Consider the following 72,089-nt stretch of genomic DNA (forward strand, 5'->3'; position numbering starts at 1 on the left):
GGAGAGAATCTGGGAACGTGGGACCTGTTAATTTAATAAACTAAATTAACAATTTTTTAAAATAATTAATTTATTAAATTAAATCATTTTAATTAATATTTCATTTAAATCATATTTAAATGAATATCACTTACATAACCTATAATTTCCGTTAATTTAATTTAATTTAATTAATTAAACTATTAATTAATTCTATCAATGACTATTAGTGGTAGAATTTGTTATAGGTTGTACATATTTTTTGTAAAATTTGTTAATTTTGAAAATTCCCTTATCTTGTATTTACTTGAATCTAAATTTTAATCATATTCACACATAAATTTTTTTCATAACCTATAGTTTAAATGTGTATCATATACACATTAAATTTTAATTTATAGTTTAAATATGAACCTAATTCACATTAAATTAATATTTAAATTCATTCAAATATTTTATTCTCATCTAAATTATTTTTGAATCATATACAAAATTAAATTTACATAATAAAGTTTAATTAAAATATAAATTTTATGTTATAATGTATCACCATACATTATATTAATTTCTTAAGTAAATTTGAACATTTCAAAGTAAAACCAATATAGATAAATTTCATTACCCTTTACGAGCTAGGAAGAAAACCTAATGGACCTACAAATCAAAAGCTACAACGATATGATGTTAATTGGCTAAACTCATTACCACATTAATCAATATTCGTTAACTGTGTGTACACTCCATTAAGACTCACACCTAAACTTTTCTCACAGTAGATATATTTTTGTGTCCATGGATATAGTTTAGACTAATAACAGTAAGTTAGACCTTCACGAGTTTTCGTCATACCAACTTAGTCAAATTATCGTTTTACCAGTGTGTTACTTCTAGTTCTTAAATATTAGTGTTCTTCTAATGAACAACCTATTTATGGTCCAACCACTAAACAAAATCCCCTCTTGTGCCATAGAGAGGGTAGGGTCATCCTTTGTTCAAGTCTCGAAGGCACCATTTAAGAGAACACTTATCTACTTACCCTAAACTATTTGATGAGTCTTGAACATTATGTAGAGACATACAGGGTGAAGGGATAAAAGCCCTAGGTAGTAAAAATTTTTACAGACCATTCCTCAATTCAATTTGGAAATCTCAAAATACTAATACATTGGTAAAATAATACCGAAACTAATTTCTTATTATAACTTAAAGGCTAAGCATGCTTTCTAATTATAGATTTAAAATTTTCTTATTTAATTTGACGTCTCTAAATGTACAAAAACTCCAAATTGGGACGCCACCCGTCAAAGACCTTCCTATCATCTAGGATGAGATTGGTTCAAAACCAATTGAAATGGAAAAAAATGTTTAGGAAGCAATTATTTTCCAGAGAGCAAAAGCATTCGCTTAATTGATTAAGAAAAACTGTTTTTTCTTCTACATATATACTCCTTTTCCTTTAGGGAGTGAGAGAATAAAGAAACTCTATTAATTTAAAAAATATTAAATTAATAGAAATTTTAAATCAACTCATTAATTTAGTTAATCAATTAATAATTAATTAAATCATATTTAATTAATATTTCATTTAAATCATATTCAAATACAAATTTATTTCATAATCAATAATTTTAATATGAATCCAGTTCACATTAAATTAATATTTGAACTCATTCAAATATTACATGTCTCATAAATTAATTTTGAATCATATCCAAAATCAAATTTATATAATAAAGTTTGATTAAAATATAAACGTTATATTATAATGTGTCAGATGCATTATACTAATTCCCAAAGTAAATATAAACATTTCAAATTACAACCAATATAAATAAATCTCATTACTCTTTACGAGCTAGGAAAAGATTAAAACTCATTAACTAGATGAATCAATATTTGTTAACTGTGTGTACACTCTACTAAAGACTCATAACTAAACTCTTCTCACGGTAGATATATTTATGTGTCCACGGATATAGACCAATAAGAGTAAGTTAGTCCTCCACGAGTGTTCGTAACACCAGCTAAGTCAAACTATCGTTTTACCCCTGAGTTACCTCCAATCCTTAAATAACAGTGCTTCTCTCATGAACAACCTATTTATATAAGGGAACACTTATCTACTTATCGTTAAAGTAGGGAATGAGTGAATTCCATATTGTGTAATTATGTTCCCAGCTCCCCACTCGGTCTTGTCCCAAAATAATAAACATATTGAGTCGACAATTTGGTCACTCTCACCCATACAAATCAAAGGACTGAGTTACTTAGTTACATCTAGTGGTTACTATTTTGAATACGAGAGCTACCGAAAAGGAAGATGCACCTTGTTGGTGTAGGTATTAACTTTTAATTCTTTTAAGTCTTTCTTAACATGACTTTCATGTCCTCAGGATCTCTCTCATTTAGATGTGATACCGATTCATTCATGTTCGCCTCTTAATCTCGGGCATTACATGTCCACCAACTTCTACTTGGTTCGTCCCCAAACCACATCTTACTGGGAGAGGTTCCACTTTGATACCATCAATCTTCGACATTCCCCTGCATCCCTTGCGACCTGGCAACATCATCCTTATTATTCTTAAAGGTTTATTACAGTGAAAGTTCTCCGCACAAACAAAACTCACTCATATGCATCCTAGGAAAATTCTCAGAAGGTCACCCAACATAGAATTACCCTAAGCTAAACACGCTTAGCTTTGAAGTTTCTATGATCGAGCCACCGAAAAGGAAGGTGCACCTTGTTGGTATAGGTATGAAGTTTTAATTCTTTTAAGTCTTTCTTAACATGAATTTCATGTCCTTAAGATCCCTCTCATTCAGATGTGATACCGGTTCATTCATGTCCCCCTCCTAATCTCGGACATTACATGCCCATCAGCTTCCGCTTGGTTCGTCCCCAAACCACATTTTACTGGGAGAGGTTTCGTTTTGATACCATTTGTAACGCCCCAGGCCAAGGATTTGGACCAGAATTTGGAATTCGGATCTCCGACATTCCTCTGCATCCCTTATGACCTGGGTCCTCTAAGGCTTATTAGAGTGAAAGTTCTCCCGACCAACCAACACAAGTCCTTTAAGCATTCTTTGTCCTCACTCACATGCATTCTAGGAAAATTTCCAAGAGATCATCCAACATAAAATTACCCCAAGCTACGCACGCTTAACTTTGAAGTTTCTATAATCGAGCCACCGAAAAGGAAGGACGAATAATGAGACCAAAATACATAGTAAAAGTATATATCAAAATGCGTAGCTTATGTTGTAAATTTATAAATATATAGAAATATACTTTACATAAGCATCAATGCCTATTTTATTGTGTTTTTAGTGTTTTAGCACAAGTTAATAAATAAAAGAAGAAGCTAGTAAATCACAGAGGAAATCGTACGAAGACTAGGTGTGAAGATCATATTAGAACGCAAGAAGAGGTTTGCTAGAAGACAAAAGTGCTAGTTGGAGTTGATGTGACTTGATGACAAAGGTTGCTTTCGGCGCTGACACAACCATAAGAATAGTTGCTCGTCCAAAAGTTGCCTCTAAAAAGCCTCCTTCTACGCCATTTAGAATAGCTAGTACGAATGAGCCAAACCCTAGAGAGAGGTGGAAAGGATTAGCCTTTCCATCGTCTATAAAGGATTTTTATTCTTCTTCTCCAGTTAGACTGTATGTGAGAGCTCAGAGTTTGAATAGAGAAGAGTCCATGTTCCATTTCCCTCTAACTTGTAATCTTTTTCATTCTCTTTTCTTTCCATTTTTGTATTTTTGTGTAATATATGTTATTCATATCGTACAATTGAAGAGCTACATTCTTTAACATATAGTACGTGTTTATACCTTTTTAATCCATCACATCTTTACTTTTCATTTGTCCTTGTGTTATTTGTAGTTTCGGATCTATGATAGATCTTTTATAAGAAGCTTTACTTATAATTATTATCGAGTTATCTAAGCTAATTTCATCACTTTGGTCAGTGTATATCGCCAACTACCTGAGAGGGCAAGTACCAAGGATATCACGAACATGCGCAAGGAGGAGTTGGACACATACTCCATCTTGGGGAGATAACTTCCATCATTTGTGTCTCGAAAGAAGAACAAGTGTGAGTGTTAGACGCTGAGGTGTTGTCACCCTTAAACGTGAAACTTTATAAGTCTTGTAAGGTAACACTTATAGATATACCTTGCTTAACTAGGCTTTGTTATTTAGATCCAAAAAGGATCAAGTGTGGCATTTAAAGACTTCGAGAGGAGCTTGTCTTAAGTAGGCTATATCGGATTAGAGCTATCACACATACAAGTTAATTCATTACAAGGCAATTAAGGTATATGAATTGAAAGAATGCACTAACTTGTAGTCGGGAAGAGGGTGAAGGAATGTCTAGTGCTACCTTGCGATTAAGGTATATAAAAACATTAATGTGATATAACTTAACTAGCTCATGATTAAGGCGAGCTCCTTTCAAAGTCTTTAAACGAACTTACTCCCCCACTGTCGGAATCCAAATGGCTATGCCTAGCCAAGCAAGGTATATCTAGAAGTATTCATTTAAAGGTGGCAACCGATCGGTGCCTAACACCCACACTTGTTCTCCTTTCAGGACACAAATGATGGAAGTTTTCTTGTTAAGGTGGAGTTTGTCTCCAAACTCTTCCTTGTGCATGTTAGTCATATCCTTGGTACTTGCCCTCTCAAGTAGTTGAAAATATACATTGGTCAAGTGATGAAAATAGCTCAGCTAATGTGATAAGAATTATAGTAAAGCTTCTTATAAAAAATCTATCATAGATCTTCAACTACAAATAACACAAAAACAAATGAATAGTAGAGACATGGTTGGATTGAAAAGGTATAAATATACATTGTATTAAAGAATGTAGACCTTTGGTCATTTTACGATATGAACAAATACAATGTACAGAAATACAAATATGAAAAGAATAAAAATGACATTACAAGCTAGGAGAAATGAAAAGTGAGATTTTCTTCACTCGGACCTCAACCTTTCACTCATGCATTGACCGGAGAAGATGAAGACGTGCTTTACATATGACAGAAAGGTTATTTCTTTCCATCAACTTTCTAGAACTTTGCACACCTCTTCAGGTGTACGACTGGCGGTCCATTCAGACGCAACTCATTTTTAAATGGTGTAGAAGGGAGGCTTTTTATAGGTAACTTTTTGGCTAGAAACTATTCTTCTAGTTGTATCAACACCGAAAGCAACCTCTGCCATCAAGTCACATAAACTCCAACTATCACTTTTGTCTTTTAGCGAACCTCTTCTTACGTTTTGATATGGTTTGGTCTCCTAGTCTCCGCGCTAGTTCCCATGTGATTCGCTAGCTTCTTTTTTTGTTCATAAACTTAAAACACTAAAAATACAGTAAAATAGGCATTGATGCTATATAAAGTGTATTTCTGAATATTTATAGATTTTCAACATAAGATATGCGTTTTGGCACTTTTACTATGTGTTTTGGCCTCATTATTCTGCCTAAAAGGCTATAATAGCTTGTATTTCTACAAGTTATCAGATCACCATCTCCCAAATTTAATTCAAAAGTTGTTAATGACCCAAACGGTTCATCGAGTTTCATAGTTGTAACATCATTAGCTCTTTCTATGGCAGTGACTTTCATACTGAAGCGTTGAGGAAGCAATCGTAGAACTTTCCTTATAAGTTTAGTATTTGAGTCATATTTTCTCGTCCAAAGTTTGACATCAACAGTATCAACAGTACAAATAATAGTGTACATCAAAAGAATAACATTCTCATTTAGATTGACTTCATGTCGTTTAATTTATATTTAAATTCAAGCGTAATCTAATTCTCGTAAAGTAAACAATGAAAAAAAGTTAATAAAAAGTTTTATAGAGTGTACTTTTTAATTTTTTTAGACAAAACTTTAATATTGTTATATGGATGACTTTAGCTCACCTTCTTTTAGGCTGATGCTTGCATTGTTTTTTAGCATTTTATAAAATTGACATTGGGTTCCTTTTCAAATATGGCAAATGAACCAAAATATTTATAAAATATAGTAAATTTTTAGATTCTATCGATGATAGGTATTAATAAACTTTTTATTAATATTTATCATTCATAGAATTTAATATTTTACTATATTTAAGTTTTGCTTAGCTAGCATTAAAGGTTTTAATAATAATGAGCAACATTTTCAAGTACATATTTTACTTATTTTTAATAGATAAAATGATTTTTTAAAAAAAGAAAAATTAAGAGAATAAAGTTGAGAGAACAAAATCTTTATTTTTGACTAAACCATTTAATCTTATTGTTAACATAATGGACCTTTACATATCTCTTGTGGATCTCTGTATGTCATAGATACACATAATATATTTAGTACCAACTTCATATATTGCACATGATACTCATCTAACAATTATACGTGGGATAGTAATTTTTGTGAGTTGTTCAATTAAAAAATCTGAATAAAAACATAACTATTACTTGAACGGATTTTAAGAATTTTATGATTTTAGAGTCATTTAAGGCCAACTATTTTTCTTTAAAGCTCAATTAATTTTAATGTGATTGCCTTTGATTATTACACAAAGTTTGTTAAACTCACCTAAATTTGCCGAACACGAGCTTAATTAATGTTCATAAATTGCATAAATTTTGTAGTATGGAGAGTTTACAAAGTATTTTTCTTTTTTTGTAGGCCACTAACCTAATAAAACAAGTCATGGGTTTACATTGTTGAGCATTTAAAATTTCATTTAGTTGTTCTTGTGAAATGTTGTATGTGTTTGACATAAATATAGGTTTAGGGTGGAAATATATATTATTTTATGGTTAATAACAAATCGAAACTGTCAATTTAAAATGCTTTTTTAAAAAAAAAGAAAAGAAAAGAAAACTCCTTATTTCAATTTAAAATGCATTGTATCAATGTTTGGAACATGTGCAACTATGAAAAAGGATACAAATATGAAATTCTATTTATTATTACTTTGTTTTTTTTTTGCAAATGATAATATTGTAAGTTATATTCAATTCACCTTAAAAAAATTAAGATTCCGAAGTCTCTTCTTGAGTTGATATAAAAGACTAATACTCTACTGAACTTTGTTCCATCTTCAACATTTTCATAGAAACAAATATATAGTATTAACCAGATGTATATCTCAAATCTTCAAGTTTCCAAGGCCAAGTATGAAGCAAGTAAGTTGATGAAGAAACATGAAAATAATGACGAAGGTGTTCCACTTAAAGCTTTCAATGGCATTCCTCCAGCTTCAACTAAAATCAACAACAAGCAAGCAATGGCAACGGAAATTATCCTGAAACCTAGTAATCATCCTGTTGCACACTACCTTACATCAAATGCCTATATGATACCAAGTAAGCAATTGGGAGCTGGAAAAGCTCAAGTAACCACCACAAGTGTTCTTGATATAAAGGCTTCTAATATGCAATTTAGTCGAGAGCAAATAAAAGAAATTTTTCAGTATCATGATAGCGACAATGATGGTTTTCTCAACCTAAGGGAGGTAACCAAAGCTTTTGCTTTTCTAGGCACAATTCTTCCATTATACAAAGCCTACCATGGCATGGTATACGCTGATGCTAACAAAGATGGTCTTATTAGCAAGGATGAACTCGAAAAACTCGTTGATTATGCATATAAATTTTTCAACAAACGATGAATGTTCTTAGCTATTTTCACGTGCATTTTATGTGCTGAGGTAATATTTGAAAGTTGTAAAAGTATAAGTAAAATAAAGAATTCGTCTACCATTTTTATTTTACTTGCATTGCTGGTTTGCTTCATAGTTTTGTATTAATTAATAATGTAGCAAAACAATATAATATGATGTGTCCACCTGATTCAATGTTTATATGTTATATGTTACTGAGGGGTTGTAATCAAAACATCTTTTAAATCCAAGGGAAAGATAGCAAAACAGTAGTGTCCTTCCATTCCAATTCAAAGGGTATTCACATTATTTATAAGTCATACCAACAAATATATATAATAAGAAAAAAGGATATATCTATAACAAGTACTGCCTATCAACAACCATTTACCTAAAGCAAATTGAATGATATATAACAAATTTTAACAAAATTGTTAAAATAGTTACAACCAACTCAAAAATACGAAAATATTATTTTATTCCACATAATAGAAAGCACCTGACTTGCACATGGAACTCAATTTTTGTCATCCCTCTATTTCTCTTGGTATGTATGCAGTGCTAACATTTGAAATAACTATCTTCTAGATTTCATATCATTTTAATAATATGGTGTCATATTCCTTTTCAATTCACTTACTTAGACCGAGAGAGAATGCAACCAATAGGTGAAGTGTCAATATCCCTTAGTTTTGTGGGGGTGACAATTCGATGCAACAACTTCTCAACTCAAGACTTAAACACACTTAAATATTTCTACTTTTCCGTTTAGTAGTTAGTTAAGTTAATTGCTAATTAAATCTAACCAACACAATGGAAAATAATGAAAACAGGAACTCCAAACTTTTATTAACTTCAAATGTGTAATAAAAAGCAATGAACTATCACAGACTATAATTGAACACAAAGTGAACACCACTACACTTTTTACAGACTGACTATGACTTCCAACTTACAATTCAGAGAATTACTGGATAGTAAAAGAAAAACTTCACGGGACAGAGGCAGATAGAGTGTCTAGAACTCTCAGACACCAAGGGAGGACCAAAGCAAATTTGAAAGTTTAAGCTATTAAGCATAGTGCGCCACATATATGTTAAATCATTTGATTTGTGAAGAAAAACGTACGCAACTTTTTCATCATAAATACCTTTTTAACACGTGAGCACAGTTTAGAAACTCATCACATAATGCTTTTTGAAACACTTTTGAAAACCATTTCTTCTTCTGATAGACGGATTTAGTAAGGGATCGAGGGCACGTATTCCCTTCACATTCTCGGTTTTTATATTTTAATATTAATTTTCAAGTGTTAAATTACAATATATATTAAATAATGCTCCAATTTATCTAAATTTTAGTTCTGGTGTAGTGGCTGTGAAGTTATGTGTTCAAATCTTACTTACAACAATTATTTTTACGAAATAAATTATTTTTCCTCGTAAATTTCAATGATTTCCTAAAAGAAATAAAATTTGATAATATGATTTTTTTAAAAGAGGAAAAAACACGTATCTAGGATACCTTGTTTTCTAACCTTCATTTGTTATCTAACAAATATTTAGAAAAAGATAGCAAAAAAAGTGGGTGGTCCAAATTTTTACTCTTTTATTTTTTCTGATTCAATTTTTAAATCTGCATATTTACATTACAAAAAATCGTGAGAAAATTATTGGTCTTTCTTTATTGCTAGTGAATGTTATTGGAACATAAGTGAAACGTCGAAATATTTTTTTTACATTTTTTTAGTGTGTTTATTATATACTTGTCTGACAATGAATCCTTCACGAAAGGCTTTGCATGCCAAAACTTCACCAAATATGTACCCGAACACACCCATGCACGCACATCTCTCAAACCATGCACGCACATCTCTCAATCCTGTCAAGTCTGCGTGGACACAACTCAACCCTCAAAGTTTAGTCATACCTACCCGAAGAGCTCAACATTTCGTTCCATGTACTAGATCCAATGGATTGAAAACATTTTTTTCTCCTAAATCATCTCAACATTTGAAAACACATTTAAAAACATTATGCTCAAATATATTTCAACACACATTTAAAAACATTTATATGCTCAAATATATTTTAACACATCTGTAACAAACATCATTTTAAATTCACATTTTGGTTGGAAGAGTCAACTCACCATCACCAGCAAGAGTTTCCAAGTCTTCCCAAAATTATATTGGGTCCTTAGCCAACTCTCAAGCATGCAAGATTAGGCTTTTGCCACCCAAAGGAAAATGTGAATCCATGTAGAGTAACCAATTGGACGCAAAGTCTCGACTTATCTGGAGGTGTAGACAATTGTGTGTTCGACGCATAGTCAACCTAGCTCCCTTCTCCCACCTCCTAAACACCCTAAGATCCTCCCTCTCTTAATACCCTTGAAAATGCACTAAAAATCCTTGAAATGGACTCTTCGCCTTAGTATATTTTATAGGTTCTTTCAAGTCATTCTTGTCATCCTCACCTCACCTTTTTTTTCCTTTACACCTCTTGCTATAATTTTTCCCACATGTGTCAGCCCCTTCAATATTACCATCTCAAGTTAAGCCACTCCAACTACATACACCAACTCATGCTTTCAAGTGTCAAATCGTAACATTTAATTCTTCACTTAAGACTTAGGTCACCTTTTTGAAAGAAGTCTTCTTGATAGGGTCGTTAAGAATGAAATTATGCTAGAATTAATCTCCATTGCACAAAAGAATCAAAACAATTACATGGAAGGTACATGCCAGAGCATTGATACAATCTTAAGAACAAAATAATTGGGTAAAAAGAATTTTCAGTACCCAAAAGCTCTTCATTCAAAGAAGTACCTAACTTAGTAATCAAATGGTAGGTAGAATAGAGCAAAGTCGGGTTGATGGTGACAAGAAAAAGCAAGAAAAGAAACCAATGCTAATATTTTTTAATTATGGAATTAATAGTTTTTAAGCAAGAATCAAGATTCAAAGAGATGTAAACATATGTTTCGTCTTTCAAGAATTAAAAGTAGGGAATTGAGTATTTTAGTTTAATTTTAATAATTGAATCTAGATGATTGAGATTGATACTCAATCAATTGGGTTTTAGGGGACCAATTGTCCTAATTTGATGAACCAATCATAAACATTAAAATTCATATCAATTCAAGCGATTATGTTTTCATCTGAGCAGTTTCCACACAATCAACCAGAATTTCATAAAAAACGGAGGACTCAAATTGGGACTTCTAAAAGTGGGATAGTCTCTACATCTCAAAGAAAATTAATTGGAACAATATCAAATCAACAAGTGGAGACAATTGAATAGGATGCTTTTTTCATGCTACATAACCAATAAAAAATCATTAACAATCATGATTTAATATTGTGATCAGCACATCTAGGAGTTAACATTAAACCCTAAATTCATTGGGTGATCAAGCCAATTCTTAAAGGTTTTTTTTTTTATTGAAAAGAAAAAAGGAAACAATCCCAAAGAACACTTAAAGAAGGCAAATTAGACAAAGATTCTTAAAGAATTAATTAAACTAAAAACATCCAAATTTTGTAGAGGTTACCTTAGTTCATTATGAATTTGGAAGAAGCAATAAAGATTGGAAGAACAAAGAAACTCGTTCTGGAAAGAATTTTATTAATTCTTCCAAAGAATTACACTAACTTTCAGTAATTCTGAGAGTAATCTTGAGGGAAAATTGAAAAATGAAGAGATTATGAAATTAACCATGAGAAAAGGGGCTAAAATAAGCCAAAATGGCGATTATAGGACAAAAGTGGCACTGAGGTGCACCTCAAATGCACGTCAAAAAGTTGGGAGTGTTGCGGCCCTTGACTTGGGCGTCATGACACTTTGACATATTTTTGCTTTGGCCTTCAAGCACCGTTCTTTGACACTCAGGGCGCTCAACTTTCTCAAAATTACAAAATTTTCCTTTTAACTTGTTTCGGCATGTTCTTGCTGATTTTAGCTTCGTTTTGAGCGATTTTTGTTGTGTTGAGCTCGTTGTGATGTCTAGATGAATATTTTCTATAAAAACGTGAACTTTGTAAATAAATGGAATGATGAAAGAAGAGTTAGACACTAAAAGTATGTCAAATAATGTCCTAACAAAATACTTCCAACTTTAATCCGGATCGTCCTGAGCAAGGTAAAACAAAATATGCTTAACATTTAGTCATACGAGATGCAAGGGAATCACTTATTGTTGTGAAAAAAAAATAAACTTAAGCGTTCATGCATGGAATTGTGATGTTCAAAAAAGATGCTAAGATTAAAACTTAAGTCTTAACAATTTGACCATGCATAGGCTTAAAATCATAAAATATTTTGAAGAGCATGGCTAGTTTTTACTCGCTAGGCATGCTTTGAAAGAGTTAAAATTACCCTACGTTTGTTATCCTTCAACTCTAGTACGGGAAGGATTTTTTCTTATAGACTCGACCTTCGGTCAAATCCTTCATGCTAACTAGAGATATACTTGTTTTACTGAGTTAAAAGAGAAGTTTCCTTCATAAGGTTTGTACCTCATTAACATTGGGTAACCCTAACTGATCATAAAAAAATCTAAACCTTCGACCTAACGTACTTAAAACTCTCAAGATTTTTTTAAAAACTTTTTCTTTGTACTTTTTTTATATTTGCTCAAGTCTCACCTTATGATTTAAAGAAAACATTTGCTTAGCTTTTCCACTATTTTTTCTTTCTTTGGAATTTTCTTTCTCTTTCATTTTGGTAGCGAGCTTTTGCTTTGTTCTTGTTGAGCTTTTCCTTTACAGGGATTCATCTAGTAGACTCGAAGGGTTAACTAACCTTTCGAGGTAACAATAAATAAATATAAGCACAAGTACTCTTTTTTAATGGATCTTAGAATCATCGTGACTTAGCGAAGAATTCATTTGTCACACCCCGCCCGCAGACCTTCTTGTTTTTCTCGTGAAACGCGGTTCGACTTGAGCATCTCTAACACGATTGAACGCCAAAGACACTCATATTAAATCTTTTACCTTGTTTAAAGGCCAAATACTTTATATAACATGCTTTAGGCGATAAAGCTTAATGCAATCAACATAACAAAAACTTAAACTTTACTAACAACAGACATTTTATACATAGTATACAATACAACTTAAACTAAACTTTAAGCGCCAACAGATTCTCGCATGGTACGCCATTTCCTTCCCCTCCTTTTACTCGACCTGAACACAAAATCCTAAAAGATAAAATTTTAAAACGTAAGTCTAAAAGATTTAGTGAGGTTTTATGAAATATTTTTTGCAATACCTTTCCATAAATCATTTCGCAAAACCATAACATTCATTTTAAATAAAAACATATTAGATTTTGTAAACATTAAATTCTGCATAAAGCATCATCTCGCATAAACACACATCAGTAAATAATCATTCCTTTTCAAAATCTCATCCTCTAGGAACAGACGTTTCGACCAAGTAGAGACGAAGGTTGACGGGCGTGTGACAAATTGAGAAAGATACCAGGCGTTAAGGAGTTTTGGATAAATTTAATTTATTTTTTCAAAAGGTTGTAATTGTATAATCTTACCGAATGTTTGTTATTAATGAAGTGTACGTTTTAGTTGTGTTATTTATCATTTTTGGCGTTTAAGGTTGACTAGCGTTGTATTTTGTGTTTTGTTGATAGTTTAAAAGGAGTTAAGCGTAAGCTTAGTGATAAGACTAGTTGCAAAGCTTAAGCTAACTTGCATTCTATCCGCTCTACTTCCTACATTTTTGTTGTCTTGTGGATTAGGGTGTGATCGATAGCTATACCCTAGTTGTTCTGAATTTTCCTCCATGAATTTTTTAGTTAAGATGATGCATGTAAAAGTTCTTAAATATTGGAGTAACAAGTCCTTCGACATGTTATTGGAACTAGTAAAACGTGTATTTCCAATGTGTAGTACTGCTATCCCTAGTTCATTTTATGAAGCCAAACAAAATTTGGGTGACTTGGGTCTGGGATACGAGACTATTCACGCATGTAAGTACGATTGTGTATTATACTAAAAGGAGTTTGGCAATTTGTAACATTGTCCAACTTGTTGAAGGGGTTTATTAGAGAAACATATTTGATGAATGAATCGAAGACTTTTTGTTCGAGGTATATAAGTGGTATTGAGACTCGATTCACTAGAGATGAACAAAATGATGATAGCATTCCAGAGGCTGAGGTGATTGGTGAGTTCGAATTGTTCGTTCAGAAAGTACTGTTGGATCGGTATGGCAACCCTAGAGGGGGGTGAATAGGGTTTAAATAAACTTTTTGACAAATAAAAAGTAAAATCAACTAATTAGATATTTTTTTAATTTAAATAAAGAACTTTGTAAACTTTGTTAAATAACAAGATTGATAAAAAGATATGAATGGAAGTATGCAATCAAACTCAACCAATAAGAATATGTAACTAAAACAAAATTAAAAAATAATTAGAAAAGAGTTAGAGAAGAAGACACCGTAATTTTATAGTGGTTCGGTTAAACTCAACCTACATCCACTTTTCCAAGCACCTCTTGGGATTTTGATTGAAAATCTTCTTTTGACTCTTTCCACAGATTTGAGTCGAACCGATTCTTGCTCCTTTTTCGGGTTCAAGAGCAAACCCGATCATTTTCATAGGTTAGGATCCAACTGTTACAATATGTTGAAGTTTTTAAATCACACAAAAGAAAACTCTCTAAAAGAGTGAGTACACAATTTGAAGCTCACAAATTTAATCCTCACAATACAATAATAAGCTCTCAAGAACAAGATGAAAAGAATAAAAATTGGAAGTTTTAGAGAGAATAACAATGTTGGTTTTTTCCACTTTTGAGGATTGTAAAGTTTTAATAATCTTGTCTGTTTAAAATTTGGGAAAAGTGAAGTATTTAAAAAGAGAGGAAAGATAAATTCAAAATCATTTTGGGTCATTAGATGTAAGTAAAAGAAAAATGAATGGTTGAGATCACGTCTGGCTACTGGGTGGTCCGATTCTGAGTGGTCTCGAAGTTTCTTGCCCACAAAAGCCGAACGATACAAATAATAATATAATAATATATTTTTTTAAAATACTTTTTTTCAAAAAAATCAATAAAGCAACTTCACCATCTTTTAAAAAAACTAGCCGTTAGACACAAGGAAAAATAATAATATTAAAGTCATTTTCTTTATAAAAGTCAATAAAACATAATCAAAAGTCACATTTGTTACTCCTCCATTGCTCCAAGTGGCTTTCTCTAATTGGTTCAAATTGAATGTTTGGTCGCCACGTCACCACCTCGAGTATTTTTCCGTTAAGTTTCTTTTAGCAATATTCTCTTCGTTTGAACTTCGATTTGGGTGATTCAAGAGGCGTTAGAATCATTTTTCCAAGCTCTACGATATGGTTTATTCAAATTAATAAAATTGTCAATAAAAAAATCAGATTTGTTATCATCAAAACATAAATTAATTAAATAATTAAAATAAATTAATTTGAGATTAAGGGCTAAAAAGCCAACAAGTACGCCCACTGGGAGCATCAAGTTTACAAAGCATATCACAGGAAGAAAAACACATCTTTCATTGGTACATCCTCAACAATGTAAATGAAATAGTGGACTACATCAAGTACGCATTTCTAACTTTGTACTTCATTCGCTATCTTAAGTTTTTGTTATTATCATCAAACAAACTCACAGTTATGTACTTTAGGAAACACTTGAGGTTGATACGTCATCAGAGTTAAAGTGCTTTTAACTTATTTAAAATATATCAACAAGCAGTTACTGATTGGTTCAGAGATCAAGTATATAGAGTAAATTAATTTGAAAACTGGTATATGCTTATTTCATACTTTATATATATTTCTTTTGTAAACCCTAGTTCATGAAACTCCCTAAAAAATTTAGGTGTTAAGTGTTGTGAAGAAATTAAATTCTTTGTTGTTGTTTGTTAGGTGGACAAGAGAAGAGAAGTGTTAGTTAAGAATTTATGTTGTTTTGACAGCCAAAGAGGAAAGAAGAAGGTTTGATGGTTTTAAAATGACTAAGTGTTAGAGAGGTTATTTGGACAAGCATTAGACATTTTGGAGGAAGGCCTTGGCATTTTGGTGTTGGCTTCGATGAGATGAAGGGTCAAGAACCTCTAAAAAAGTCATTTTGTGCATTTAGACAAGGTAGGCGGCAAGTTAGAGGTTAGTTGTGAGCTTGGTGAGGAAGCTTGCAAGTGAGGAAGGATGGCATGCGAAGAGGCATGCGACCAAGGGAGGTTAGTTTCTCCTATGTGAGCAGCCTAGGCGAGAAGAGTTTTGTGAAGGACGCTTTGTATTGGCAAGGAGAATGGAATGATAAGCGTTTGAGCATGCTATTAGGTACTTGGGTAGTCGGTTACGTGGTTCTCAGATATCCTTAGCATGAAAAATGGTGGATCATGCAAGATGGTGGTGCCTAGGTTCATGCAAGATGGAGGTGCCTAAGTCCACTTTCTAGACAACAGAATAAATAGGTTCACTTCAAAAAATATATATCTCTCAATTCTCTTGTGAAAATTGAATGATTTAAATTGGAGGAGCTTTTTCTATGAGTCTATTTTCGAATGTGGGACTCACAAACGAAAAAGATGGAGGGAATGTTGAATTTGATGATGAAGAGCACATAAAGGTCAAATTTCAAAGGATTTTGAGCAGTGTTGAGTTTCTAGAGAACACATAACTCAATTCCTTGAATTTGAAGCTGTGATTTTGAGGTAAAATAGTTAACTTATTTCTAAGCAAGTTTTAAGAAGGAAGTTTTCCATTTTGAGTGCTACATTAAAAGTTATCAACTTTTGAACTTGGTAGTAGTTTTCTATAAAATTTCAATGTTCTGGGTTGTTGTAGAGGACAGTCGAGCATCAGGGTGAAAGGCGTTGTTCATCGCACAAGGTAACAAAATGAGGTCAATTTAGGAGATTAGAATGTCATGCGAGATGGCCAAACACATAGCTAGGCGGTAATGGGCGCACATGCCAGGCTATATGATAGGTTATGTACTCGGGGTGTGCGTGCGCACATGCGCGTTGTGTGGTCAGGCAATGATTGTTGCACGACACCCCAGCACGTAGTGAGGCTAGGTACACACGACAAGCACGTGGTCGAAATGCTTGATGGTCTGCACGCATGTCCATGCCTTTCACCCATGCCATGCAGCCAACAGGGTCATGACACCCAATTTTGGCAATTTTGATGTCTTTGGAATATTTGGAATTTGTTTGAGTAATTTCTGATTTTGGAAGGTTAATTAATGTTTAGATTCCCAATTTTCAAGACAAGAAAGTATTGGAAAAATCTATAGGTCAGAAGGTTAATCGAGTACTGTAAGTGGCTGAAAATGTTTTAGAAATATGTTCTAACTTATTTAAGTTGATGTTTTTACACGTACTTTTCAAAGTAAAATTGTATTTCCTTGAGCTTGAGGAAGAAAGGTATGTTTTATCATATGTGTTTGAAAAAATATTCTTTGCATGCAAATGATGTTAAAGTTGAAGTTGTTATCAAAACCATGTTTTATATACAAATGCTATTGGAAGTTAAGTATGTTTTCCACGCAAAGTGATTTGAGTATAAAAGTTATAACCATGATTTAAGACTTATGATAAGATTTCTATAAGTATACGATTTATGTGTTTAAGTCTATACCAAGATGATTATGAGATATATATAGCAACCCTACGAGGGTATTATAGTTCCTGTGTACAAAGGTCTTATGTTGAGGGTATTAAGTAGATACCTAGCTCTTCCACCATTTGTGACTAGGTTTAAGATGAGGGCCTCTTCGGATGCCTAACTTTTCCATCTCCTGACTATCTACAAGATAGGGCATTACTGATGCCTAGGTTATTTGTCTTGTAAGTATCGTATCATGAGATAGGGTTTACATGCCTAGTTTATTCGTCTCGATTGACACATAGAGATAAATGGTATAGCAAGAAAGAGAATGTTTAAAGCTATTGTTTTAGAAAAGATGCTTACAGAGAGCTTTAATTCACCTTAAAGTTATTGTAATCGTTTTACTCAAGGATATGTTTAAAGCATGTTTTAGTTAAATTAGTCACTCATTGGGCTATCCAACTCATGCTTTCATTTGTTTTCAAACTTTTCAGGTAGACATCGTGAAACTGGAACCTAACTCTATTTCTTAATTTGCTAGTGGCATAGATTTGAGTCTCCTTCAGTATGTTTTGTTTTGAGTTAGTCTTTTCTGTTGTATTTAAATTGGGAGTTTTGATTATGGGTGTTTCGAGTCTGTTAGGTTTAACTCTGTTGTTAGTTATTTGTATTTATGTCTATGCCAGACTTGCTTTGTTTAATATTATGTAAGTGTGGGTCAGACTACAGTTGTGTTGTAATAAGTTGAATGTATGATATGTTTTTGCTATGTAGATGTTTTAGTATGAGTGGTTTAGGGTCAATAGGTGACACTGAGTTAAGTGGCGATATCTGTGGATGAGTTACAGTATCTCTTAGGTAGCCTGGGAGGGGGGGTGACAGTTTGGAATCAGAGCATTTATTTTAGCTTATGGGAATGTTAAGTAAAATTAAAGAGTTCTTCGCAAATAAAGTAGTAAGGATTCAAAAATAGAGTGTGAGTCTTTGTTGGGACAAGTTGGTTAAGGAAGATAAGTTAATATTTAAGTTAAGGTTGTGTTTGAAGTATCTAAAACACGTCGATTTATTGTGTTTTAGGAGTCATGATACCACAACCTAGAAGACGATTTAGATAGGAGCATGATGAGCCATGAGGCTCTGCTAAGAGGCAGTCTGATGGGGCATCTAGTACCCCTAGAAGTCGGACTAAGTCAGAGGAAGAGTAGTATCATAAATTTCCCCAAAAATTTGTTGAGACTTTGGGAAGAGGATCAAGTCCTAGAGATCCTAAGAAGAATTATGGCATAGAGCGGCTTAAGGCTCTAGTTGCCACAAGTTTTGAGGGTTCAACAGATCAAGCAGATACAAAGTTGTGGTTAAATATGCTAAAAAAGTGTTTCGATGTTATGGATTGCCCTGATGATAGAAAGGTCAAGTTGGCAACATTCCTGTTAACCAAAGAGGCTAAGGGGTGGTGGAATCCATTCAAGCAAGACATAATGACACAAGTACTATGAATTGGGAGACATTCAGAAGTATCTTTTAGGATAAGTACTACCCTAGTACTTTTTGTGAGGCCAAAAGTGATGAGTTTCTGAGGCTGGAGCAAGGGTCACTGTCAGTGGCAGAGTATGAAAGAAAGTATACTAAGCTTTCCCGATATGCTGGGGTAATTATCGTGTCGGAGAGCGATAGATGCAAGAGTTTCGAGAGAGGATTAAAGGAGATACGCACTTCTTTGACACCAATAGCTAAATGGAGTGATTGCTCTCACTTAGTAGAAACTACTCTAAGGGTTGAACAGATTCTTGAGGAAGTTAGGCCTACAGTAGAGCAGACTCAAGCAGTTCAATCAAGGAACAGTTCTAGTTGGCAAGATCAGAGGCATTTTATCTATGATGTATTTGGAAGACGAGATTTTAAGAGTCGATTTGAGAGTTAATTTTCTAGGAGAGACAGTGCCAGAGCTGCTTATTAGAGGCAGAGGCAGAGGCGGAGATCGAAGAGCTAGTCAGTTCGTCCATCGATAAGGTGTTGAGCAGTTTAGAAGTATACTGGTAGCACAGACAAAGGAGCTTTGTGTAGAGATTATGGTAAGATGCACCAAGATCCGTGTTTGAGTGGAGCATATGTATATTCCCAGTGCAAGCAGCCTAGACATTTTTGTAGAGATTGCCCATAGTTACGAATAAGGTTTCCAAGTGAGCAAGGGGTTGAGTTACAGTGAGTGAATCAACCTCGAGCACTAGTAACTGGTGATGTAGGGCCTAGTGAGAGTAAGCAGAAAGGGGTAGTTGGCAAACCTCGTGAGCAAGAGAAAGTTTTTGTTTTGACACATCAACAGGCTAAGGAGACACCAGATGTGACTATGGGTAAGGTTTCTGTTTATAATGTACATGCATTTGCTTTATTAGTCCTAGGTGCTACGCACTATTTTGTCTCTATCATATTCCTAGCAAAGTTAAATAGAATGTTACAGCCTTTGTCTGAGGCGTTGGTAGTTTAAACTCTAGTTCGAAGTGTGGTAATGATAAATGAAGTGTTGCCAGAATGTGAAGTGGTATTAGAAGGTGTTAGTTTGTTACTAGACTTAGTACTTTTGGAATTGCAAGTGTTAGATGCCATACTTGGGATACATTTCTAGTTCACCCATTATGCATCTATGAATTGTTGGGATTTATGTCCTAAAACTTGTAGATTGTAAATATAATCCATTGACAGTTATTAATAAAGTGTTATTATTGTAATAATTATTATTTATTAAATTATTGGTTTTGTCTTAATAACTCAAATTCAATAAACTAACATCCTAAGTTATTTAATAAGTCTTGAACAATATGTAGAGACATACAAGGATCAATGTTCAAGATCAGCTTAAAAGGTCTATAGTATAGGGATAAGGTTGGGTACCTTATCCTGGTAACACTATTGATACAGCTTACTTTGTATTTGATACAAATGCAATGATCAAATGCGTTCGTGTAGTTGATATGTGAGTGGGGTTATACTATGCAATGAGTTTGCATAAGACCGAACTGCGAAATAGTAACCACTAGATGTAACTCTGATAACTAGTTAGGTCTCTATTTCACTAGGATGACCTTGGTAACTTAGTCTTAATCCCGAGTGTGTTATGAACTCCTATTCGTGAGGGATTGTCCTTTGATTTGTACGAGTGAGAGTGGCCAGATCGCCTACTCAATAAGCTTATCATTTTAGGGACAAGATCGAGCGGGGAGCTGGAAACATAATTACACAAGATGGAATTCACTTCTTTCCTACTTTAGGGTAAGTAGATGAGTGTTCCCTTAAATGGTGTCTCCAGGTCTTGAACAAAGGGTCCTACCCTCTCTATGGCACGAAATGAGTTTCTGTTTATTGGTAGGACCATAAATAGGTTGTTCATTGGAGGAGAATTGGTATTTAAGGATTAAAGGTAACTTAGGGGTAAAATGATAAATTGATCCAGTTGATGTTACGAACACTTGTGAAGTAACTTACTGTTATTGGTCTATGTGTGTGGACACAAAAATATATTTACAGTGAGAAGAGTTCAGTTGTGAGTCTTTAGTGAAGTATACACATATTTAACGAGTATTGATTAATATGGTTAATGAGTTTAGCCAATTAATCTCAAATCATTGTAGCTTTTGATCAGTAGGTCCATTAGGTCCACCTCCTAGTTTGTAAAGGACAATGAGATTTATTTATATTGGTTGTAATTTGAGATGTTCAAATTTACTTTAGGCATTAATTTAATGTATAGTGATACATTATAAGATAAAGTTTGTGAAACTTTATTATATAAATTTAATTTTGGATATGATTCAAAATTAATAAAATATTTGAATGAGTTCAAATATTAATTTAATGTGAATTGGATTTATATTAAAATTATTGATTATGAGAGAAACTTATATTTGAATTTAAATTTAATTTAAGTTAAATATAAGATATTTAACATAACTATTAATTAATTGAAGAATTAATTAATAATTTAGTTTTATTTAATTAAATTTATAAAATAATATTGAAGAGATATTCATTCAAATAAGATTTGAATGAAATATTATTTAATATAAATTTATAAGATATTTGAGAGATATTTATTCAAATAAGATTTGAATGAAATATTAATTAAATATGATTTAATTAATTATTAACTAATTGATTATTTGTTAATTAATTAATAGATTTGATAATAGAATCTTATGATTCTCTCCTACTCATTTTCCTATCCCAAGATGGAAAGAAAGTTATAAATATCTAGAAGAAAACAGTTTTCTTGAACGAAATTCATCAAGCAAAAAGCCAAGGTTTTTTCTCTCGGCAAAAAGAAAATGTTTTCTCTCAAATATCTCTAAACATTTTCCCATCCTAATTGGTTCCCACAAACCAATCTCATCTTAGAGGATATGAAGGTCTCTGACGGGAGGTGTCCTCAATTCGGTGATTTGTAGATTCAGAGACGTCATCGAAAGTAAGTTCTTGTATCTTATAAAGTAAAAGCATGCTTAATTTTATATTTAGAATTTTTATTCTAAAATTTTGTCAATGTTCTGGTATTTTAAGATTTCCAAATTAATTTGAGTAAAGATTTTTAAATTTTTCCACTGTCATAGGGCTTTTATCTCTTCATGTATAAAATGGTCAACCCGGTCATTTATATTTGAAGCCCTTTTCTCACCATTTAAAAAGAACTATATGATCGCATAGATATGATCTAAATGATCGCTTACCTAACAATATGATCTTTTAACATGGTCAACACGATCGTTTCGATTTGAAGTCCTTTTCCCATCGTTTAAAAAGAACTACATGATCGTATGGATATGACGTAAATGATTGTGTACCATAGTCAACCCGATCGTTTAGCGTGACCAACACAATTTTTCAGATTTGAAGCATTTTTTTCATAGTTAAAAAGAACTAAATGGTCATGTTGATACTACCTACACGAGCGCGTATTATGATCGTTTATACGAAGAATTACACGAGCTCGTATGATCGATTAAGTGCATGTTCACTGGGACATTTTTTGTATTTTCCATTGTAGGCCTATGGGCTTTTTCCATTTTCAAAATTGTTCTATAGAATGTAAATATTTTACCAGTTTGTTATATTTTTTTAAAAAAACCCTATACTTAATAACATTCTCCACCAAATTCTGTATGTATGTATATTTAATTAATCCAACACACTACTCAAATAAATTCCTTAACTTCCAATTCTAATTAATTGAACACTCATAATAATTTAAACATAAATTAATCAACATAATTAAGCAATAAAATTACATTAGATTTTTAGGGTGTTATAATCAAGGGATCTTTGTAAAAATGTAACAAGGCGACAAAATATTTATACTATATAGAACAATTTTAAAAACGAAAAAAAGCCCACAAGTCCACTATCAGAAATACCAAAAATGTCTCTTATTTAATTAGCATCCAGCGCGTGTAATATATTTAGGAAATGATCATTTATATTTGGTTATTCTTTTGCTACACGATCATTTAAATTTGATGCTAAATCTAAACGATTTTTTTAAAAAAAATTGGTACATTTCTCCTTTACTCTCTCTTCCTCACAAAGAACTAACTGTTCTTACTAACATGACTTAGACTTTACTCCTTACTCCCCAAAGACTAAACTCTTGATTTGATACCAAGTTGTTACACCCCACCTTAAGCACCTCCTTGCTTGGCCCGAGATGTGACATGAAGTCAACCGATATCACTCCTTTCAAGAACAAAACCAGCTGACCCTTAAACCTGAACAATTAATACAATAAACAACAGAGGAAGCTAGCACATAAATTCTATACACAACTAGGTAAAACTCTTTTCATTAAAACAAACTATATATAAGTTTATACAAACATTACTTAACCTTATTTACATAAAACAAAACTTAACAAAAGCCTTCTAAAAAACCTAGGTCTAACATTACAAAAGACTAAGTGATCACATGCACAAATAATAGGACACATACAATAACAAAAAGAAACCCTCAGCAGACAGATAACAGTCATTTAGGCTCCTAGAACACGGTCTCTACTTGATACATGGAAAAATATTTTGAAGAGTATGAGCTAAACGAGACGAGTGAGTGGAAATTTTCTAAATAAATTTTCATATTCCTCGACACCTATAACCCTGTCCTATTAAGGATTATTTTGAAACATCTTGGTTCCGAGAAAACATTTATAAAACCCTAAACCTTAAACTTTAAATTCCTTTCAAAATCTTCTTATGTAACCTTTAAACTCATCCCAATAAACCTTAAAGATTCCTTAGTAAACAATAATCTGGAATAAGTACCTTTAAACAATAACATGCTTGAAAGACTTTTCATAAAATATCTTAAAACATTTAATACAAATTATTCATAAATCATAGATTAAAAACATGCTTGAAATTACTTTAATAAAATATTTTTCAGTTACAGATACAAGCTCAAATTCTTGGTCTATAAATTTGCTTATTCTCCTATTGTTCTAAAATAATGATAAAATAGTTCAATTAATTCTCTTTTACCAAGAAAATACCAAAACTGTACTTAAAAATTCTAAAAACCACCAAAAACTAAACAAAGCGCCTCATGACACTATCTGGCCCACATGGGTGTGTGAAAGGCCTTGGTCATGGGTGCTGGCTGTCAAAATCGTAGTTTTTCAAACACGGGACGAGCGATTGTGTGACAGTTATTCTACTCAGTCAACAAGTCGGCAGATCAAAATCTGAAAATCACGGACAAATTCGCCGTACGATGTAGCCTCCCTTCATGTTCTTGAAAAATGTTTTATAAAACGTGAGAGAGAATTAAAATCATTGAAAACATCGTTAAAGAAAGCATGGAAGACTATCAATTGCAAAGAAAAGGTTTGATTGCAAAGAGTGCGACAATGCTTGGTTAGAGATTCAACTACTATGCCTCCCCTATAGTACATTTTGAAAATTTTCAGCTCTAGTAGGCTTGCATATGAAAATGTTGAAACACCACACCCTAGGTTTATGACATATAAAGGAAAGCAACAAGCTAATTTAAATACAAGACATAAAGAAAAGGTAAATTGGAGGTATTTGAGCATGCAACCATAGGCAAACAACGCCTTAGACAAGCATATTGCTCATTACATTCTCCCTCACTTAAACAGTTGATGTTCCTATCGACTGGTGCAGCATGACCTCTCCGATCTTCTATGTTTAGGCTTCTAGGTCTTCGACACGTTTCCAACTAGTTTCTTCCACATAAAGGTTTTTCCACTTCCTTGTTGTGGGTATTTGACCCTTCCTTACTCGAACAGTCAGTGTTTCTTCAATTTCTTTCTTATCTTCATTCTAACTAAGGTCTATGGTTGGTTGAACTATGACATTGCACTACATGTCATCACGATCTTGATGGCAGAGCTTCAAGTTACTCACATGAATTACTAGGTTAATTTTCATCCATGTGGGCAACACCACTCTGTAAGATGTATTCCCCACCCTTTTCAAAACTTCTACTAATGCCTCATATTTTCTTATGAGGCGTTGGCCTTTTCGTCCCTGCAATTGAATATGTTCAAGTCATAATTTGATGAGGACTTGATCTCTCGCTCGAAATTCAAAGGGGTGACGCTTTTTATCTGTCCAGTTCTTCATTCGCTTCAAGGCTCTCTCTAGATAGGCCCGAGCAATGTTTGTTGTCTGCTTCCATTTCCTAGTAAAGTTGTGAGCCTGGAGATTTTTTCCTGCATAGGGATGATCAACAAGGTACAACAATATATATTTCCTGCCATGAACAATCTTAAACAGACTTCTCCCAGTTGACAAACTTGTTTAAGCATTAAAACAAAATTCGACTACATCCAGCACCTAAACCCAATTCTTTAGTCTTACATCCACAAAATGACACAAATATTCTTCGAGCATACAGATGAACCGCTTAGTCTGGCCATTTTCCTGAGGATGTTAGCTTGAGGATATATTCAAACTTGTCCTCAAGAAGGTAAATAGTTATGTCCAGAAGGTGCCAATGAATCTACCATCTCTATCACTCACAATGCTTGTCGACACACCTCATAACTAGATAACATGTCTGAAGAACAACTAGGTTGTCAATTTGACTAAACACAATTTGGTAGTGGAATGAGGTGGCATACTCTGAAAACCGATCGATGATGACCAAGATGGCTTCAAAGTCACCTACTTTAAGAAGATGAGTGATGAAGTCCATAGAAATACTCTTCCAAGGTCTTGTTGGAACTTTCAGAGGTTCGAGAAGTCTAGCCACTTTCGCTTTCTTGACTTTATCCTATTGACAAACGAGATGTGTCTTCGTGTACTGCATGATGTCATCTCTCATATTAGGCCAAAAGTAACCCTTTTTCAGTAAAGCGTATGTTCTCTGCCATCCAGGGTGGCCAGCCCACAGAATGTCGTGACATTTCTATAGTAACTTCTTCCTCAGGCCCCTTGCTCTAGGGACATACAACTGTTTTCCCCTAGCTACTAATAAGCCATCTTCAACCCAAAATTGTTTTGTCTTACCTCCCTTAGCCAAACTCATGACATTCTGAGCGACATAATATCTGTAGCAATTTTTTCAAAACGTCGTGCATTGGACCATCAATCTTACTCACTTTAAGATGAGTTAACATGCACAGAGTCGCGTGTTCATTTTTCTAACTCAGCACATCAGCTACTCGGTTGCTCGCTCCTTTCTTATGTTTGAACTCAAAATCAAACTCGACTAAGAATTTCTGCTATATTTCTTGTTTTCAAAGTCAATTTTGGCGAATTAAAGAACTAGCAGGTAGCATTGTTGTCAGTCTTCACAACAAAAGTAGCTCTTAGTAAATACGGTCTCCAAGCCCTCAGACAATGTACCACGACAAGCATTTCTTTTTCAGACATTGCATATCTCTTTTTTGTGGCATTCAGTTTTCGACTCTCGTAAGCGATGCAGTGTCCATTCTGCAGGAGAACATCATCCAATGCATAATCATACGCATCAATCTCAATTTCAAAAGGTTGGGTCACATTAGTGGTCCCAGGAATTGTCCCCTCAAACATAGCTTACTTCAAACCATCAAAGGCGACCTGGCATTCAGAGGTCCAACCTCATGGATTGTCCTTTTTCAACATCTCAGTCAACACTCGCTCTTTTGAAGAATCCTTCTACGAATCGACTGTAATAGTTAGCTAATCCGAGAAAGGAGTGCAAGTCTGTGACTGACTTTGGTATTCTCCAATCATGTACCACAACAATCCTCCCTTCTTCCACACCAATTCGATCATATTCTACTACATGACCCAAAAAGTTTATCCGTTGTGCACCAATTCGATCATATTCTACTACATGACCCAAAAAGTTTATCCGTTGTGCAAAGAAGCATTTTTCTCTCTTGACATATAGTTGGTTTTCCTTTAGTTTCTTAAAAACCCTTTGGAGGTGGTCCTTGTGTTCTTCCATTGTGGAGCTATGGATCATTATATTGTCTAGGTAGGTCACCACAAATTTGTGATGGTATTCATGACAGACCTAGTTCATTAGTGTACAAAACGTTGCAGGAGCGTTAGTAAGGTCAAATGGCATTACAAGGAATTCAAACGCTCCATATCTTGTGACATAGATCGTCTTAGGCTCATGTGCTTCTATAATTCTTACTTGGTAATTCCCGAACGCAAGTCTAGCTTTAAGAAATATTTTGCCCCATGTAGGTGGTCAAAAAGGTCAGTTATTATGGAAAGCAGATATTTGTTGTGAATCATAAGGTTGTTCAAGTCACGATAGTCGATACACAACCGTAAAATTTTATCCTTCTTCTTCTGGAAATGGATTGGGGTCTCATACGGAGGTTTTGCAAGTCTAATAAATTTTGCACTCAATAATTTATCCAACTGTTTCCAAAGTTCAGCTAACTCTGGTGGCACCTTACAATAAGAATTCTTCGCAAGCAATTTTTCCTGTGCTAGCAATTCAATTTCATGGTCAATCATTCTTCGTGACGGTAGAGACTTAGACACTGTTAGGCATCACGTCACTATACTTCTCTAAGACACATAGAATGTCTTTGGGAACTGTCTCCTCTGGATTTTCCAACGACTCAAGCATGATGGCCATGAATGTTGGTTCATCTCGAGCAAGGTCCTTCTTCAGTTGCATGTTCGAAATCATTTTCAATTCATTGGGTTGGCGAAGGTCAGTCTAAACAACGGTGGGGGTAGATCCAATGATCACTAAACATTTGGCTAAGGGTCTTGGTATCACTTGATGTTCAAGGAGGAATTCCATTTCGAGTACTACATCAAAGTCATCAATCCTTACAACCACAAAGTCTATGGGGTCGCTCCATCCTTTCAACTTTATCATCGTTTGTTTCACTAGTCTGACGATGGGTAAAGTTGTAGAATTCATTTTACAATACTCTTCTCCCAACAAAGTTTCAGTGTCCTAGCTTCTACATCCGTTATGGAATTTTGAGTTACACTAGAATCAACCATATTACTCTTTGCTAGTCTCTGGTTTAATCGGGTGTCAACATACATTATATCCATTTCCACAAACGACAGAAATTTCAAGGCTCCCATTCTTGGATTCTTAACTATCTCCACCTAACCATCTTCACCTTTTGTTTGACTCAACTTATCATTTGAGTCTGAGGCTAAAGAGGCCTAAAAGACATTTGAGGTAGTTCGATTCAAACATTCTCTAGTTAGATGAGGTCCCTTACATATGAAACAACTGAGAGGACAATTTGGTGCGTTCTGATTATTAGGTCCTCGCCATATGCTTTCCGTGTTGGATTTAAAAGGCTTGTGGTCTCTTCCAAGACGTTTGTCTCTACTGGCAGCTTTGCGAGAACTCAGCCGATTACTCTTGTTTTCTCATGATGAGGAATTTGGTGACATCTTACATCTTGAGATCACTAGACAGATCAAACAACTGTTCCACTACTGCATAGGTCAATGTGAGGTCTTGAACCCTTTGTTCATATAACTTAGTCTTTGCCCACGATTTCAGCCCTTCGACGAAAGAGAAGACTTTGTCTTTTTCTAACATATCACATATGTCTAACATCAGTCCGCAAATTGCTTCACACACTCCCTAATGTTGTCAGTGTGTTTTAATTCATGCAGTTTCTACCAAGCCAGGATTTCGACGTTCTCGAGGAAAAACTGCAAGCGTAGTTCTTTATAGTGTTCTAGGTGTCTATCGTGCAACACCCTTCTTGAATATCAACATATAGAAATCTCCACCATAACTTGCATCTTCAGACATATACATAGTCGTCAACGTCACTTTGGCCTATTATGTAACTGTAGTACTTGTGGCCTTGAAATACTACCCGAGATCAAAGATGAAATTCTCTCACGCCTTTGCATCCTTTGCCCCACATAAGGGCTTGGGTTCCGAAATCTTTATTCTACTAATCGGGATTGCTCCTTCAATTGGAGCTTGATTTGTCACTGCCCGCATCGTGAGGTTCACCTCTGCGAATTCATTCTTAATGACATCGAGGATAGCTAAAAAATCCTTTGATATGTCGTTTATCATTTCCAAAATCGTCTTTTGACAACTATCTAGCTCAACAAAACGCTCTTCTGTATGGAAAACGAATCCCGTCGAACTGTCCTCATGCTCGTAGGTAAAGTTTCCAATTCTTGTCAACGCTTGTATGGGTAATTCGTTGAAACAACCGATCACCGCATTAATAGCATTGGCTTTCTCAGAAATTTCTTCAAGTCGGGACTCCAAGAAATGGATGGACTTAGGAACTTCCACTAGGTAGAGCATGTGCTCTTAAAGCTCTACTAGTCGATCTACATGGGCGTTGCTCGATTGTTTCGTGGTAGACATCTTTTTGTTTTAGCTGTCAATAAGCCGACTTGGCGTAGTCTTTGATTCCAATTGTCACAATCGTAGTCTTTCAAACATGGGAGGAGCGATTGTGTGACACTTGTTCTACTCAGTCAACAAGTGAGCCGATCAAAATCTGAAAATCACAGACAAACTCAGGGTACGATGTAGCCTCCCTTCACGTTCTTGAGAAAATATTTTATAAAACGTGAGAGATAAATAAGTTCATTGAAAACATCTTTAAAGAAAGCATGGAAGACTGTCAATTGCAAAGAGTACGACAATGTTTGGTCGGAGATTGAACTACTATGCCTCCCCTATAGTACACTTTGAACATTTTTCAGCTCTGGTAGGCTTTCATATGAAAATACTGAAAAGTCATACCCTAGGTTTATGACATAAAAAGGAAAGCAACAAGCTAAAATAAATACAAGACATAAAGACAAGGTGAATTGGAGGTATTTGGGCATGTGGCCATAGGCAAACAACACCCTGGACAAGTATGCTCATTACACTGGGTTGTTCGCATCTTAATTACCTCACAAGAGGTTTTCGTGCGCCATATATTAGTCGCGTGTCTGACATCCCGCGCAGCCCCCCTTGAACACAGGACTTACCGTGCAGGCCGTGCATCCAACATAAGCCACAATGCATCACTGACCTCTTTGAATATCAAAACGCCTACCCATCTCGCCTAGCTTACCTTACCACTCGGTCAACTACTAACTTGCCAAGAAACTCATTTTTCGTCTAAAAACTTAACCCAATTCTAAAAACTCATGATTAAAAATCCACTGCTCATTTTAGGAAACTTCCTTTTACAAAAAGATTTAAAAATGTCCCAACTTTCTTACATTAAAATGGCAGCTTCAAATTCCAAAGGATGAGCTCTACAACCTTCTAGAAGTCCACCTTGCACAATTCACCCAAAAACAGACCTTCCTCACTTTCTTTAACTCAAACTTAACCCTCCCTTGCTAAAAAACATCTGGCAGCTCTAATCTTGAAACTAGACACAATTTATGATCTTTTGAGAGCAATTTCAGCCAAAACACACAAGTAAAATGGGAGAAATGTTCATCTAAAGTGACCTATTGACACTGAACCCTACATGAATATTTATTGACATCTCCTACTAGCTGAAATCTAAATTAAGCATGCAAGGACACCTATAAATCACTTCACCGACTCCACCTCTTCATCATCTCACCCAACCAAAATGTCCAGTCCAAAGACAAGTCCAACGCCTTGTGTCAAACCCTTTTTAACCTTTAAGGTTTCTCGCGTGACATACTCCTCGCCCATCACTAAGCCACCAACCTTCTTGCCTAACCTCTCAACCCTTAAATAACCTCTAAGTGACAGTCTTTCTCGCCTAGCCAAGAATACTTAGTTGCCCATGACATCCATTTAGAGGTTCTCTTTTTGCCCAATGTTCTTCCATCAAACCTTGGCCGCCTAGACAAGCTCTAAACGTCTACTAACCTCTTTAGAGGCTATTTACTTTCCCTTGGCCTCCTAATGCACAAGAAACTAACCTTTAAACGCCTAAAACTTCAATCCTTGACACTTAGCAAAAAAAAAATTCATTTTTCCTCTAACCATGACACACTTTTTATGACACTTTTATCCTTAACTTCCTTTAACACTTAAACTTCCAACCACTTCAAAGAACTTAAGCTTGCTTCCAAGCTTTGGGGTTTACATGACTCTTGCCTCCATGATCAAGTATATGTCACGCACTTCAGCGCAATCTATTTCTAAAGCTAGTTTATCGATAAGTGAGTTGTACACATTTCTCATATGGGATTTTGACTTCATGACCATCGTCCTAGTGCCTTAGACCAACATCCTTTGGGGATATAGTTCAGGTGTAATTAGGAACTATAACCTGACTTTTAGTTCATCCCACATCACCAATCGTGTTGTCCTACTTGTTTAAAGTTTGATGATAGGTTGGAGAAATTGTGCCACTGATGCTTCTAACCATAAGCTTCACCCGATAGAGCTTGCCCACAAGTAGAGATATCCATTTAACTTGTTGGAAATCCTCCATTAGATGTGGAACGGGAGAGGGAGCGGGCAACCTTTTCTATCCAATGGCTAAATAGAAACTAGGACTATATTTTTCGCCCTCGTCCACAACGATTTACCCCCTCTATAGAGTTAATTAGGTAGGAGTAAAGTTTGGGTTTTTTAATTAAAAAATATATATATATACACATACACAAAGTAATTGAGTTTTTTTTTTTTTTACCTTTAGATACACGAGTTAATTAGGTATAAGTGTGACTTTATTTTTAAGACAAATTAATTGTGAGTTAATTATAGGAGATTTAAATATGTTGTAATGCTAAAATCTAAATTTAATACTATTGTTTTTAGTAAGATATTTTATAATGTTTTATTCACATAAAATATTGAATAGGAGACGACTTATTTAATTTATAAAATTATGTTTGTTTGAAAATAAATTTAAAATTTGTTAAAATATAAAATAACTTTAAAAAAGAAAATGGGGATTTTTCTTCCAGTGTGAACCTAATCCCTACGAATTTTTCATGGTGTATTTTGTAGGGATAGGGATGGAAAATTTCCCGATCCCCACCATGCCCCGTGGACATCTCTACCCCTGAGTTTCAATTATCCTAAGGAAAACTTTGAAAGGAACTAGTTACTAGGCAGTTCGATTAATGTTTTGTACCTATACTTAAGTCAAACAAACGGTTCACCATTGAGGACACATCTTAAGACTACAATTCAAATGTAGAGGACGATCAATTCTTAAGTCGAGATGTTCTCTATTCGCTCATTGTTACTAGGGGAATAATTTTAAGTTTCTTTTCCTTCATTTATTGATATGTTTACACTCAACAGGTAGTCTCGCCTAACCCGGAGTCACCTTAAGAGTGTTGTCCTTTTGTAGATAGTGTTCGAAAGGTCATAAAAGAGTCTATGGAGGTGTTGTCAAGATTGAGACACGGTCCAAGGTTGGGTCAACCACCATAGTGTCATGATGACAAGCGTTAAGGACTCAAAATTAAGCATCCATGTGGTGCTGTGCTATGAGGGCAACGTGTGCCCAAGCATGGTGCAACGCCCTAACATGAGGGGTTGCATCGAGGGCAATGATGCACAATGCCGGACAAACGTGCCCTTAGCCAAAAAACTCAATGGTTCGTAGGATCCTATAATGCACATCAACTATCAAATTTTGTTACGTTCTTCAAATGCAAGAGTCGATATATTCGTTATCAAAAAGTTGTTGTGAGTAATATGACAAGAATGCTCAACTCTCCGCACCCCAAGGTCGAAGCTTGAGACAAATGAGTTCATTTCAAGTTCTTTGATGTGACGTACTTTAGGCTTTTGTTTAGGTGTGCCAAGGGAGAGGGGTAGGTCCCCCCACCTCTAGCAAGTTTAGTTTGTAAACATATTCATAGATAATTTGATGTTTAAGCATAAACAACGATTTTTGAGCAAGTTCACTTATGAAAACCTTGTTTTGACTTCTCCTTCCTCTAAATGATAAGGGTTAAGAGGACTTTCTAAGACAAGCTATGTGTACAAAAGGCCTGGATGTAGTCAACTCAAGCTGATGACTCATGCTTACTAAGAGTTCCTAGTTGAACACCAACAATTGCAAGAATTTATCCCCATTATGATGAAATTTCAAGATTATTTGAAGTCAACCAAGGTTGAATGTTTAAATGCATCATTGTAATGGGTCATCATAAACCTATAATTGTCTCAAACTTCCTTAAACTAAGTGGTCATAGTCCCTCTAAGAAGTGGTCACAAAGGGGTACCTTCGCATACCTAGTTAGCAGGTTGAAGTCTCTTGAAATTAACTAGAAAATCACTCCACCAACTGAAAAAGACAATGCACCACCACCCATAGAATCAAAAAAGAGCTTTTAGTCTATCACTCTTTAGTATGTCTAGACGTAGTAAGTTTTTCCATGTTGAATCAAATTAAGTCACATGCTCTACTCCTGGTGGTGCCCTCTGTCATAATCCCTTAATTTTCAACCTTGCAACCATACTTCCCTTGGACCCCAAGGACTTTGATTTCTTTCTCATAAGGCGTTAGCAAAGTCCTTAAAGCAACATCTTTTGATCCTTACACAACACATTTATGGTTAAAAGTAGGAAGGTATTTGATCATCTTCAACTCATCAACTTTTACTTTTTATTAATGAAAACATACTTAGGGAATGCATTACCAATTGTTCATCTTTAATAAACCCAAGAACTTCACCTTTGGCTACAAAATATGAATGCCCCTAACTATCCCTATTAATCATTGCTCTGGTCCAAAGGCCAACAGAATAGTATCAAAATTCAATGATTTTATCCCACTAATGTATACAAAGAGTAAACTTGCTTTGGGCACTTTAATTTCTTAAAAGTAACATCGGAGGTATGACCCAATCCGTTAAGATAATGTTTATCTCTAAAAATCTATCAAGTAGCCTCGTTCTAGTTTTCTATTCATACAACTTACATTAATAATCACAAAATAGGAAAAACAAAAGAAGCGAGCGTTGAGTTCCGACATGCAAACACCACATATCAATATGGTAATTTCACTTACAAGATGATGCAAGCAAAATTTTATAAAACTTTACTTTTAAAACTTGGGTTTTAGAAGCTGAGTCATCCATACAATTGTTTCCCCATAATTTAGAGAGCACAACCCAACCCAATCTTTATTGAGTAAAAAAGTTGTAGCCGAATTTTCTAAATCGATAAAAATTTGTATTGCTAGAACTATTACATTGTGGTACTAAAAAACTATAGCATAATGAATATCTAAACAAGCCATTGAAAACTATAGGTTACAAGCACAACTAACCTCATAAAAAGTAGGTGGTTGATAAATAAGATAAAAACTAAACTTACTGCTTTATTTATCCTAACCAACTCTAAATATTTTCCAAACTATGGGGTTTAAGAATAATAATGTTTCATCAAACCATGTAAGTCATACCAACTTGCATGATGTTCATGTGAGGAACTCGCATTGTTGCTGCACCACCCCTACAATTCCTCCTTAGGAATGCATAGAAATAGTTTATAATAAGCTTCTTAACAAAAAATGAGTTTTTCTTTGCTCGGACATCTCCTTGCGCCATTAGATACGTAAACCCTGAATCCATGGCTTCCCGAAGCGCTGATAGCTCATACTCCAAACTAGGATCATCATCTGATGCCATAACGCTGGATGGCAACTGAACCCCAAAAGCTTCCTCTGGACCCACAGTTCTTTCTTGTTCTATCAATGGAATTCTCAGTTCCTCGTTAACATCAGCAACACGTGGAGATGAAAAACCCTGCGACCTCTCTGAAATATTATCCAATTCTAACTCATTCAAATTGCTCTCAAGGGCAAGATCTTGAGACTCCTTTCTTAAGAACTTCTCAAGGCTTTCCATCAGAAGTTGCTCAAACGCTTGGTGATCTTCCTTCCGCACATCCTTGTAACCATATCTCGCAATGCAACGGAACATATGGTAATCTTTTGGGCCAACCCTCCTAAACAAAAACCTTTCCTCTTGCGGAACCACGGGGATTGGAACATATTTAATGCACACAAACACAATGGTGGAGTGGATGGCAGGAAGGGTAAGAAGAAACTGCCCAAAAATTGCTGGAATGCCTTGGACAAGATCATTGTAGAGAAGCCCAATTCCTGGAATTCTTACAGTACCAAGTGTAGAACCCAGTTCAAGCAAGAAATCCGTTGATATCTTGTCTCTCACCTCACTTTGATACTTCAACACACTCCCATAGTTCCACGTGTACATCACAGAGAGGAAGACAGAAGCAAAAGCAAGTGGCAACCAACCACCCTCTCTGATTTTTGATAGAACTGCAGTTAAGTAGATAAATTCCACCGACCCAAACACAAGTGGGAAACACAACGCAAGAAACAAATTTGTCTGCCAGATTAGAAGCATTACTAGAGTCACAAGGACAGTGCTCACCAGCATCACACCAACTTCTGCAATACCTATAACAGTTAACACGAAGTAATTAGCATTGCCAATTCTTGAAACCGAAATCGATGAGTCACGCAAAAGTGACTACTTACCCTTATCAGATAAAAGAGGAGAAAATACATTTTATATTTGAAAAACAAAACAAAACAGTTTAAGCAGAATCCACAGAATGAAGGTATCATTTCTCCAAAATAATGGATAGAATGTAAGTATATCTGATTTAGAGATAAGAATTTCATATGAAGTATAGATTACCATCATGGACCAATAACGAACCAAATTTGTCGTGCATATTTAACAAAAATATTCCAAGTGTTGATTTGGAAATTATCAATACTGTGTGGACATCAATCCCTACGGATGGTAAAGTTCATTGAAAATGCCCCCCCTAGAAGAACTGTACAAGTTACCATCACAACATAGATCATCCACAAGGCCGTAACTCCCAACATTTTAATACTTAGCCAAAAGATCACGCCACACTTTCTTATGTTAAAGTACTTTCGCTCTCCTATAACTCAGTCACTATTTATTTCCCTTTCTTTCCTCTCCTTACAGAAGTTCTGGTTGTTGGAGGCTTAATAGCCTACCTTATGGTTACAATGAAGGGCATCGGATGATTATAGATTATAATGCAGCAGGAAACTCCGATAAAAATGCAAAGCATATGTAGTGCCACAAGAGAGAAAAAAGAATGGAGAGAATGGGAAATAACCATAAGCATTGGCAATGTCTGTAGTCCTTTGAAATATTGCGACGACAAATATGCACATAATCATCAGAAACCAATTAATCACAGGGATGTAAATTTGACCCATTCGTCTCTTAGAGGTATGAACTATCTTCATTCTCGGAAAGCATCCAAGAGCCATAGATTGCTTGACACAAGAAAAGGTTGCAGATATCATTGCTTGGCTTGCAATCATAGCAGCAAGTGTTGCTGTCACAAAGACCGGCCAAAAAAGGCTTGCTGTTTGTTCGAAACCAGTGATACCAAAGAAGGCTAGTTAAAACGAGAACTTTCCAGAAACAAAGCAAGCCAAATAAATGGATTGAAGTGAATGGATTCTTTCACATTGGCAATTATCACCTGGCACAGAATCATAAAATATTCTTGCTGCAGAATCTGGATGTTTCATAAGGTACGCAGCCTGGCCCATGTATGCCAAGAGAAGGCAGGGGAAAACAACAAATGTGAAGGCAATCTGTCCAATAAATAAACAAACTTAAGTTTCTTCCATCGATACACATTTATTAAGTAATCTTTCAAAGGGAAAAATTAAGCAGCTCCATTTTCTATTTCTCATATCTTCTTTTTGCATGTTTGTGTAGCGTAGTTTTCTGTTAGTCAGGATGGGTGAGTGGAGGTTACCTGTATGGCCGGCACAGTGAAATGACCTAGATCAGCGAACATTGCTTCAGCTCCTAAAATGACATTATGAAACATTTTTTATCTATTACGAGCAAGGATTAAAATATCGATGTCGATATCGAGATTTTAATTTTACGGATATCGATAAAATATCAATATCAACAGATATTTGTAAAAGTTGCAAAATTTATAAAATTTATTTAGATTAATAATTAAGTTTTTTTTTACTCCAAAACTAAATTATGAATGTTGTTATTAGTAATAGAAATACTAAATGCTCGTAAACTAAATATATGATAAATTGTCTTTTACGAGCATTTATAAAAGATGTTGGATATCAAAAAATATTTAATATCGATATCGAACCCTTGGATTACCCTTGATTAACAGTATGTATGAACATTAATACAAAAATAAAAAAAAAATAATATAGAAAAAAAAAAAAGAAAAAAGAACTCCATCTTAAGTTAGTACATTAAAAACAATCCCAGACAACAAGTTGCTGGATAATAACGAATCGATGAAAGCTGGTAAAGAAAACAAAGACACCAGACGTTGCTCACAAGAGAGTAGAAGAAAGTAAGTCATACCTGTTACGCACAAAACACAACCACCAAGTGCTGACCATGCATTATTTGAATTTTTCTTGAAGAATAAATAAATATAAGTGGGATTGAGAGCCCTTACAACGGTGAGATCATACTTCACTACATTGTAAATTCCAATAGATCCCAGACTAAAAAACCACAAAGCAAGCACAGGAGCAAATAAAAATCCTACTTTCCCAGTTCCAAATTTCTGAATGCTGAACAAGGCCACAAGGATGATGATTGAAACAATAACCACAGCATCTGAAAACAAGGGAAATTATGAGGGCATATTCAAACTTCTAGCTCTATAATGTTACGTGAAATTTCAGTACGCTTATAGGTCATTTAGGCAACTTCGATGTATGTTAAATAACCAATTGACTCAAAAGGTTAAGCTTAAGGGTGGAGGTAAATTTAATAATATATCTAACACTTCTCTTCACTTGTAGGATTGAAATATATAAAAGACCCATCAAGGGAGATCAATATTAATTGTGAAGGAATAATATTGCAGGAGTTTGAAAACACAAGATTTCCTACTCTAGTACCATGTCAAAAGTTTAAACTTATGGGTAAAGGTAAATTTAACATTATATCTAACAATTTATCACGTAGCACCTCTCATCAAAAGTACATGGCAATTTCGCATTATAGCCACATATTTCTTCAGATTGACTCTAATCGACACCAAATCATAATTTAAATGTTCATTTGAATTTTGAGCCATACAGAATAAAATCTTAATGAACAATGATTGTACATGACTAAGAAAGAAAGTAAAGGTACTAACTTGTATCGAAAGACTTTATTTGTCCCTGCAAACCACTCACAGCCGACATCACTGTAGTACAAAATTGAAAGAATATTAAAAATATTACATTTTAACACCTTCCAATGTTCAGTCAATAATGATAATCGAATGCTGCAAGAACACAAACTAGTACGAAGCAGAACACAGCTAAAAAAACACACAAGAACGGGGGAATGGATTCCAATTAACAAGCACAAAAGATTACAAGGATAACACAGGCGAATAAGAGGGTTGTACTCTCCACCAAAGAACTATTGTTCATCACACTATTCAAGATAATTAACCCTAAAACAAAACATATATAGATACCAACAATCCCTGACACCCATATTAAGAAAGACTTCTCCTTACCTTTCGTCAGGTTGGAAATTCCCCTCCTACCCTTCCTCTTGTAAACAGGTTTGATAGGAGGCCTAACGAATGTCCTTTGTCCAACAAAAAAACTAATCAAATTTCACTTTAAAAGCAAGGTATATGTGAGACCCCCAATTCTGCACATATATAAAAGAAGGGGTAAAATGGGGAATACCCAATGCCAAAGAGAGAATAACACCTCAGGGCCCATTGTGAAGGGTGTATAAGTAGAGAATGTTTTTGGGGATTGGGTCGTTAGGTATTATTAGTACAACTAAGAAGGTGCACCCGGACATCTGAACTAGGTTGACACCCCCTTAGCACCAAAATATCATATCCCATTAAAACTAGCCTATTGCAACAATGAGAACAAAATCCGACCTATTACAATAAGAGTAGGATCCAGCCAATACAATAAAACTAAAAAATCATTGTAAACTAGAAAAGAAAAAAGGCCAAAAAACAGGTGAGCCTTATTAGTACAACTAAGATACTACTGAGAAGTAGTCCTAGGAAACTGACTGAGATAGAAAAACTGCCCAATTGAGACAAAGGTCTTGTGTGGAGTAATTTGCAAACATCTTGTTTAGAGAGCACCAAGCTGCTGCATTACATTGCACTTAATTGAAAATTTTTAGGCTTGATCTTTTCTTGTCTTGAAAAATCCGCTGCTTACGTTCAAACCACAATTCCGCTAAAAGAGATTTTAATAGATTTAACCAAATCAGCCGAGGCTTATAAGGAAGAGGCGGACCCTCCAATAGCTTAAGCACTGAGGAGCTGAGGGAGGCGTCGAATACCCAAGCAATATCAAAGATGGAGAAGAAACTATTCCAACAAACAGAGGAAAAGGGGCAAAGTAGGAAGAGATGAAGCAATGACTCATTAGCATTCATACAGAGAGGGCAAACTGAAGGCTGGAGGCATCTGCTTGGGGATTTCTTTTAAAGAATTTCTGCACAATTTAGGGACCCGAAAAGCATGATCCACATCAGAATGTCCACTCGCCGAGGGCAGCTTGATTTCCATAAGGCTTTGAAGAGTTTTTTATCCATTGGGGAGGCAGAATTTAAGTGGGCTGAGAGAGATTTAACAGGGAATCTACCTTGCTGTCCAATTGACCAAACATTCGAGTCATCAAAATCAAACACTTTTTCTGGTGCAAGAAGAGCTAATAAGGAACCAAAGGCTACTATTTCCTCTTCTTGCAAGCTTCTTCTAAATGAGAGGGACCAAGAGAGGGTAGAATGATCCCAATGATCAACAACTGAGCCTTGTGGTAATAAAGCAATTCTGAAAAGCGAAGGAAAAAGTTCCTTTAGAGTAGAGGGACCGACCCAGAAATCTGTCCAAAAACCAATTCTGCTGCCACTGCCAAGTTTAAGGTGAGCTAAATGCTCCACTAGCCTCCACATTCTAGAAATGTTAACCCAAGGGCTCCTTAGGCTATTTCCAGATTTTCCCAAAGTGAACCAATCAAACGTATCTTTGCCATGGATACAACAAATAATTTTCCTCCATAAAGCTAAATCTTCCTTAGAATATCTTCAGCCCCACTTAGCAAGCAAAGCTGAATTTTGGGTTTTAATGCCCCCTAGACTGAGACCTCCATCTTTTAAAGGAAGGGAAACCAAGTTCCATTTTACTAGATGATTGATCTTGCCACCTGCAAATCCTTCCCAAAAGAAGCTCCTCATGATTTTTTCCAATGAAGTTGACACATGAGCTGGAATAAGGAACAAGGACAGATAGTAAGTTAGGAGGCTGGCCAAGACAGCATTGCATAAAGTTTGCCATTCTCCTCTAGAGATATTAAAGCGCTTCCATTTGTCTAATTTCTTATGAATTCTATCAATAACTGGCTGCCAAAAATCCCTTCGCCGAGGGTAGCCTCCTAGGGGGAGACCTAAGTAGAGAATAGGTAATTTTTCTGCCTTGCAACCAAGTCGGGCTGCTGTTTGAAACAATTCATCATCATTTAGATTTACACCACTAAGAGCTGATTTCTCCCAGTTAATCTTCTGCCCCAAACACCATTCAAAAAGTCTAATGGCATCCTTCAACTTGAGAAGCATTTGATCATCATACATGCAAAAAAGTAGGGTGTCATCAGAAAATTGGAGTAGGGGAAGATGGATTGAATCCTTACCCACAAGAAAACCCTCATATTGCCCATTAAAGTGAAGATTATTGATGATTGCTACTAAAACTTCACTTACTAGAAGGAAAAGAAAGGGAGAAAGGGGGTTCCCTTGGCGGATGCCTCTTGAAGCTATAATGCGGCCCCTTGGTTTCCCATTAATGAATATTGAGAATTTAGGGTTCTTTAAGCAACCTATCATCCAAGCAGTCCATTTGGCGCTGAATTTTTTCTGGTGTAAAACCTTCTCAAGGAAGTTCCAGTCCACTCGATCAAAGGCCTTTTCAAGGTCAAGCTTCAAGATCCAACCCATTTTCTTTTTTGCCCTATAATCTTCTACAGCCTCATTAGCAATTAATATAGGGTCAAGTATTTGTCTTCCTTCTATAAAAGCACTTTGGTAAGGGCTGATGATTGAGTCCATTACAGATTTTAACCGTTCTGCTAGGACTTTAGCTACTACCTTATAAGATAGGGTAGTGAGACTGATTGGGCGAAAATCTTTCATTTCCAAGGCCAATTCCTTTTTCTGTACAAGGCAAATGAAATTTTCTTTGATACAAGCATTCAATCTACCATTGCTGTGAAAATCTTTCAACAAGGCTTCAAAAGTATCTTTGAAAATAGGTCAATGCTTGATGAGGAATTCCACGGTAAAACCGTCGGGCCCTGGGGCTTTGTTCCTGCCAAGTGCTTTTACTGCCAAAAATATTTCTGTTGGAAACTGGGAAGTTAGTGCAGCATTCTGAGCTTGAGTGATACAAGGCCAATCAATGATGAGAGGGATGAATCTATTAGCTGGGATTTTAGTATAAAGACTACCAAAGAAGCTCAACACTATCCTTTCTATATCACTAGAAGAAGCTGTCATCACCCCATTAGTATCTTTCAATTCTGAAATTAAATTTTTCCTCTTCTTTGCATTCAGAAAACGGTGGAAAAACCCAGAATATTCATCCCCAAACGATAGCCAATTAAGCTTGCTTTTCTGAATAAGGTTGCGCTCTTCAAGATGGTAAATACTGAGTAATTCTGCTTGTAATGCTGATTTGAATACGCACTCGTCCTCATTTACGCCTATCGAATCTGCTATAGCGTCACAAATTTCCAGCTCCGCAAGGAGAGATTTTTCTTTTTCTTTAAGCTTGGCCTGCTTAGTGGAATGCCAAATTTTAACAGCTACCTTTATCTTTCTCCATTGCTCGTGTAGAATAAAACCAGCCCATCCATGGTGAGTGAAGTTGGGTACTGTTTCTTCAATTAAAAGGTTGCACTCATTGGACAACAGCTAGCTGTTGCAAAACCGAAAGGGAGAGGGACCCCAGATGATGGCAACAGCTTCTAATAAAATGGGGAAATGGTCTGAGAAGATGCGGGTTTTGCGAGAGACCCGGGAGTTTTCAAGAAAGTCATCCCAATCTTTGTTTATAAAGAACCTATCAAGCAATGATCTGGAAGGGGGACTACCATCCCTTGACCAAGTGAACCTCCCATTCTGTAGGGGTAATTCCGTGAGATTAACTGCTGCAATGAATTTATTAAAATGATGCATGCTTCTTGTGTTTCTGCCGAAAGGGGATCTTTCATGAGCCCATCTTGTAATGTTAAAATCTCCACCTAAACACCATGCCTCAGCTGAGCATGATGTAAGGGGCTAACAATTCTGGCCAAATCAGTTTTTTTTCACTATATCTGCAGGGTCCATAAACATTAGTTATTCAGAAGATCTGATTACTTAGGGAGAGACATTTTAATGACAAGGAATTGATGACTTTAATCACCTGTATAACAGAAATTATACTGCTGTCCCACACATTGTTAAAATTCCTCCAGAGGCACCTAATGATTCCACAAATTCCCAGCTAATGTCTCTAGAGCTCCATATTGATTTTATAATGACAGAATTAATGACTTCCATTTTTTATTCTTGTATCAAGACAACATCCAGATCATGATTTTTTATGAATTTCTTCAATGCTGCTCTTTTTGTGATGTCATTTAAACCCCTAGTGTTCCAAGAGATTATCTTCATGTGGCCCTTTTTCCTAATACTCTCCCCCTCGTTCGCACGTGTATTTCCCTTCTTTTTCCTCCTACTATTTTGTAATACAATAGGGGGTCTATCATTTTTCTACAGCTTCTTCACAATGTTAGAACTTAATCACCAGAGAAATTTGGAATGACAAAGTAACAGAAGACGTTATACTTATACTCCCCTTATGCTAAGGCCCAAATGAAAGATCTTAGCATCCTCAAGATTCTAAAATTTGACCAGGGCCTTACATCAGTTAACCACTGTGAAAATCTAGTTTACCACAACAATTGTACTCTTAACATTATTTTGACAAAAAAAATATTAACACTCAATGGAGTTGAGCTAAAGCCATAATACAACCACTAAAGTAAAAATCTCACCAACTTTTTAGTTGTGTCAGATGGTAAAAGAAACCTTTTATTCATGCACGATACTTTTTCCCAGTTGGCGCATTAATTAGACAGGATGCTTAAAAAAATCTCTTTTCATGGTTAATTGTGTAGCTTTCGATAAAAGAAATTTCTGGTTTATTACGTGAAGGAAAAAAGAGATGTCAATCATCAAGACCTGATATTGCCGGAGTCAGAATACCATCCCCAATAACCATTGAAGTCCCCATCAGAACCAACAGCAGTATAAGAGTTTTCAAGGATGATCTTTTCTCCAGAATCTCTTTAATATTCAAGGCCCTTTCCAACTCTGGAGTGGGTAGTTTAAGCTTAAAACTTGAGATATGTTCATCAGCTGGCTGACGGTTTGGCAGCAAGTTAACTTTGGCATATCTACAGATAAGCGAATACAATGCGAATGTCCCTCCTACATTGTCATTGTCATTGGAGAAAATAAGTTATGATAAGGAAGTATACCAAGGGGTACAAAGTATGGCTGAGCTCATACCTTCACCATTGTCATTGGCTCTTAGCACAACAAAAACATATTTTGCCAAAGGAATAAGAGCAATTGTGTAAATCACTAAGGAAAGAGCCCCCAAGACATCAACATCTTCCTCAATATGCACCTTGGTGAATACATCAGCAAAAACGTATAATGGACTTGTACCCATGTCACCATATACAACACCAAGTGTTTGAAATGCTATAGCAATGGTTTGCCACATGGAAACATCCTGCTTGAAGATAAAATAATTCAGTGGAAGATCTTTAGCTTATGTCCATCTTCTTTTTCCCTTTCAGCTACAGTGCAATTTGTTCACATACAAGTTATTTTGTTAGCACTTGGTAACATACGGAGGTATTGTTGTTTGCCCTGTTTAGCACCAAGCAAGTTCACAAATATCCACAGCTTCCAATGAACACAGTCTTAAAACGACATTTTTATTCAAAACTAAACGAAGAAACCAATGAACGTATACATTTTCTTTATCTCGGTACTCCTCATCATAGGTGTTAGTGCGTGCGAGTGGATTGCGGAAACTGAAATTTTCAACCAGAGATGTGGACGTAGTGTTACGATGTGGATTATCTTGATGGTAGCCAAAGAAGAAACACAAAAGGATACCAGGATTCAGCGAAGCACATAAATTTGCATACCCACAACGATCAAATTATACATAATTCCAAAGGAAATTTAGAAAAGAATTAGATATTACCTTTAAATGGTGAGGGTTGGCACCGGCAATCTCCATTGCTTCAACATCAAAAGAATCAACTCTCTTGGGTTTCTTAATCAACCTCCGTCTGATAGATCCAGATGCTTCCACGCTGTCCCTATCTTCAAACAGCGACCATGGAGGCAACTCGGAGTCCACTTCACTTCCATCAACCCACCTGTAATCATTACTGCTGCCAGTAACGCTACTACCCGGCAGCAGTCTGGAGCTACCTTCTTCAATTCGATCTCCATCCTCCATATCTTCAAAAGAAAAAAAAAAAATTGGATACCACCAACTTTCGCCCGCAGCTACTCCCTGTCGAGCATACCTTTGATTGGTGGAAAGCGGCAAAAGAACGTGGTGGATTGAGCAAAACGAGGGAAAGATAAGAGACGAGAAATGAAGGGTTTAAAAAATCCAATGTTGTGATGTGGTAGCTATTGTATTGGGTTCTGGTAGTCACGTAAGCACCAGTGTGATTAACTCAATTATGATGATGATGTTTCCATATTGGATAAATTATTGAATGATGCAGCGAAGCATGGCGACGAGCTATTGCCTCTTTAATTATTTGTAGGTTTCCAAATATAAAATTAGCTTGGGTCCCCTTTCTCTCATTTTGGGGCGTTTGGGTTTGCACACCCCTTTCTCTCATCCTCCTTTGTGTGGAACGTAGAACTGTTTTTTTTTTTTTTTTCACTATTTTTCTTCATGCTACAAATAATCAATTTTCAATATTTTTTCTCTTTCACTGCATCTATTAATTAATAATTAAATTAAATAGCTTATATTTAACTTAAGTTAAATTTGAATCATATTTAAATATATATTTCTCTCGTAACCAATAATTTTAATATAAATCTCATTTACATTAAATTAATATTTGAACTCATTCAAATATTTTATCTTTCATAAATTAATTTTGAATTATATCCAAAATTAAATTTATACAATAAAGTTTGATAAACTTTTATATTATAATGTATCATTATACATTAAACTAGTTTCCAAATTAATTTTGAACATTTCAAATTACAGCCAATATAAATAAATCTCATTATCCTTTATGAGCTAGGAAAAGGACCTAATGGACCTACAGATCAGAACCTACAACGATCTAAGATTAATTAGCTAAATTCATTAATCACATTAATCAATATTTGTTATCTGTGTGTACATTCCACTAAAAACTTACAGTTGAACTCTTCTCACTGTAAATATATTTCTGTGTCCATGGATATAGATCAATAATAGTAAGTTAGTCTTTCACGAGTCTTCGTAACACCAGCTGGGTCAAATTACCGTTTTACCCCTAGGTTATCTCTAATCCTTATGTACCAATGCCACTCTAATGAACAACCTGTTTATGGTCCTACCAATAAACAGAAACCTCTCTCGTGTCATAGAGAGGGTAGGGTCATTTGCTCAAGTCCTGAAGACACTATTTAAGAAAACACTCATCTACTTACTCTAAAGTAGGAAAGAAGTGAATTTCATATTTTATAATTATGTTCCTAGCTCCTCACTCGATCTTGTCCCCAAAATGATAAGCTTATTGAGTCGACGATCTGACCACTCTCATCCATACAAAGCAAAAGACAATTCCTCGCAAACAGGAATTCATAATACACTTAAGATTAAGACTAGGTTACCTAGGTCATACTAATAAAATAGAAACCTAACTAGTTAACGGAGTTACATCTAGTGATTACTATTTCGTGGTCCGGTCTTATGTAAACTCATTGCATAGGATACCTTCACTCGCATGTCAACTACACGAACACGTTGGGTCATTGTGTTTGTATCAAATACAAAGTGAGTCGTATCCACAGTGTTACCAAGATAAGGTACCCAGCCTTATCCCTATACTATATACCATTTAAGCTAATCTTGATTATTAATCTCTGTATGTCTCTACATAATGTTCAAAACTCATTAAACAGCTTAGGATGTTAGTTTATTGGATTTGGGTTATTAAGACAAAACAAATAATATAATCAATAACAATTATTACAATAATAACACTTTATTAACAACGGTCAATAAATTATATTTATAATCTACAAGTTTTAGGACATAAATCTCAATATAATTGTCTTCAAATTTCAAACCAAATGAGAGTAGAAGAAGATTGACCAATCATAATTTTTTAAAACCTCTTGGTCGTTAACTCACCCAAAAATACACATATTGAACCGTTTGTCCTTCCCCACTATCATAGTTTTGATAAAGAGGGCCAAGGCAACCTTCACAACATCTTCATCAGTTGTAAAATCAAACTATTTGAAAGCTTCCTCAACGTTCAAGCACATTTTTTTCCTTTTCTTTCCAAACCCTTGGTCCAAATATGAAGTTTTATAGCTGCTCACCGTTATAATCTTTATAAATTATTACACCGATTGGCCACAAATCGTTACCAAGTTGAATTCTCTTTGGGTGAAACAAACTTTCTTTCCCACAATAGAAAAAGACATTTTATGTGGCTCGCCTTATTTAGGTAGCTCCTCTAAGCAAGAAATGATGGATCAACTGACCATTGAAGATCATGTCCACACAAATATTTTTTTTAACATTTTCAATTGCTCCTTGATCAGTTTCTCCTTAATAACAATATCAATCTTGTGGACTTGACATGAAACAGTGGCAGAAAAGTATTTCTCTCAGGTACAACCATCCTAAAAACATTGACAATAGAATATTTCAATTACGTGGACGATTGTTTAGAAAACCCTAAAAGTAAAATGTAAACTTCAAACCCTAAACGATTGCTTAGTCTAGGTTATGATAATGTTTACGTTGCACAACAGATCGTTTAATCCAAACACTAACCATACATAACATATATATTAAACATACATGCGTAGATAAAAAAAATAAACGAAAAAAAAAACCTATTTTTAGCTTATTTTAACACAAAATATTAGTGTACAAAATATAATGAAGACAAAGCATAATATGTTAAAAAAAAATAGGCAGTACATAAATAATGAACAAAAAAATCAGCATTTCACAAAAATACCTCTCGAGAATGAAAGAAAAGTTTAAGGAAATATGAAACATTTGAGAGTAAAAGCATAAAGAAAGTACAAATTTGAAATATAGTGAGCGGAAATGAAGATAACAGTTAGAATTTAGGTCTTTTGTACCAAAGGGGAAAAACGGTCAATTCACGTGTTTTTAACTTGTCAAATAACTTGTTATTAACCCGTCCACACATTTTTATAAACGATAGGTCTAAACGATCTTGTAATAACCTAAATGATCATGTTATAATCTACATGATCTTTAATATATGTTAAATGATCGTATAGTGAAGTAAAAACAATCTTGTAATTGCATCTAAACGATCTTGTAATTACAACTAAACGATCTTCTAATAACATCTAAATTAAACGATTGTATAGTTGAATCTAAATGATCATGTAGTTGTATATCTTAAACGATCATATAGTTTAATAAACGATTTAGTTATTACATACAAACGAATAACATCAAAGCGATCATGTGAATAAATCTAAACAATTTGAGCGATCTTGTAATACAACTTAAATGATCATGTAGTTACATCTTAACGATTTTCTAACTAAATCTAAACGACCTTATTCCAATTAAATCTAAATGATCGTGTTATTAAATCTAAATGATTTTATTCTACATTCTACATGATCATATAGTATGTTAAGTGATAGACAATGATAATATTCTATCTTTGTCTATCTAAGAATTTAAACTTGAAAACCAGTATGATCTATCGTTGTCTGTTTCAAATAGACATTAATAGTGTACTATCACTGTCTATCTGAGATAGATAAAAATAGTATTCTATTTCTGTTTATTTGAGACCCTAAAATTAAAATAGAAAATAGTTTGTAAGCACCAAGATCAGATTTAGTAAAGAGTTTGAAAGAAACTTACAAAGTACTGAAGTATAAAACAAAGAAATGTTCAAAAGTTAAAAGTCAAACTTTTAACTTTACAAAGAGTATAAATTACTTTTATAACTATTGAGAAATGTGTAGGTAAGAGGATGGAGAAAATCAAGGTATTGAGTTGAAATTCTTCTTTGTTCTTCTTGTTTGTTTCTTCTTATTTTGAGATCGGTTGTCTCCATATAGCGTGTTTGAAACCTTTGGTTTTGTTTAGTCCCCTGTTTCTTTCCTTTTCCTTTAGTTTCCGTTTCTTCTTATGCATCATCTTCACTACTATCATTGTCAATCTATTCTTCCACTTCATCGTCATCATCAACTAGTTTTCCCTTTTGTCTTCACTACTATCACCGTCAATCTATTCTTCCACTTCATCGTCATCATCAACAACTAGTTTTCCCTTTTGTTTTTTTTATTTTATTGTAAACATAATTTCTTCACTCCTATTATCTTCTTGATTTTGCTCCCCTTCCACTTCCACTTCCACTTCCACTTCCACCTCCTCATCCTCTTTTTATTTTTTCTTTTCTCTGATGATTTGTTACAAGAAGCTATTAGAGTTAATAAGAAAAACAATGAATGGCCGACAATAATAGTTATTTATTTTTCTCAGATAGACAGATATAGTGGACTATCACAATATTTACATTTTGTTCTTGGCTTTGTTTTATTTTATTTTCCCTTCTCATATTTTCTTCTTCATCACTTTCATTTGATGTTTGATTATTTATCTTCATCTTCACATCTTATTTATCAATTTGATCTTCATCTCTTTGAAAGTAACTACTGGGTGGTCTCATTTTGAGCAATATTAAAGTTTATTTGTTCATAAAAGCCGAACACTGATGCTCCAGACTCAAGTTTTGGGTTTTGTTCCAAAACATTGAAAAAATGACAAATGTTTTGGCCTAGAAAGAAACGACCCAACTTAGAACGGTATCAAAGGTCTCAAAAGTTTGCATCCAACCACTCGGTGGTCTCATTTTGAGAAATATTAAAGTTTTTTGCTCACAAAAGCCGAACGGTGATGCCCCAAACTCAGTTTTTTGGTTCTGTCCTAAAACGTTGAAAAAAGGGTCATCGCTATGGCCTAGAAAGAAACGACCCAACTTAGAACGGTGTCAAAGGTCTCAAAAGTTCGCATCCAACCACTGGGTGGTCTCATTTTGAGCAATATTAAAGTTTTTCGCCCACAAAAGCTGAACGGTGATGCCACAGACTCAATTTTTTGGTTTAGTCCCAAAACGTCGAAAAAAGGGCCACCGTTGTGGCCTAGAAAGAAACGACTCAACTTAGAACGGTGTTAAAGGTCTTGAAAGTTTGCATCCAACCATTGTGTGGTCTCATTTGGAGCAATATTAAAGTGTTTTGCCCACAAAAGCCGAACGGTGATGCCCCAGACTCAGTTTTTTGGTTCCGTCCCAAAACGTCGAAAAAAGGGCCACCGTTGTGGCCTAGAAAGAAACGACCCAACTTAGAACGGTGTCAAAGGTCTTGAAAGTTCGCATCCAACCAATGGGTGGTCTCATTTGGAGTAATATTAAAGTTTTTTGCCAACAAAAGTCGAATGGTGATGCCTCAGACACACTTTTTTGTTTCCATCCCAAAACGTCGAAAAAAGGGTCACCGTTGTGGCCTAGAAAGAAACGACCCAACTTAAAACGGTGTCAAAGGTCTCGAAAGTTCGCATCGAACCACTGGGTGGTCTCATTTTGAGCAATATTAAAATTTTTTGCCCACAAAAGCCAAACGGTGACTCCCCAGACTCAGTTTTTTGGTTCCGTCCCAAAACGTCGAAAAAAGGGCTAGTGTCATGGCCTAGAAAGAAACGACCCAACTTAGAACGGCGTCAAAGTTCTCGAAAGTTCGCATCCAACCACTGGGTGGTCTCATTTTGAGCAATATTAATGTTTTTTGCCCACAAAAGCCGAACGGTGATGCCCTAGACTTAGTTTTTTGGTTCTGTCCCAGAATGTCGAAAAAATGGCCAGTGTTGTGGCTTAAAAAGAAATGACTCAACTTAGAACGATGTCAAAGGTCTCGAAAGTTCGCATCCAACCACTGGGTGGTCTCATTTATTACCAAGGTTTAGTTTCTAATTTACTTGTATTTATCCCTTTGGGAAAATTCGATAGGTTTCGTGTACTTAGTTTCTTTGTAAAAATGTTATCTATGTTATTGTTATATATGAAAGTTCTTATTTATATGTGTACTAGTTTTGTGTTAAAATAGAATCATTGAATAACAGGAACAAAAATATAATTGAATTACAATATTTTTAAAAAGATAAATTCATAACATACTTGACAGTTTTAAAATGTCATAAACAAGTGCATCCTTGACGGTTTTCCAACGTCATAAACAATCAATTTCTTGACGGTTATTAAATGTCATTAACATTTATACTCTTGACTGTTTTAAGTTGTCATAAACATTCATACTCTTGACGGTTTTTAACTGTCATGAACATTGTATACTTGATGTTTATAAAACATCAACGTTCAATATTCTTGACGTTTTTATTAACCGTCAAGAACTTTGGCTTTTTTGACACTGGCTTCAAGGACGGTTTTAAAACCGTCAAGAATAGTGATTCTTGACAGTTTAAAAACGTCAAGAGAGTCTGTTTTTGTAGTAGTGCGATGTGCCTACTGAATTGAAGGACAAGACCTATACCATAGTTGAGGTAAAATTGCTTATAGTTTTTGTACAAGTTTATTTCAATTGACAATGTGACACTAACTGAAATTCAATCTCAAGCTGCATTTCTAATTGATAGTAGATCTAGAAAGAGTGTTCTTAAGACTAGAGGGACAACATTCCGTCAATTCAAGCATTGGTTCACGAAGAAGCATATCTAGTCGTTCAAGAATGAACTTGAACTTTTGAGACGGCCCCCAGATATGTATTCTTACATTAACCAAGGATACTAGCAAGAATTTGTTAGATCCAGACTTTGTCCACATTTTGAGGTATCAATGCATTTATTTAGATATTTAGATTGTAAATATTTGTTCATAAACTTTATAAAAATCCAATACAATGTTATATTTGTGTAAGACAAAAGGAAAGTTCAACAAGAGAGAAGGAAGAAGAATAAGTATAACCATCGTCTTTCAAGAAAAGGTTATGCTAATCTTTGAGAGGAATTGGTAAGAAATAGTTTATGTTTGCTTCTTAAGCAATCTAATGCATTGTATATATTAAAATGCAGAAAAATAACCCTTTTGGAAGAAAGTGATATTGATCGAGTAAGCATGTGGAAAAAGGCTCGTGTAGATAAGAAGGGAGAATATGAGAACGAAGACATTCAAGAAATTGTGAATCGTATAGTAAGACATATTACAATTTTTCATTATGTAATGTTTTTAAGTTTTATCAATTAAAGCTTTAATGTTTTTTTTTTACATTTGTAAGATGAGATCTCAAGGATTTATGTGGACAAAGAACCATCTCCAAATGATGTTTTGGCACAAGCTTTGGGTACAAACGAGCGCAATGGACGTGTACGTGGAGTTGGTGGGTTTGTCACCCCAACTGCGTAATTTCATACAACAAAATGCTCAAAGAAACGAAGTGACGACATTGAGAAGCTTAGCGAAGAGAATGAAAAACTCTGTTTGTGAGTTCAAGAATTAGAGAGTATTTACCTAACAACACAATCTACATCAACGTCTACGCATGGTTCTTGCTCTAGACCAAGATTAGAGTATGATATTCAACATAAAAAAAACCGCAAGAGGAGAAAATGAATGTCACAACAAAGGTGGTTATGGAGGAGGTGAATGTGGATGATGAACATAAGGATGCTATCGAGGTATTTTTTGTATTAAATCATGTTTATATTAGATGTTAAAATTTTGGAACTCGGTGTTAAAATTAATAACTTATTGTTCCCTCTTGTCTTCTTCTTCTTGATCTTTAAATTGTTGTATTAAATCATGTTTATATTAAATGTTTACATTCTTGTGAGACCATGAGGTGAATGTGGGTTTATCACTTTCTTAGGTTTCTAATGAAAAAGAAGATACTTGTGAGTCTAATATCAACCTGTCACTACCTTTGAAGGCACTACTAAGATTTGCTAAAAAAGTGATGGAGAAAGATTCAAGCATTCGTTACCAACTACCAATCTCATTGTTTGGTATCGATAGGAAGACTTGTATTCTCTGTGAAGATATTATTGATTTCTGTAACATGCTAAAAGTCAATACTTTCACATTGGTGGCATACATGGCGTAAGTACTCATTCTTCAACTCTAGACTTTTTATATAAGTGTTCCTTTATTGACTTTTCCATCTTTGTTAAGTATTTGCATTCACAAGATGTTTCAAATTACATATTCGTGGACCCATCCCTTATATTGGTTAGTCACAAAACACAAAAAGTTAGAGCTCGCAATCTATGTAGTAGATTAATGGCTTCAAAACCAAATCAACTTGTTATGGCTCCTTTTAATCCCGGGTAAGTAATAAAATATACTAATAAATTCATTAAATTGTATTGCTTTGTTTAGGTTTGTTCATGTTATGTTTCTTTAGGAAATAAAATAATTAAGCTAGATAGATGGGAAGAAACTGGTGTGAGGTTTGAATTTTACTCTCAATTAAATCTTACGATACTTTGAATTGAATCTTACCTTGATATGTTACTGGGCCCAGGTTTGAATTTTTTTGTTTGGTTGGTTTGGTTTTAATGTTTGAGGTTTAGAAGTGAATGTATTTTGGTTGACAAAGATTATATCATTGGAAGGTTGGTGTGAAGGTGGACAGAAGAGAAGAAGATGGAATTTTTTTTGCAAAGAAAGTGTGTGTAAGGCAGTGAAGACAATGATGGTTCATTTTAGAACTTCTAACCATTCATTTTCTTTTTAACATTTATCAAGACACATGAGCTGTTTCTTTGCAGCCATGTACAATGCTGCACGAAAATCCCCATTTTTCTCCCAATGGGGACTTCTACATGTGAGTTGTCTTTCAATATAATATGATGTGCTAAAATGTGTAGATATTTATATAGCAAACAACTATTATATGAAATTTACTTTGCATTGAATCTTAGGATACTTTGAATTGAATTCTACTTTGATGTGTTATTTTGAATTGAATCTTAAGATTTTAGAGTATGTTAAGGCAATGTGGAGGGGGGAGGGGGGAGGAGAGGTCTACTTTCATAACATCTGTTGAAGTCTTCTTGTAGGACCCCTTATCATTTGTGAGGTGATATTTTGAACTTCCACCTGTTAAATATTTTAACAATATTAGAACTTCCAACTGTTAAATTTCTCAAGTCGACCTCCCGCACTCCCCTTGGCTTTTCCATCTTCGATAAAAGTCTGAACAAGGCTACTATTTGTTTGCCTCTTATCTAAAGTTTGGTTCATTACGAGAGATATAATACACTTGCGAAGTAAGCTTTAAACATCAAATTTTGTTCATACAAAGTTCAAATTAAACAAAAAAAAAGAGATGTCTGGCTGTTAGTTGATACAACTACTGAACTACATATATTTTGAGCCCCCTGCGTAAATATTTACAATAAGTTGACTTATAAGGAGGCCACTGTTTATTGATCTACACAGTAATGGGACGACAAGGGTAGATTTTTCTATTTCTTTTTTCTTTTTAGTAGAGACCTGGTTTATGTGTTTTTCTAGACTTTCTATTAACAAGATGAACCAAAACAAGGGTTATCTAGAACGATCATCAAAATCATCCAACAAGTTGAACAAAAACTGAGGTAGAGAAGTAGAGAGATTAGTTTGTTTTGTGTTTTTAATGGTCATCATACAACTTGTCTCCATAGAAATCTTGAGTTAGTATTTGATACAATTATAATGAATCATGATCAAGTAGGCAAAGTGGAAGTGGACACCATATTCATAGCTCGAATGGTGAATTTTAGTTAATTTTCTGTTTGCTGATCTATAACCAATAATATGGTTATTTTGATAACCAATAATCTGCTGGAAACCATATTCATAACAGATAATCTGCTTCTTTTGATCAAAGTTGAGTTTTGTGTGATAAATCATGGTGGAAAGGCATTATGTTGTAGTTTCTGTTTGCTGATCTAAACCCTCCTTCATTCTACTGTTTTTTTTTTGCTCATTCAGTTTCAATTTTCTGTTTGAATTGTTCTGTTTCCTTTACTTGGCCATTGTTCTGCTTATTTAGATCAAAGTTGAGTTTTGTGTGATCAATCATGGTGGAAAGAAGAAGACTGAATTTTGATCAAAGTTGAGTTTTGTGTGATCAATCAAAGTTGAGTTCTACTTATTTTCATTCTTATGTTTGTTTGTTTTTTTTTTTTTTGTTGATTCAGATTGAATTTTCTCAATTCCATTACAAATGCCGAGTTTCTCCAGCTTTGTTCTTCATTTTATGATTGAATAAGTTCAAGTTATATCTACAACTTGGTTTTATGAATTGTCTGAGGTTACATCACACATTTAGTGCAAATACTTTGGTCTGTTTGGTTTCAATGCCTCAAAAATTTAAGTTATGATGTTGGATTACTTTGAATTGTTGTAGTGTTCATTGGGCACTTCTAGCTATTAGCGCATACGATGAGACAATTTATTATATTGACTCACTTCGAACAGCATCAAAAGTAGACATTAGATACGTAACTGACACGTAACTAAACTTTTTTAGTATATGATGTTTTCCGTCTTAAAGTTAACTTCATAGCTAAAGTGTAGTTGTTTCTCGCAAATAAGGCTATTACTATCTTTCGCTCTTAGAAAAATATTCAATCAAATTGAAAATAGCCAATATGGAAAACAGTGAAGGTAAATTGTAAACATATTTATTCGTTAATAAAAAGCATATGGTATATGAGCTATTTGCACCATTAAATATATATTTTTGGTAAGTTATGTATTTACAGTGTCTTTTGCAAGTTGGAGTACTTGAATGTGGGTACTATGTGATGAGATACATGAGAGATATAATCACTAATAGGAGCATAGTAAGTCACAGATTCAGTATGTTATGTTTAAATGATTATTTGAATTATTTTCTACAATTTAAGTAATCAAAGAATTAACTTTAATATTTTCTGTTTCATATCAGATTGATACAATGAGTTCATATAGTCAATTCGAGTTGAATGAAGTGTGCATGAAGCTTGCTAATTTTTTGGGTCGTCACATTGGATTTTATGCTAACTTAAATATTTCTTGTTTCATATCAAATTGATACAAAAAGTTCATATAGTCAATTCGAGTTGGATGAAGTGTGCATGAAGCTTGCTATTTTTTTGGGTGACCACATTCAATTTTATGGTGAATTATATATATTTTGGGTTAGATAGACAAGTTTTTATTGATACTGGATATATATAGGTGTGATATTTTGTTGATATACTTGGATATATCTAGGTGAATTAGTTTAGTTGATATTTTTTTTGATACACCTATAGTTAGGCTACACATAGATAGAAAGTTTAGGTGGAAAGTTTAGGCTGCTCTTGTTAGAAAAGTTAGGCTAACTACATGTATGTATATGGTTCCATTGATATATATGTTAAAATATTATTAAGTTCTTTGATGGAAAAAGTTTAGTTCATTCAATTGTTCAACTAGTGTGTACTTTAGCACATTTGTACGTGTACTCACTTGCTTTACTTATATACGTTCGACTTCAAAACAGGTGCATGAAACATTAAGAAGATATTTTAAAATATATAACTTTTTTTAAAAAAAAAACTTGACTTGCAAAACGTGTCAAGAGTAACACACATTCTTGACATACAAAAAATGTCAAAAAATCTCATATACTTGACATTTATAAATTGTCAAGTATAACTCTACTTAACACTTAAAATCTGTTAAACAAAATCACTCATATTTTTTACATTGGATTACTTGACAAGTAAAAAGCGTTAAGTAACCTCATATACTCGACGCTTTTTACCTGTTAAGTAAACTAGACTTACTTGACGCTTAAAAACAGTCAAGTATACATTCTTTATTCTTGAAACTGGAATACTTGACACTTTTAAAAACCTTAAATAAACTTTTACAGTTTTTAAACGTCAAGTAACATTAGTTTTGTAGTAGTGTACGTTATTTCTTTTTAAGTAATAAGCCTAGCTTAGATCTAAAAAAATGGGGTGGTCACATTTTGCGTCCAAAATCAAAATGTCATAAACATTACTAATACGTACAATGATAATCAATGATTTTCGTATAAAAATAGAACTGTATAGCCCCGAAATGAAATAGTGAGATATAACTCTATTGATATGCAATTTGATTTGGAGTAAATTTGACTTAGCATTTAAAAGGAAAAAACGTGGACAGTAGATGGATCGAAATTAAATTTTGTCAGGTTTCACATTTTCATGGTTCTTCCACATCTAATCTTACATCACCTACACGTTCTCTCTGTCTTTTTCTCTCGATAAAATATTGCATTTTAGTTTAAATGATGATCCAACCTCGGTATGGGATAAAAAATATTGTAATCAATATTATAAAAGCGTTGGAGAATTCCAAGAAGGGTTTGTGTTTCGTGTATATAGCGTTGGGTTGCTTGCAAGAACTAATTGAGTCGAATTGGTGAGTAGCAAAAAAGTAATATGGCAGAAGAAAATTCAGGGAAGAAGATCCTAATAACAGGTGTGAGCCAAGGTTTGGGAAGAGCCTTGGCTTTGGAATTAGCAAAACGTGGCCACACTATCATTGGCTGTTCTCGCAACCAAACCAAGTTGGATTTACTTCAACCCATCTTCTCCAACATCCCTCCATACAACCACTTACTCCTCAATCTTGACGTGGTATTTATATTCAAATCATTTCCTTCTTTCTTTTGTTTTCTTATTTTGTCTACAAGCTTTATTTTTTGTTTTTTACATTTTTCCATGTGTGAGAATATTTTTATTTTCCAGAAGTTGGACGATAAAGTTAAAGAAACGCTAGAAATTATCGTAGAGAAAATTGGAGTTCCTGATATCATTGGTATATACATGTTTCTTTATAAATAGTTATTTTTTTAATATTTTTTTTCCTATGTTTCAATTTAGTTTGAAGTAACGAGTTTTTATATATATACACACAGTGAACAATGCTGCAATGATCAATGTGAAAGCAAAGATTTGGGAGATTAGCAGAGAAGAGTTTGATGATGTGATTGACACAAATATAAAAGGGACAGCTAATATATTACGCCACTTCATTCCTCTTTTGCTTCCTAAAAATAAAGGCATCATTGTCAATATCAGTTCTATATTTGGAAGAATGGGAGTTCCCTTGGTAATTCATTGTTCAATTAACTTCTTCTTTATTTTTATTAGTATACCCTTTCATCAAAACACTTTATATATATCCAACGCAATTATATGTAATATATACTCTTTCATCCAAACACTTATAATATTTTATTAGTATTGTTAAAGTGGTTCTCTTTTGAGTGTGTATTATTATGGGCTTTAGGTTTCACCATACTGTAGCTCAAAGTGGGGAATTGAAGGATTAAGCAAATCAATAGCAAAAGAGTTACCCAATGGAATGACAATTGTAGCATTGGATCCTGGGATTATACATACTGAAATGCTTTTATCCAGCTTGGGCAATAATATTGCTTCCCAATACCAAACTCCCCAAGAATGGTATGATGATAAATAATCTCCATTGGCTAAATATATAATTGTAAATCTTATCCTTAAAGTTTAAAAATAGATCATGCGTGTTATAATATAAGAAATGAAAAACAGGCATTGGTTGATTTGTAATCGAATAATATATGCCTAATTGGTATTTCAATCAGGGCTTTGAAGGCAGCTCCGATGATTCTAAATCTTACAAATGCTGAAAACGGTGCATCTCTCACTGTGGATGACCCAGGAACTCTTCCAGACTAAGTCAATTTCAAATATAACAACCCTTTCATCGACAAAACCACTAAACAAAGGGTTGCTACTTTGTGCTTCTTTTCTGTGCCTATTCAACTAATATTGGAGCTATGGTTTTTCTTTTTTTTCAGAAAATATCTATTTACGATGGTCAACTTTAGAATTTGTATCACTTTAAACCTTCAACGTTTGTAAATGTATATGAATAAATATTGTGAGAAGATTATAGTTTGATGGATGTGAAACTCTAAACTTTTGTTGGGAATCAATTTCATGTTTGTGTTCTTAATTGTTATGTTTTGAGGTACTTGAGTTATTGCATTATTGTTGCCTTTATATATTTTACAGCCAAGATGTTTGCCATTATGTTTTACATTTCGTACTCGTTATGTGAAGCATGGTGTTCCATATTTTAAATATTAGGTCAGGAAATATTTTTCTTTTTTCTTTATTGAGGTTGTGTTGCCTTTGTGTTTTTAGATTTTTTCCTTTAATTTATATGCAGAATAGGTCTTGGTCCATATTTATTTTTTTATTTCCAATAGAGAATGCTATATTTATTTATGTGTTCTACCTCAGTGATTCGATAGGAATGTAAATTACCACTACTTAACTAACATGCAACATACATGTATGTACGTATAACAGAGGTGATCTCATCACAAATCATAAAACGTGCCCAATAATATTGATACAGAAACCATGCAACATACATGTAGTGTATAGAGAAACCAAATCTAGAGAGAAAGGAAGGAGGAAATGAAAAAATTAGGGGTTAATTTGATTTTTCAAATTTCATCCCACATATATATCTGTATATAGTGGTTCAGTAATTTGTTACCCACTAAAAACTATTAGGGAGCGTTTTGTGGGCTTGTTTGGAATCTTAAGCTGGGAGGTTTAGGTAGCTTGAAAATCTCAAAAATTGTATTTGTAGTACAAATTTAGGTTGCATGGATTTAAGAAAAATGTGTTTGCATGGTGTGCAAACTTAGAAAGCTTGGCAATGAAGCTCAAATTTTTACATCTTTGAGTTTGTGAAATATTTTTTTGTTATTTAAACACTAATTAGATTTTAAACTAGTTTAAGTATTTGTCATCTTAATAATTTTAATATAGTTAAATGTAAAATAAACTAAAATAATTGTATGAACATTTGTTTTTTTTTTTCTTTTTTAATTTTGAAATAGAGATTTGACTAAAATTATAATTTTATTTGATTTATGCTTTATTAATTTGATATTTGATTTTACTAGGTTTCAAAATAAAATCTCATATGCTTTTGTCATTTTAATTACTTAAAAAGATATTAGGTTTTTCTAACATGTAATTTACAAACTTCAAATTGAAATAAATTAGTATTTTAATCTTAAATTGAATTAGAAGAAAATTATAATTTTTTTTATGAAACTATATTTAAGTAATAAAACTAATTATAAAGTTTGAATTTTAATTTTTATTTGACAACTATTTTTTCCCAATATTTTAATATCTAAAATTTAAAGACAATTATAACTTTTCCAGTTAAATTGACCAAAAAAAAATAGTATTAAACTAAAACATCAACAATGGTAAAAGCAATATATATTTACATTTTCCACTGTGCTAGCAATATATTTGATTTACAATTGAGATTGCGACAGATAGGGGATCGATTTTCACCTAAGAAAAATATAACAAACTAAACAAAATCTTCTAAAATGAAAGAAACGTTAATTTTAGGGGTTTTTAAAAATATAAAAACTATTTACGTACACTCTACAGAACAATTTCAAAAATGGAAAAAAAAAGTTCACAGATCCACGATGGAAAATACTAAAAATACCCCAGTCAATACGCGATTAATCGACCACACGTGTGTGTGAGTAATCTTCTTCTTAAGATTGTGTACTATAATCTAAATGAATGATCGTGTTGACCGTGCTAAACGATCGTGTTGACTATCATAAGTGATCATTTAGATCATATCCACATGATCATGTAGTTCTTTTTAAAGGATGATAAACAACTCTAAATCTAAACGACCGTGTTGACAATGCTAAATGATCGTGTTGACTATGGTAATCGATCGTCCAAATCATATCCCCATGATTATGTAGTTCTTTTTAAACGATGAGAAAATGGCTTCAAATCTAAATGATCATGTTAACAATGCTAAACAATCGTGTTGACTATGGTACTCGACCGTTCAAATCATATCGTGTTGACTATGGTAAGTGATTGTTTAGATGATATCAACAGAATCGTGTAGTTCTTTTTAAACGATGGAAAATGAGCTTCAAATTTAAACGATCGTGTTAACCATGATAAATGTCAATTATTTAGATCATGTCAAAATAATATTTAAACGATCTTGATATTCTCAAATATGGGGAAGATGAAGTAGTTACAAAGAATCTTGCTGAAAAGGTAAAGATGAAATAGGAGGTTTAAAAAGAAAACGAAATTGTTTGAAAATAGAAGAAATAAAATCTATAAGAGGAGATGAAGAAATCTGGGAAGAGAAGATGAATAAATCGCAAAGAAGAAGAAGAAAGAAAAGTGACGAATCGTCCGCAATATTTGAGGACAAATATAAAAATTATGAAAATATTGTACGGCTTCATGAGCTTTTGCTTTTTGTTACACATGTCGTAAATATTTGTTACATTTACGAAAATTAACCTTAATTTTAAACAAAGAACAAAAATGAGATAAATAAAAAAGATAATCAATGCACAGGAGAAAAAACTAGAAGAATGAGAAAGTGTTCTTAAAAAAATATTCGGTTTACAAAACACGTACTACCTGGAGATTGTAATCGGTTTTTGAGCCTAGTTAATTAAGTTTTATGAACATGTGTGGGAGGTGTGAGGTAATAAAAAAAATTTATCACCTAGACATCGTAGGTTAAATCTAGTGTAATGGTTACACTCAAATGTTTCACCTAGACATAGGATTTATTTAAGTTAGCCTAGATATAATCCTAAAGTAATTGAATACTCTTAAAACTTTACATAACACTTTAGCTAGAGAGAAGTAATGTACTTTTAATTAGCTCTAGCGTCCATAAGAGTTCACACCGTGAGGTCCATGTAGGACTTTGGATTGTGCATAGGAGCAAACTCCCTTTGAAGTGTATCTGCATGGATCAATATCAAGGTGAATAGAGAAAGTAGATCATAGTAAGTGAATGAGGGATATGGTGACAACACATCCTATGGTCTCTTCCATTAGGTCGCAACGTGAGATTCATATAATGCGCTTGTTTTTTTGCCTTGGAGCGACGTTTCCTTCGAGGGTTGTATTATAGGATTTGGCACACCGCGAACTCCAAATATGGATAGGTTTTCTTAGATCGGTTTTCATATTGACTTTCCACTTTCGAAAGCATAATGATTATGATCTATGTGATCAAAAAATGGTGGGTTACACTTACAAGAATTACTAAGTTCTTAGTACATTCTCGATCAAAGTAGCTATAACTAAGTGCTACAAAGAATAAGCAATTAAACACATTAACACAAAACGAATGAAGGAAGGGACCTCCATTAGAGAACATGTCCTAGACATGATGAAGAACTTCAACATCGTTGAGGTGAATGGTAGAGTTCATATTGTTTCAGACAAACACGTCATTGAATAAGATAGAGTTCAACCTAATCACTCTTGTTAATGAGCTTGAACGGGTCTAAACTCTTACTTTATGTAAAGAAGTGGAAGCAAATGTTGCTACCACCCAAAAGAAGATTTTAAGAGGATCGTTCTTTAAAAATAAAGTTGGACCCTCAAAACTTAAAGCTCAAATGAAGGAGAAGTGAAGGGGAAATAATCTCAAGATGAGCAAGGCAAAGAAAGGTCCAGATAAAGGAAAATGTTTCCACTGCAACAAAGATGTACATTTGAAAAGGAATTGCCGGAAGTACCTTGTTGAGAAGAAAGCGGAGAAAGCAGTGCACGGTAAATACAATTTACTAGTTGTTGAAACATGTTTGTGGAATATGATACTTCAACCTGAATACTAGATTCAGAAGTCACTAATCATATTTGCTACTCGTTTCAGGAAACTAGTTCTTGAAAAAAGCTTGTAGAAGACGAGATTACTCTCAAGGTTAGAAAAAAAGAGGTAGTCTCAGCTAAAGCAACGAGAGATTTGAAGTTATTTTTTGAAGACAACTTCAGCATATCTCAAGTTTTTGGTGCTTTGGATTTAGTTTCAAGGATTCAGTGTGTGTTCCATTTGTAGTCTTACTATATGAGTTTGAGCGATTGAGATATGTAACTTAAATTCGTATCGCAAATATCTCTATACGGCGAGTCATGGTCATTGCATGCCAGATGCCCATTATGTCTCTAATCCTTGCATAGTTATTGAATCCACGTTGAGTATAAGTTTTTCTGTTGCTTGTCCAAGTGTAAGCGAAAGGATAGGTTTTCCGGATAAGTCAGGGTCAAACACAGGTAATCGATATCAAATCTTAATAATAAGGTTACTTCTTCATCTGTACGACATAAAATATCTATCTATACATTATAAAGTAAATGTGTTTAAGTACCAAGCCTAATATCTACATTTGAGATTCTGTAAAAGGTGGTAAGAAGGGTGAGAAGATAAGGATGTGAACTAACTTATATTTGGGGAAAAGTGAAAGAATTTTTCCATGTTGCTAGGCGATTAAGCTATGCGATAGCCTTAATGAGATAGATGTTAGTTAACTAGCTTTTAATTAAGGCGAGCACCTATCAGTACCTTAAATGTCACACTTGCTCACCTCTCAAGATGCAAATGATAAAGCTTCATTAAGTAATTTCCATCTAAAAGTGGTCACTTATAAGACCCATATTACTTCTCCTGTAAGGGTGACAACCTTGCAGCCCAAGTCACCACATGACTTGTTCTCTTTTCGAGACACAAGTGATGGAGGTTTAATTGTCAGGATGGAGTTTATCTCTAAACTCATTTTCGAGTGTGTTAGCTATGTCCTTTCTACTTGCTCTCTCGAGAAGTTGGCGATAGGCGCTAGCCAAACGATGGAGTAAGACTCAACTAACGCGATAAACTTTATAAGCTAGACTTCTTATCAAGAACTTATCACAAGCCTAAATTACTTATAACACTTTGATAAATGAACCACTACAGAAAATATGCATTTCTCGACACACAACATAGACATTGAAAGAAAAAGCTTCTTTAGATGTCATAGAAGTTCAGTCGGGAAAGGTTTACAATTTCGATGTGACATAAGACAACGTCAGTATAAGGTAATTAATAAAAAAATTTAAACTTTTCTCGATGCCGTTATGCATGGCATCGGGGAAAGTTTGAATTTTTTTAAAATTTTAAACTTCTCCCGATGCCATTATGCATGGCATCGGGAAAAGTTTGATTTTTTTAAAAAATATCTTAAACTTTTCTTGATGTCATTATGCAGGGCATTGGGGAAAGTTTGATTTTTTTCAATTTTAAACTTCTTCTTACGTTGTTATGCCTGGCGTCGGGAGTTCTCCTTTAAAAACCCAAAGACTGTGGAAAATCTCTCACCCTTATTTCTTTTCTTCTCTTTTTTCCTTGAACGTCTCACTCCCTTAAGGTCCACCGCCGCTTTCCATCCATCGTCCGTTCCGTTAACGGTTGTGAGCCGCCGTCTGCCCCTCGCCGATAAGTGTTTGTTTTTTTCTCTTTTTTTTTTTTGGTTTGAGTTTGAGAAAAAAAAAAAAACTACATGGGTATGTTTTTTTTATTGTCAATGCCTTCTTTTGTGTGTTTTTCTCCTTGTCATTGTCGTTTGCCGCTACCCTTCCACCATCGCAGTCGTTCCCCCCTCATCGATAAGTTTTTGTTTTTACTTTTTTTTTCTATTTGGGTTTGAGGTTGAGAACAAATTCTTAAATATGTGTGTTACTGTTCTGGATTCCTTCTAATTTTGCTATTTTTCCATTTGTTTTTTTCTAATTTTTCATTTGATTTCCTTTCGTTTTCCATTATGGGTTTCTTTTATGTTGCAGTATTTTTTTTTTAAAAAAAATAAAGGATCTCTCGACGCACAAAATGTAGCATCAAGAGATCCTTTGACATCTTTCGACGCTTAAATAAGGCGTCAGAAAATATCAAAGGATTTTCTGACACTATATTTTGTGCGTTGGGAGATCCTCTCTGACTTTGATCTAGATGCAAATTTATGCGTCGAGAAATCATTTTCTGACGCTTTTTCATATATCTCTCGACGTTTTTGGACGTTGGGAGATCTCCATTTTCTTGTAGTGAACAGTAATGATAGATTGAAAGGGGATAAATATGCAATGTATTAAAGAATGTAAGCCTTAAGCCACTGTAAAATATGAACATGATACATTACAATGAAATACAAAGTGGAAAGTAAATATGTGAAAATTATTACAAATTAGAGGAAAGAATGTAATGAAATCTTTCATCTAATCTATCTTAAGCTCCCACTTACAAAATTGACTAAAGAAGAGGGTAGGATCTTTTACAGAGGGCGTAAAGACTAGTCCTTTCCATCAGCTCCAATGGAGCTCTCTAGGTTTTGGCTCATTCAGGCTAGACACTTTGCATGGTGGAGATGAAGTCCTTTTATAGGTTACTTTTGGCGGAAAACTTCTATTCTTCTAATCATGTCATTGCCAATTGCAACCTTGTCAAGTCACATCAACTTCAACTACCATTCTTGTCAGTTAGTGAATCTTCCTCATGTGCTGATGTGGTTCCTCACCTAGAGATGTTTAGTCACCAGACAAGCTTCTTATCGTGTAGCATGAACTCCTCTACGATTCACTATCTTTCTTCTTTTCTCTATAATTAAAACACTGAAAAATATGGTAAAACAAGCATGAAGACTTATGAAAATTGTATTTTATTATATTTATGAATTTGCAATAGAAGCTACGCATTTTGATACATTATCATGCATTTTGGTTCCATTGTTCTATCTAAAAGGCCAAGATAACTTTTATTTCTACAAGCTATCAATAACTCTCTATCTCCATGTGAATCTTTTCTTGAAAGAAAAATAACCATGAAATATTTTAGTGGAAAAGGTCTTAGAGCGAAAGTACCTTCAGAGATGATACATTCAGACCTCTGTGGACCAATGAATGTCAAAGCTCGGGAAGGATATGAATATTTCATTAGTTTCATTGATGATTATTCAATGTATGGACATGTTTACCTAATGCATTACAAGTTCTAAGAATATAAGAGTGGAGTTGAGAATGAATTAGGTAAAACGATAAAGATACTTCGATGAAATCGAGGTGGAGAGTATATGGACTTACAATCCAAGACCACTTAATAGAACATGGAATCCAGTCACAAATCTCTACAGCTAGTACACGCCTCAACAGAACAGTGTATCAAAAAGAAGAAATTGAACGATGTTGGTTATGGTTGCCTCTATGATGAGTTTTGCTCAGTTGCCAGATTCTTTTTGGGGATACACTTTAGAGACAATTGTCTATATTTTGAATAATGTTCCCTCCAAAAGTATTTCAGAATTTGGAGATGCCCAACACGGGTTGGAGCAAAAACTTAAGAAATTGGAATATCGTTCAAAATTATGTCTATTCGTAGTTTTTCCAAAGAAATCAAGAGGTGGCCTATTTTACGATTCTCAAGAAAATATAGTATTTGTATCGAAAAATGCCACATTCTTAGAGGAAGAACACAACAAGGATCCTCAACCATGTAGTAAACTACTATTAAATGCGATTTCCGAAAGTGCTATAGATTAACCCTTTTCATCCACTAAAGTAGTTTAGATTAACCCTTTCCAAAAGTCCTGATAGCTTATCAACAATGCGATAAAAGTCCAACAACAGTAGGACGAAACGGTGGAATATGTAGAACGACCTGACTCAAACGAAGGAGTCTGGTTACATGAAAATCTTCTGGACGAATCGTTCAGATAAAAGTATAGTGTGAGGAATCACACAAAAGCGAGGAAAAAGGTGACACAAAGAGAAGCACTTGCCTAAGTAATACGATATGAAGACTAGATGGCCCATGATTAAATGACAAGAGTTAGGCGTTTGCTACTATAAAATGCTAGAAGGGACATTTATATCTAGGGAAGTCTTATGGTACTATTGACAAGACTAGACGACCTGTGAAGTGAAATAAATTAATTTGACTTCCTATAGAGATAAAAAGGGTAAGATGATTTAAAGAAGTATGGCTTTCCAAAGTGATAAGCTTGACGCCCTAAGGAGGAGATGTCCAATTGTCTTCTGCATTTTAGCCTACGTGTCAAGTTCGTATTGGTTGCATGGCATATCAAACCACAAAGAAACATATATAAAGTAATGAAACGACCTCTAGACGTAAAAGGTCACTATAAAAAGGGGGAAAGGCCAAAAGAAGGAGAATTATTTCAAGAGAGAAAATGAGATGCTCGTACGGAATGACTAAGGGGAAACTCGACAGACTCAATGACTGGTGAAGGAAAACGTAGAGCGAAAAGATGTATCCAAAGGCAGAGAAGAAAGAAGTGGAGACCAAAGTGTATGGGCGGGTGATAAAATGAGTTTCTACGTGCATTCTGACATGTCATTTATTGTTAGGTTCTTTCCTCTTATTTTTTACAAGTACGATTTAATATTGTGTTTGTTTGTTCTAAACTGATTATCTATATAGTAAATGTTCTATTTGAAATATCTTTTCTTGTTAAAATATTTACAATTTTTTTTTTATATTTAGAAAGGGGTTTTATGTTTAAATTTGGTAAATGGCTATGGAGGGGTTCAAAATCTTGATACGAGAACAAGGCATTCCATTGATAAGAATATCCTTTCGTTGGAACTTATTGTACAATGTACATGTTATTAAATTCTACCTTAGAGGAGTAAGCTAAAACGAACATTTCTGTTTGTAATTATTATTTACCAAGAGAGAATGAAACCAATCGTAAGATGCCGGTGGAAATCCCAAGTAACTCGCGTGATACTCTTTGAGTGAGAACCCAAAGTCCAGGCGAGGGGAAAATCTCAAGTCTAGACGAGGTTGTAATATCACGCGAAGTGAATATGAATTCTCAATTTGAGAGAGATGAATATGATGTTAATATGATGAGGCATTGGTGGCATTCCCAAGAAACTTGCGTAACGCTGGTTAAGTTTTTAACCAAGTAAGGGGAGATCCACAAGTCTCAGTGACAAGTACAAAATACGATGCGATTTAAACTCTTGATGTTATGGCATTGATGGAGTTGATGGTTGTATGATTTGTGACTGTAATGCGATTAGATTACTAGATGGTTTAGGTCGCGATACAGATGCTTTTGAGGAATGGATGGTCACATTGACTATGAACCATAATGCGCTCAAACTTTCTAGGTGACTTGATGTGAATCCCATTTTTTAATTCAAATTTTATAGGAGAGGTTTTGAACATAAAAAAAAAAAAAAAAAAGGTTAGGTTCCTCTAAAGGATCTCATATCTTTCTATTTCCTCCACCATTTTTGAGTCCTACAACTCGATTCTAAGTATGGAGAATAGTAGGTCAACGCTAGTGTTAGTCCCGACTTTGATTTCGTGAGGAGATCGTGAAAAGCACGTGAGGAGATTACAAGAAAAGAAAAGCATCAAAGGTGAGGTTTTTTTTTTAACCCTATCTTTGTTATTTTAGGGTTTTTTATGCATGTTAATCACTAAACTTGTTTAGTTGCAATTAGAGTAAAAATTTGATCCTAATTTCACTGCGCATGTCTACCGTTTCCATCAAAAACTACTGGTTGTAAATGGATCAACAAAAGAAACGAGACCAAGCTGGTAAAGTACATACTTTTAAGGCTTGACTTGTGTCAAAAGGTTATACCCAATGAAAGGGAGTAGACTACGAAGAAACTTTCTCTTTTGTTTCCATGCTTAAGTCAATTGGAATACTCTTTATGATTATGAAATTTGGCAGATGGATGTGAAGCTTGGTTAAGTGAGATATATCTAGAAGATTTTACATGCAAGACTTATAGAACTTCTCTTTTAAGGGCGAGAACCTCTCACTGCCAAATACCCACACTTGTTCACCTTTTAGCACACAAATGATAGAGGTTATCTCACTAAGGTGGAGTATGTTTTCAAACTCCCATTTTGTGCTGGCTAGCCATATCCTTGTTACTTGCTCTCTGGAGTAGCTGACAATTTATACTGGCTAAGTGATGACTAAAGCTCAATTAAAGTGATAAGTGCTATAAGGTAAGCTTCTTATCAAGAACTTATCACAGATCTCAACTACGGATAACACATTAATGGATGAATAGTAAAGACATGATGGATTGAAAATGAATAAACATACAATATATTAAAGAATGTAGGCTTTAAGCCACTGTACAATATGAACAAATATATTGCAAAGAAATAGAAAAATGGAAAGTACAGAAATGAACATTACAATTTATGGGAAATTAAAAATTGACTCTTTCCTACTCAAACCTTAAGCTTTTACCTACGGATTAACCAGAGAAGAAGAAGAGAGACATTTATCGACGATGGAAAGACTATTCATTTCCACCCCTCTCTAGGGTTTGGCCAATTCAGGCATTTGGTCGATCCATTCAGACATTTGACTTCTCTCGAAGCCACCCTCATCTCTTGTTATTGAAGGAGTTTTTTTATAGGCAAATTTCAACGAGAAACTTCATTCATTATGAACATGTCAGCGCTGAACGTAGCAATTTTCTAGTCACATCAACATCAACTACCACTCTTGTCTTCTAGTGAACTTTTCTCGCGTGCCGATGTGGATCTTGCTTACAAATTGTACTTGCCAGACAAGGTTTTCTTGCGTTAACACACTAAAAATAGAGTGAAACAGACATAAAGACTTATGTAGAGTGTATTTTCGAATATTTATGAATTTTCAACCTAAGCTATGCATTTTGACACACTTACTACGCGTTTTTGTCTCATTATTCTATCTAAAAGGCTATAATAACTTATATTTCTACAAGTTATCATCGACCCGTCAACTTCTTACATGCATGGAAACAAAAGTGCCTATAGAGAACATAACAAATATTTGTACTATGATGCATCTACAGAGGTATTAGATCGATAAGAGTACCAACAAGAACCAGATAAACATAGAGTTCAAAGTCGACCGCGACAAGCAACTCAAAACCGACAACGTCCAAGTTGTGGAACACATTGATTTTCTGATCTTATCTTTAAAATGAATGCACTTTGGTTATTAAAAAATATTTTAATTTATATTAAAATTTTCAATTATGGGTCATTATTAGAAAAACAGTTCAATAGTCATACTTTTTAATAATTAAAAAATACAATTATAAATTTTCATAAATGTAGTGACAAGTGAATGAAAGATAAAATACATAATCTGTAAAAGAATTGAAATTTGTATATTGTTTGATTTAAAAGGTAAAAATCTCTAATTATTTGATTATTTAAATTTAAATGTCTCGGTTGGAGAGAGAACAAGCAAGGTCATGGGTTGGACCCAAAACCTTTGAGGGAACACAAAACTACAAAACTACCATAATTTTATAAATATTTTCAAAGGGCGTTTTTAAAAATAGAAAAATAAATTAAAATATTTACAAGTTATAGCCAAATTTTTAATTCTATCAATGATAATTTTCTATAGCATATCAATGACTATTAGTGATAAAATTTGCTACAGGTTTACATATTTTGTAAAATTTGCTATTTTTAAAAATTTTCCGATTTTCAAAATTACATTGTTTTGTAAACTAACAATCCCCATCTAAATTTCTCATTTGAAGTATTTAGTCATACTAACATTAGAAATTTAAAAAAAAAAAAGGAAAAAAAAGACCGCTAACTCTTTGAATTTTAACATAACCAAAATTTAACTTTTGACTTTCAAAAGTTATATAGTTAATTAATTTATAAAAAAATTAAAATAATTAATTAAACCATTTAGTTAATTAATTTAAGGAAAATTGCATAAATATTTGAATTTAAATTTAAATCACTCCTAACACCTTTTTTTTTCATATTAAAAATTTGGCAAATATGACTAGTAACTAAGGGTAATTAGATGGTAATCTACTTTTAAATTTACTACTTTGCAATTTAGAAAATATAGGTGATATGGACTCTATTATCATAATTTTTTTTTGTTATTTTTTCAAACTTCTTTTAATTTAATATTAAATAATAAATATACTAACCCCAACCACTCTCAAATCTCAAGTGAATATAAATCCGTATTAAAATTGCTTATTCTTAAATAATATTTAAATATCTTCAACTCTCTATGACGTTTAATTCTTAAATTAACATTTATATGTAAATATATCAGATATAATTAAATACTACCTAAATTGAATTTGAATGTTTCAAATTCACTCATCACATTGTTTGAGAGACTTCATATCATGAGCTCAGACGATTCAAGGTTAACCAGTCAAATTCTGTAACCTAGTCAACTAACATTCGTTAACTACACTTGGACACTCCACTAAAGCACAAGTATCACGTTCCATCCCACATGTGCCTTTAATCTTACTATGTAGTACGCGATGTGATTAGAAACTTTGAACTTAAACAAATACCATTAACAGCATAATAAAACTTCTTAAACTTTTGTTAAATTAAACAAACGAGTTCTACAATCTTAAAAATAATACAAGCACCCTTAATACAATAACTTAACAAAGAAATCCTAAGCATTTCCACAACCTTCAACCTTCAACAGCCTAGCTTGCTCATCTTCTTTTATCCAAACTTGGTCTCAACGTCTGACGCCTAAGGGAAGGAAAAACTTAAAGCTTAAATCGATGACTTAGTGAGTGATAGTTTTAAAAACCTTTTTGGAAAAATACAATGCAATCACATAAATCATTTTCATTTCATAAACATAACCTCAACACCTCATTTCGTAAATCACATACAAACACATTAGTTCTCCACTATTCCTTTCGCCAGGAAGGTTAATCATGCCCACGAATAGCCTATTGTGATGATTGCATTATCATCAGCATTTTCTAGGATCTCATTGATCCAATTCTCGTTGCTCAGACCACTAACACAATCGCATTGGTTAGTCTATCACTGTCATGTGGTTCGCTCACCCCATGGTTGTCATGACTCATCATGTGCTGATAACTAGCTAGCTCATTGATAGAGATAAAACTAATGGTTTACTCTCAATCAAGTATACAATACAATCAATAGTCATGCCCTTGACTTGAAACACAACACTAAAGCTTTCTTTCAAAATCATGCTTTTCATGAACATAAATGTGAATTACAATTAACATGACAATATGAAACTTAAAAGGAAAGCTTTAGAAATCAAAATCACTCACTATACTTGGTTTCCATTTTTTTAAGAATACCTTGCTTCCTCTTCTTCTTGCCTAAAACTTCTTGATGATATAATGTTAGTTTTTTTTTTAATGTGCTCTATAATAATTTTATGGATAATTAAATTATTGTTTATTTATTTAATAAAAGTTATTATTCTTATATTATTCAATTGCATGTTATTGTATAATAATATCCATCAAAATGTTATTATTCTAAATGTCCCTAATCGATTATTATTGTTGGAAGAATAATAAATTTAAGATTAGTATGAGTTATAATTGATAATCATAGGATGAATCTATATGTAGAGACATAAATTATAATTAGAGAATAAGACTAAAGGTTAAGAAAGGAAGGTTATGGTGAAATTCTTTAAGAGTTACTCTATTGTAAAGAAGAAACACTAGATGGGAAGAAGGTGTTTGAGTGACCAGGTGTTCTAAAGAAGGGAATTAACCGGTAAGTGATTTTCTAAAGTCGAATTGTTTTTAAAACATTTCTTCCTAAAGTTTCATGTTGTCTTATAATGTTGTTTTACACATTAATGTTTATGAAAAGAGTGATTTTTAAAGAAAGCTTTACGTCCAAACTAAAGTTTTCATGTATGATGATTGTATGTTATGTTGTGAGTTAACCATTAGTCTTATTTCTACCAATGAGCTATATACCTATTATGTGCACATGATGAGTATAGGCAACCATGTAGAAAGCTAAACAAAGCCACAATTCAACAATTTCTACGGTGGGTTTTTAGGGAAACTTCTAGAATCAATAATCTATTTAATGAGTTCATAAAACAAATTCTCAAAACAAAGATGTCGTCATGTGGCCGAGACAATGCAGAGCAACCAACATCCTCAAAAGAGTTTGTTTTAAAAGAAAATAGGAGTCGCTAACAATCTTTTGTACGGTGTTATTGGACACCAAAATAAAGAAAACAATTTCTTAAAAAAATGGTTTGGGGAAAATAGAGTTGAGTTTGGGACTCATTTGTGTTTG

General features: G+C 34.1%; 2 protein-coding genes across 2 annotated transcripts; one reads left to right on the forward strand and one right to left on the reverse strand.

Moving 5' to 3' along the window:
• Nucleotides 1–33,783: 33,783 nt before the first annotated feature.
• LOC101202804 (putative potassium transporter 12) lies at nt 33,784–44,563 on the reverse strand. Its single transcript, XM_011656200.2, has 9 exons — nt 44,015–44,563; nt 43,303–43,531; nt 42,973–43,221; nt 37,856–37,906; nt 37,066–37,326; nt 36,476–36,528; nt 36,194–36,308; nt 35,819–36,073; nt 33,784–35,114 (listed from the first exon to the last, which is right to left on the reverse strand). Exons 1-9 carry the CDS (start codon nt 44,273–44,275, stop codon nt 34,072–34,074), a joined length of 2,517 nt encoding a protein of 838 aa, XP_011654502.1. The 5' UTR covers nt 44,276–44,563; the 3' UTR covers nt 33,784–34,071.
• Nucleotides 44,564–56,367: 11,804 nt separating this feature from the next.
• LOC101211754 (NADPH-dependent pterin aldehyde reductase) lies at nt 56,368–58,091 on the forward strand. Its single transcript, XM_004142249.2, has 5 exons — nt 56,368–56,728; nt 56,840–56,909; nt 57,010–57,203; nt 57,384–57,559; nt 57,718–58,091. The coding sequence occupies exons 1-5, from the start codon at nt 56,531–56,533 to the stop codon at nt 57,809–57,811; spliced, it is 732 nt and encodes a 243-aa protein (XP_004142297.1). The 5' UTR covers nt 56,368–56,530; the 3' UTR covers nt 57,812–58,091.
• Nucleotides 58,092–72,089: the final 13,998 nt, after the last annotated feature.

Source organism: Cucumis sativus, chromosome 5 (genome assembly GCF_000004075.3).
Source record: "Cucumis sativus cultivar 9930 chromosome 5, Cucumber_9930_V3, whole genome shotgun sequence".
Lineage (NCBI taxonomy): Eukaryota > Viridiplantae > Streptophyta > Magnoliopsida > Cucurbitales > Cucurbitaceae > Cucumis > Cucumis sativus.

What these genes read in the sequence shown, in the direction of transcription:
- LOC101202804 (XM_011656200.2), bottom strand. Translation starts at nt 44,275, where the DNA reads ATGGAGGATGGAGATCGAATTGAAGAAGGTAGCTCCAGACTGCTGCCG. An exon ending in CCAACCCTCACCATTTAAAG is followed by an intron (nt 43,532 to 44,014) that starts GTAATATCTAAT and finishes ATCTTCAAGCAG; the next exon opens with GATGTTTCCATGTGGCAAAC. An exon ending in AATAAAGTCTTTCGATACAA is followed by an intron (nt 37,327 to 37,855) that starts GTTAGTACCTTT and finishes CCTTGTTTTCAG; the next exon opens with ATGCTGTGGTTATTGTTTCA.
- LOC101211754 (XM_004142249.2), top strand. Translation starts at nt 56,531, where the DNA reads ATGGCAGAAGAAAATTCAGGGAAGAAGATCCTAATAACAGGTGTGAGC. An exon ending in GAAGAATGGGAGTTCCCTTG is followed by an intron (nt 57,204 to 57,383) that starts GTAATTCATTGT and finishes TATGGGCTTTAG; the next exon opens with GTTTCACCATACTGTAGCTC. An exon ending in TACCAAACTCCCCAAGAATG is followed by an intron (nt 57,560 to 57,717) that starts GTATGATGATAA and finishes TATTTCAATCAG; the next exon opens with GGCTTTGAAGGCAGCTCCGA.